Source organism: Phocoena phocoena, chromosome 4 (genome assembly GCF_963924675.1).
Source record: "Phocoena phocoena chromosome 4, mPhoPho1.1, whole genome shotgun sequence".
In the NCBI taxonomy this organism is placed as follows: Eukaryota; Metazoa; Chordata; class Mammalia; order Artiodactyla; family Phocoenidae; genus Phocoena; species Phocoena phocoena.
In genome coordinates this window covers 74581090-74644838 of record NC_089222.1, presented here as the reverse complement: position 1 = coordinate 74644838, position 63749 = coordinate 74581090, and the positions used below count along the sequence as shown (strand labels likewise).

General features: G+C 42.0%; 1 protein-coding gene and 1 pseudogene across 3 annotated transcripts; one reads left to right on the top strand and one right to left on the bottom strand.

Annotated features, from left to right (window-relative positions):
- The first annotated feature begins 4352 nt into the window (after positions 1-4352).
- RUBCN (rubicon autophagy regulator) lies at positions 4353-56586 on the top strand. 3 transcript variants are annotated; one of them, XM_065876282.1, is made up of 21 exons: positions 18259-18405; positions 28211-28294; positions 30503-30662; positions 31304-31410; positions 32435-32591; positions 33224-33757; positions 35182-35226; positions 37290-37389; positions 38097-38205; positions 38903-39110; positions 40189-40290; positions 42855-42929; positions 49733-49793; positions 50919-51051; positions 51705-51850; positions 52836-52900; positions 53390-53628; positions 54168-54229; positions 54686-54839; positions 55962-56055; positions 56284-56462. In XM_065876282.1, exons 1-21 carry the CDS (start codon positions 18367-18369, stop codon positions 56460-56462), a joined length of 2853 nt encoding a protein of 950 aa, XP_065732354.1. In that variant the 5' UTR covers positions 18259-18366. The 3 variants fall into 3 exon arrangements, with proteins under 3 accessions (XP_065732352.1, XP_065732354.1, XP_065732353.1); XM_065876280.1 differs by lacking the exons at positions 35182-35226; positions 42855-42929 and adding an exon at positions 4353-4590 and having other exon boundaries at positions 18252-18405; positions 37290-37385; positions 38090-38205; positions 56284-56586; XM_065876281.1 differs by lacking the exon at positions 42855-42929 and having other exon boundaries at positions 18367-18405; positions 37290-37385; positions 38090-38205.
- On the bottom strand, positions 46169-47586 carry LOC136122569 (endoplasmin-like; annotated as a pseudogene).
- Positions 56587-63749: the final 7163 nt, after the last annotated feature.

Genomic DNA, 63749 nt, shown 5'->3' with positions numbered 1-63749 from the left:
TTCAGGAATTTAACATTGACGCAATTCTATTCTCTGACATATAGTCAATATTCAAATTTTGCCAACTATCCTAATAAATATCCTTTGTAACAATTTTTTTTCCAATCTAGGATCCAGTCCAGTTTCATATGTTGCATTTCTTTGTCCTCTTTTGTCTCCTTTCATCATAAAAAGTTTGTCTGCCTTTCTTAGTCTTTTATGATATTTACATTTTTGAAGATTGAAGGCAGTTGGTGCATAGCTTGTCCTTCAATTTGGTTTTGTCTTATTGTCAGCCTCTGATTAGATTTGAGTTATTCACTTTTGTCAAGGATACTACATAAGTGACGTTGGCTCATTCTCAGTACTTAACATCAGAAGGCACGTGATGTCATTTTGTCTTATTGGTGATCTTTAGTCATTTGGTTAAGGTGATGTCTGCCAGATCTCTTCATTGCAAAGATACTTTTTCCCCCATATATAATGAATAAGTAATCTTTGGGGATATGGTTTGAGACTGTGTAAATATTTCTGTTTTGGAAGAAATTTCACTGACAGCTTTAGCATCCATTGATGATTCTTGCCTGAATCAATTATTATGATGGTGGCTACAAAATAGTGATTTTCTAACACTATCATTCCTCTACATTCATAAGCTGGCATTCTACTGTGAAAAGAGCTTTACCTCCCTGCCCCCTTTCTTCCTTCCTTTTTCTATTTATTTATTTATTTGCATACTTGTTTATATATACATATACGTTTCCGTAGAAATTCACAGACTCATTTCATGTTCAAAAATTCTCTTCTGAAAAGCAAAGGGGTGCAGAGTGTAAGGGTCATGCTTACCTTTGAAAAGAATGTAGATATGTAGACATATCATGAATTAACTCATTTTGATGCTCAAATTGCTTTTGACTTGGCAAGTAGGCGACATCCCTTAGCTTTAAAATTTTTAATATTTTAAAAAATGCTGCTAAGAATAATTTTAGTGAATATAATAAAAAGAAAATATTCATGACTATAATTGATATTTGTTGAATATATTCAAGAAGATTATTTCTTAAAACCAAACTTTTGGCAAATAAGTGTCATGAACTTTAAAAATCTGTTATTTGAATAAATGATTATTGAGTGAAATTTGCTTTCTGCCAGTGGTACTCTAGGACCAACTACCATTTGTATAAAAATTGCATCCTGGTAAATCTTGAAAACAAACAGATTAATCAAGATCAATAAAGTTCTTTAGATTTTTTGACTTTTAAAATATTAATTCAGCAAGCAGTTGCTAAGTAAGGCCATTACTTTTATGTGACACTATTGAACCCTGATGCTACATATTCTTGCATTTTTGACCTTTTGCATTTGGATCCCAGATGCACAAAATTGGGTTAATCACAATCCTTGGTTCATGATATACTGTCATCATTTTCCAAGATGACCCATTTTCATTTGTTAGTTATTTTAAATAACTGATTATAATTAGTTATGGTTTCATAACTAATTTTTTATAACTTTTAATATTTATTTATTATTTATTTATTTTGGCTGCTCTGGGTCTTAGTTGTGGCATGCATGCAGGATCTAGTTCCCCGACCAGGGATTGAACCCAGGCCCCCTGCATTGGTAGTGTGGAGTCTTACCCACTGGACCACCAGGGAAGTCCCCTAGTTATTTTTAAAATTGTGCACCTACAAACCCATCACTCAAAACAAAAGCTAGAACAGACAATAACCCTATAACCTGGCAATTCCACTTCTAGGTATGTACCCAGGAGAAACCCTTGCTTATGTACAAGAGGTGACATGTAAAAGAATATTCATAGCAGTGCTGTTTACAATAGCAAAAACCTGGAAACATCCTAAATGCTCATCAGTGGAAAGCAACATGAATAAACTGGTGTATTCACACAATGAACTATTATATAGCAGTCAAAATCAATGAATTATAGTGATACACAATACAAATAAATCTTGGGACTTCCCTGGTGGCGCAGTGGTTAAAAATCTGCCTGCCAATGCAGGGGACATGGGTTTGATCCCTGGTCTGGGAAGATCCCACATGCCGTGGAGCAAATAAGCCCATGTGCCACATCTACTGAGCCTGCAGTCTACAGCCCACACACTGCAACTGTTGAGCCCACACTCTGCAACTACTGAAGCCTGCTCACCTAGAGCCTGTGCTCCGCAACAAGAGAAGCCACCGCAATGAGAAGCCTGTGCACTGCAATGAAGAGTAGCCCCCGCTCGCCACTAGAGAAAGCCCATGCGCAGCGATGAAGACCCAACGCAGCCAAAAATAAAAAAATAAAAATAAATAAAAATAAATCTTACTGTAATATTAAGCAAAAAAAAGGCCTCAAAGAATAAATACAGCTTAATAGCATTTTTAATAAAGTTAGAACACAAAAATTTTTTAAATAATAATTTTTAGGAATATGGATAGATGCAAAGAAACTATATTAAAAGAGAAACAGTGGAATTATAAACAAGGGATTTAGAATATGGCTACCTGGGGTGAGGGAAAGCAGAGGGATAGGATGGGGGAGTGGGCACATGGCTAGTGTAGGTTATTGTCATGCTTATTAACTGACTGCTTTAAAGAAAATAAGTGTAGGGAATTCCCTAGTGGTCCAGTGGTTGGGACTCCTCCCTTTCACTGCTGAGGACCCAGGTTCAGTCCCTGGTTGGGAAACTAAGATCCCCACAAGCCACACAGCATGGCCAAAAAAATAAAAATGAAAAAAAAAAAAAAGTGTAAACCCAGTCTTGGACATATAAGGAAATTCCTGTTTTCTAGAACTTTTACTACAATTTTAATTCTAGAATTTCCTGATACAGCTGACTGACTTTCATGTAAATATATGTTAAAATCATGTGGCATTAATTTGGGATTATACTGTATGCCAAAAAATGAAGTTCATACATTTGTAGAAACAGAAGCTACTGAAATCCCAATAACCAACACTGCCCCTTTCTTAAAAAGTATAACACTTTGGTAGGAAAATATGAGAAAGTTTGAATAAGAATATTTTTATATAAATGGAAATTGGAAATCATAATTTAATTAAAAGGCTCTTTCACTTTTAATTCACAAAAAATGTTTTCTCAAGTTTGAACATTTCTGAAAGTCATGTATTATTTTTAACAGAGTAACTAGTTTTTATGGAGTTAACCTAGATCTCTCCCTAACAGAGTAGTGCTGATTCTGTTGCCTTACCATGGCTCTAATCCCAATCTCCTTGTTCCCTACAGCCACTACCCAAGTTTAGGCCTGGACTTGCAAACCCAAAGTCCACATTTAGCCTTCAGAATTTTTTTTTTTTGGCCCATGTAATGTTTACCTTAAAATTGTTGCCAATATTTTAAAAATTGGAAATTGTACTTAAAAATGCAGATTCCAGCTTTATTAAAAAATCAGAATATTTGTCAACATTCAACTATAGCTAAGATGAGACTTTCCTTTTTGGATGAGGCATGAAGGTTCCAGTTCAGAGAGTTTCTGCCATTCTTCTACAACTGGCTGACTTCACTCATTGGCATTACACTTGGCCTTTATAGGGACTTCCAACCTCTTCTCATATCCATTCTTTTGACCTTCCCTCCAACATAGTACATACCCCATTACCTCTCCACATTGTCAAAAGTAGCTTTCTAAGCAAGTTTGATCAAATCACTTCTTGATTTGCATGTCCTTGATTTGCTCCTAATTGTTCTTAGGATAAAATCCAAACTCCCAATGGCGTCATGATCTGGTCTGCCTGTTTCTCACCTCTTCCCAGCTCTGATTACTACTCAGAACAAGCTGTTCCCAGACCCGCTTCCTCATGTCTGTGTTACTCTCTTCGCCTTCTCTTCCCTTCTTCTCCAGGCTAACTCATACTCATCCTAAAAGACTCTGCTCTGACATCAGTCCTCCAGGAAACCTTTCCCCAAAGCTTTTGCCTCCTCCCCTTCCTTTGTGATCCCAAAGCGACATGAACTCTTGCGAGTTTGTGAGTTCTTCATTAAAATTTTTGAGGTCTCCAAACACCACCTACCGGTGTTAAACCCGGGTAGGCTAAAGTGGGGTTAATCGTACTTGGATTAAGACCAGCGTTATTTTCGAGTCTAGACCTCTGACCGAGTATGGTTTCAAGGGTGAAGTGTGACAGACGTGTGTAAAGGTCCACACCAGTAAGAACTCCGGAGACTAGAGTTGGTGGGCGTTTCAGACCCTGGCTCCCCGCCGGGTGCACTACCGCAAGCTCGCCGCCAGGGTCTGAAGTCGCTGCTAGCGCAGCCTCTGATTGGATAGGGCGGTGCATGCCGGTAGCGGCCGGGCCTTCGAAGTGCTTGCTGGGAGTTGTAGTTCTTGGAGCCGGAAGAGGGGGTGGCTAGAAACAGCAGCTGAGGCAGCAGTCACTGCCTTTGCTGTCACCCGGCTGTAGTGCATCACTCTGAGCCCACCGGCCGTGGGTGCCTCCTCGGTTCCCAGGGGACTCTGGGAGCCCTGAGGGGCGAAGCGACGGGGACGCCTCTCAAGAGAAGAGGCGACGTCGCAGCCCCGGATGCGAGCAGAGGGCGCGGGAATGGAGCTTGGCGGCTGCGAGGAGGGCTTGCCGGAGGAGAGCAGGTGGGCTGGGAAGGGGCCGGAGAGTCGCGGGCGGATTGATGCGTTGAAGTCCCGGGAGGCTTGAGAGGGCTCGGAGAGCACGGGGAGACCTGCCTGGCGCGACAGACATGAGGGCAACTGTTGTGGGCAACTTGTTTGGGAAAAAATTCTGAAAGGAGGGACGCGCAGGGCGTGGATAGGGCGGACGAGGGAACGGGCTTAGTGAGGGTGAAGGAGGGGGGTAGGGTATGTTGAGGGCGGGGGCTTGCGGGGTGGGCAGAAATGGGTGAAGCTCAGATCCAAGGCTGCTGGGGAGGAGGTGGATATTGAGAGGTGCTGTAGTGAGATTTCATAGGCCAGAGTCTATAGATAGCAGTAGGGGACAAGGTGGGTGCCCCGACTGAAACTTACGGTGACAGCAATTCGGGCCAATATTAAGAAGGTTGAAGTAAGAATTTCTGGGAGTAAAGGTTAGGCATTATGAGTGGCCTAGAAAGAAGCTTAGGAAAAATGAGTGTGAGGAAGGAGTGAAGGAGGGCCTGCGGATGAAAGTGGGCGATTGTAATGGCAGTGGAATGGGGATGGGGGCTTGCTAGTGGGACTAGAAATTGCGTGCGTGCCCTTTGTCAAAGCTGGATCCCTGTCAGAGAGTAACAGGACCTCCCTGTTGTTTCCTTTCCATCCTTAAACCTTTCACTCCTTCCCCACAATGCAGCTAAGCAATTTCCCATTTATTTATATGAAACTGTTGTCATCGAGTTCATACCTTCTAGAAATTAGAGAATTTAAGATTTTAAAAACTACTTTGACCGAATGGTGGCTTGGACTCTGGAGAGGTACTACCCTTATGTAGGGGTTGCTTCATTAATAACTCTGGTCTTACCCTCTTAAGAATCTGGAATGTACATCATAGAGCAGGAATGTGGGTTAAGGAAGTCTTTTTTTTAACATCTTTGTTGAATTATAATTGCTTTACATTGTTGTGTTAGTTTCTGCTGTATAACAAAATGAATAAGCTAAACATATACATATATCCCCATATCCCCTCCCTCTTGCATCTCCCTCCCACCCTCCCTATCCCACTCCTCTAGTGGGTCACAAAGCACGGAGCTGATCTCCCTGTTCTATGCTGATCTCCCTGTACTCTGCGGCTGCTTCCCACTAGCTATCTATTTTACATTTGGTAGTGTGTATATGTCCATGCCTCTCTCTCACTTCGTCCCAGCTTACCCTTCTCCTTCCCCTTCCCTGTGTCCTCAAGTCCACTCTCTACATCTGCGTCTTTATTCCTGTCCTGCCCCTAGGTTCGCCAGAACCATTTTTTTTTTTTTTAGATTCCATATATATGTGTTACCATATGGGATTTGTTTTTTTCTTTCTGACTTACTTCATTCTGTATGACAGACTCTGGGTCCATCCACCTCACTACAAATAACTCAATTTCATTTCTTTTTATGGCTGAGTAATATTCCATTGTATATATGTGACACATCTTCTTTATCCATTCATCTGTCGATGGACATTTAGGTTGCTTCCATGTCCTGGCTATTGTAAATAGAGCTGCAATGAACATTTTGGTACATGACTCTTTTTGAATTATGGTTTTCTCAGGGAATATGCCCAGTAGTGGGATTGCTGGATCGTATGGTGGTTCTATTTTTAGTTTTTTAAGGAACCTCCATACTGTTCTCCATAGTGGCTGTATCAATTTACTTTCCCACCAACAGTGGGAGAGGGTTCCCTTTTCTCCACACCCTCTCCAGCATTTATTGTTTGTAGATTTTTGATGATGGCCATTCTGACTGGTGTGAGGTGATACCTCATTGTAGTTTTGACTTGCATTTCTCTAGTGATTAGTGATGTTGAGAATCCTTTCATGTTTGTTGGCAATCTATATCTTCTTTGGAGAAATGTCTGTTTAGGTCTTCTGCCCATTTTTGGATTGGGTTGTTTGTTTTTTTGATATTGAGCTGCATGAGCTGCTTGTATACTTTGGAGATTAATCCTTTGTCAGTTGCTTCGTTTGCAAATATTTTCTCCCATTGTGAGTGTTGTCTTTTGGTCTTGTTTATGGTTTCATTTGCTGTGCAAAAGCTTTTAAGTTTCATTAGGTCCCATTTGTTTATTTTTGTTTTTATTTCCACTTCTCTAGGAGGTGGGTCAAAAAGGATCTTGCTGTGATTTATGTCATAGAGTGTTCTGCCTTTGTTTTCCTCTAAGAGTTTTATAGTGTCTGGCCTTACATTTAAGGAAGTCTTTCTTGACTTTTAAAAATATTCAGATATAATTAGAGTCTCAGGAGCAGCTGGAATCCAAAGACTGGAGGTGGAATATTTACCTCTGAGAAAATATCAACAGGGGAAAATTAATGAGATGTTGTATCTGGGTGAAGACCTGGCTGTTTTAAAGGGTGAGACTCCTCTTTTATGTGCACAGTTAGCCTGTGGCCTGCTGTACAAAACCTGGGCCGACAGGACCTTGGCGTTCCTGCCCGAGACTTGTGAATGATGTGTTCAGTGAAACTGAACATCTTACTTCCCTTTTCCATGTTTCAGTTTCTGCTTATGTATATTTGGCTACTTATTCTTCCTCCAGATGTCTGTGAAATGCTTCATGTAAAAGGTCCTATATACATTCTAAACAAATCTTAGGATTGTTTTTATTTTCCTCTACCAGTTCATGTGGGAGAGGCTGGGTTGGAAATTCAAATTTCCTCCCCATCTAGCTGAGTTTTTTATTTATTTAATATATTTAACAAACACTTATTTACTACATGCCAGGTGTTGCTTAAGAGCCTTACAAGTATTATTTAATCCCCATAACAACTGGGTGAGATAGGTACTATTCAATATATTATCACCATTTGACAGGTGAGGGAGCTGAGACATAGGATAAATAACTTGCCAAGGTCATACAGTAAATCCTTGGTGGAACTGGGATTCAAACCCAGGCAATCTGGCTCTACTTTTTTTTTTTTTTTTTTTTTTTTCTTGCGGTACGCGGGCCTCTCACAGCTGTGGCCTCTCGCGTTGCGGAGCACAGGCTCCGGACGCGCAGGCTCAGCAGCCATGGCTCATGGGCCCAGCCGCTCCGCGGCATGTGGGATCCTCCTGGACCAGGGCACGAACCCGTGTCCCCTGTGTCGCCAGGTGGACTCTCAACCACTGCGCCACCAGGGAAGCCCTGGCTCTACTTTTAATACCTACACTATACTACCTTTCACTATGCTAATATACTGGGACAAAGAAATGTATAAGGTAATGAATTTTATAGCATTCTTTGCCTGTCATTTTAAGACCGCTCTTTTTCTGTTATTCTTTCCATGCTTGCCTCTTAATCAAGGAACTTTAGTCAAAACTTAATTTCAGTAGTGGGATTATCCCCACAAAGTCACTCATACTGTTGCCATAGCCAACTCTATGTGGGTGGCTAGTTAACTCAGAATGTTTTATTTAATGGGACTTCATGGCACTGATGGACTCCTTAGTTCCAGATAGTCGAATGGTAAATAAAATACATGCCTTGTGCCTGAGAATTGAGGCACTGTGGCTGGGTCACTGCAAACCTAACCCTTCTATGGCCGGTAAAACATCCAATTCAGAGGACATCTTGATGAGATGGCATCATTTTTTTTTTAATATATAATGAAGGATAAAACTGCTCAGTTATTTTCTGAAAGCAGTTGATGTAGTGAAATGTGCATAACCTTTATATCCAGGTAGATCTGCATTTGAATTCTAGCTCTACGGCTTAACTTGGCTTATCCTGTTTAAGTGGGAAGAATGATGCCTTCCTGACAGGTAAATTGTGAGGATTCAATAACATAATGTGCATAAAGCTCCTCACAGAGTGCCTGATATGTACTGAATGCAAAAAATGTCTACTTCCTTCTCCTCCCCAGTTTTCTTAAAATAAGGTTAGTGGGTGCTCTTCCAGTTACTGTTTTCAATGGTATCATTGCTCGCTCTTCCTCCTTCTGTGGCTCCTCTATCCGAGTTGAACACACTGGGGACTAGGGTGTTGGCCTAGCTTTTAACTTCATCCTTGGAGTGGAATGTCATAGATACCCCTATTGTTTTCCATGTAGCTAGTCACCACTAGCAAAGTGCTGTAATGCTTCGGGATGATACTTCACTTTTCCTAGGGTTTCCTAAATGCCAATTATTTGGAGTTTGTCTGGTGAAACTACTAAACAATTAAAGGAATGATTCTTCTTGCATTGCTCCGTCACCCTCAGCCGCCTTGGGCTATGCAATCTACTTCTGAGCTTGGAACCCGACTACTTCCACAGTTTTCGTGGTACAGTGAGTCAGAGTGAGAATTCAAGGATTAAGATACCTTTTTGTGTCTCCAAACTGAGCTCATTCTATTGACCAAAACCTTTTCCTCCTCTGTTCTCTATCTCAGTTAATAGTGTTTTCCATTCAGTCAACCAAGTCAGAAACCTCAGTGAAATTTGATACTTCCCTCTCCTTCGTTTCCCATACCCAGGCAGTCACAGGTCCAATGAGTTCTCTTTCTGAATTTTCTCCTGAAGCCTTTTTTTTTTCCCTCCATTTCCAAATATATTGGCTAATATTACCGAAAAATCCAGGGAGTGGTATTGCTTCAGGAATGGCCAAATGTAGGTGCTTAAACAAAAGTTTGTCCCTCAGAGTGAGAGAGTGGCATGGACATATATACACCACCAAATGTAAAACCAATAGCTAGTGGGAATCAGCTGCATAGCACAGAGAGATCAGCTCAGTGCTTTGTGACCCCCCCCTAGAGGGGTGGGAGGGAGGGAGATGCAAGAGGGAAGAGATATGGGGATATAAGTATATGTATAACTGATTCACTTTGTTATAAAGCAGAAACTAACACACCATTGTAAAGCAATTATACTCCAATAAAGATGTTAAAAAAAAAAAAGAAAGTTTGTCCCTGTCTGTGTGCTCTTTTTCTCGATGTGTTGGCTTCATTCTCAGGCAGATTTTTCTTTTTTTTATCTTTTTAAAAAAATTTATTTATTTTATTTAATTTATTTATTTTTGGCTGTGTTGGGTCTTGTTGCTACGCATGGGCTTTCTCTAGTTGCAGCGAGTGAGGGCTACTCTTCGTTGCAACATGCAGACTTCTCATTGCGGTGGCTTCTCTTGTTGCAGACCGCGGGCTCTAGGCGCGCGGGCTTCAGTAGTTGTGGCTTGTGGGCTCTAGAGCACAGGCTCCGTAATTGTGGCGCATGGGCTTAGTTGCTCTGTGGCATATGGGATCTTCCTGGGCCAGGGATTGAACCCGTGTCCCCTGCATTGGCAGGCGGACTCTTAACCACTGCGCCACCAGGGAAGTCGCAGATTTTTCTACAGGATAACCCTTGGCGACTTCAAGTTTAGCAATCCAACCAAAAAGAAGACAAAATCAATCCCCATAGGTATAGCAAAAGTGAAAATTCTGGGGCTGACTCTTTTTGGACTGACTTATGTTCCTGTTCTTGTAATCAGGGTATGGAATATGTTGCTCAGTCAGGCCTAAGTCAGGCCTAAGCCCAACCCTGGATCCTAGGGTAGGGTGATATTTTCTTGGGACTTCATGGACCAGATTAAGTGCCAGAGGGGTGATTCCCCTGTGAAGAATCATTATTCTGTTACCAAAAGAAAGGGACATGAATTCTGGGCAGCTATAAACAAAATTATTCACTAAAGCCTTTATTATTTCTCATTGTGGATTCTCTCAGTAGCCTCCTGACTAAGCTCCCAATCTGAGCCCAGTCCCCCTATTCCAAGCAGCTTCCACATTGCTACCAGCTTAATTTTTCAGAAGCAAAGTTACTCTAGTATTTTGCTCAGAAATGTTCAGTGATTTCTCATTGAAAATAGAAAGTCAAAACTTCTGTGGTATTCAGTGTGAAGTTTCCAGTTACAAAACCATGGCATTCACTCACTCACATCTCCTTCCTCACCATTCTGATACTTGCTCCTCTAAATTCCCTGCATTGCCTCCTTCTTTGCCTGGAGAGCTCTTATTCGTCCTTTAAATAATGCTCCTTTAGAAGTCATCATTGACCTGCCCTTTTCTATCTCTCTTATTACAGCACTTCTCACTCTATAGCATTTTTTAAATGTACGTGCCCCTTTTCCCCACTGCATTCTGAATATCCGAAGAGGTGGGGACTCTCCCTCTTTAACCACCATAAGCCTGGTGCCTAGCACAGTGCCTGACATATGGTTGGTGTTCACTGAATATTTATTTACTCAAGGAATGAAAATGGTAAAATTTGGTCATGCTTCTTATGGTTGGGCAGGTGTCATTGGTTCTGCAAGAGGATCACATGATTTTTGAGCAATCCAAACTGCTACTCCAATTATTAGTACAATTCTTCCTCCCCCCACCCCCCGCTGCCCCCCCGCCCCTCCCCCCCCAAACATACTCTTGAAGCTTTTGGGGAAAATGCTATTGTCAGAACCCAGAAGCCGGAGGTGTATCAGCTGATAGCAGGAACCATAAGCTGAAGCTTTTCTCAGTATCTACCCTCCCCACAGCTGTTTCTGCTTTTTTATACTTACTTTATCACTTCTTCCATAAATGAAATTTTTTTCCTGTTTTTTATTTTGTTTTGTAATCTTTCCTCCATAAACAACCTGCCTTGGTATTTATAGACCAGCTCTGTCCAACATGATAGCCACTTAGCCACCTGTGGTAATTTAAGTCTCAATTAATTAAAATTAAATAAAATTTTTAAATTTCAGTTCTTTAGTCACACTGCACAGACTTCAAGTGCTTAATGGCCACAGTGGCTAGTGGCTGCCATATTGGACAGCACAGATACAGAACATTTCCAGCATCACAGAAAGTTCAATTGAACAATGCTGCTGTAGATTTAAATCTGCATTTTTCAGGAAAGAACTGCAGCATGCTTACATGTTTTTAGTTCCTCTGGATCAGGCTCACTTGAAGTGTAAACTACACTTGATTAGGAGGAGAGAAGATTATTAAAGGAAGTCATCAATAGTAGTGAGTAAATAGGAACTTGGCAAACTATCTCTCAAAGTTTGTGGGGCCATATCCTTTGACAGTGAAACTCACAGGAACCCTGCTGGATTGTAGGACTGAGAGATGATTGATTTTTTACTAAAAAACAGCAGAATCCCATAATTTCTTAAGGGTTCTCAGACAGTCTCCCGGTGAGCTCTCTCATTTGTATACTTTTGAGAAGAAAGCAGTAATAGTCATATTGCCATTCCTCTTCACCCACCTCCCTCTAAGACCATGAATTTATTTTTGCCTCCTAACCTCCTAAGGAGTCCTTTGAGAGTTTTAGATTTTCCAAGGGTGGTTTTTTTTTTTTTTAAAGATTATTATTAAGAGGAATGGTGTATTGACAGCATGTGTTATGGCGTTTCTAACAAAAAAGTTGTTGCAGGTCAGATTATTTAGAACTTCTTGGGAGAAAATTGTACTAGAGCTGAACCTTAATCCCTGAATGGGACAAGAAGAGAATCACTCCAAGTGGAAAGGTTTCCATGGATACAGTCATGAGAGTAGGTATGAGGTTAGCATGTTTGCATGTGGTAGAGAGAGAGAGAGAGAGAGAGACTATATTCAAATTGAGGAGTGCTGAGCAGGATGGAGAATTTTTGAACTCTGTACTAAGGAGTTTGCATATCACCAGTGGTAAGGTTTCTGACATAAGGGATTTTCCTACCTTTTGTTAAATCTACCCATGGTTGAAATTCAAGAAATTTAGTATCATTAAAATTTAGTATGATTGGTGCCAATGGTTAGGTTCTCCTAAGTGCCCCAGAGCTGAGAGCTGAATAATAGAGTCAAGTATGTTTTTTCTATAAGCATATTGTTTATTTGAAAAGCATCATAAATATACTACATACTCTACAAGTTAAAAACTGTATAACTAAAAACAGAAAATATGGAGCCAGGTAAGAAGACAGTTAAACGCAAATTAAACGTGGTAGTTTCTTGCTACCTCACTGTTACCAATAATTATTTCCCGGGACTTCCCTGGTGGCGTAGTGGTTAAAAATCTGCCTGCTAATGCAGGGGACATGGGTTTGATCCCTAGTCCAGGAAGATCCTACATGCCGTGAAGTAACTGGGCCTGTGCGCCACAACTACTGAGCCTGCACTCTAAAGCCCATGAGCCACAACTACTGAGCCCGCATGCCGCAACTACTGAAGCCTGTGTGCCTAGAACCCGTGCTCTGCGACAAGAGAAGCCACCGCAATGAGAAGCACCCACACTGCAAGGAAGAGTAGCCCCCGCTCGCCACAACTGGAGAAAGCCCGTGCAGAGCAATGAAGACCCAACACAAACAAAAATAAATAAATAAATTTATTTAAGAAAATTATTTCCCTAGTTAGGTTTTTCCCTACTTTAAGAATGAACCCATTACTTCTTTCCAGGAAGTGCTTTCTCCATTAAAAGTCCTAGGTGCTTGCCAGACCACAATCTTTCAGCCTAAGATGCCTTTGATACTTGAGTATTTAAAAAATCCTTTATGGTATTTTCCAGCTTCTGGTTCACTAACTTTGTTCATATTATTGACCTTTCTTTAATTGCTAGCCTCAAGGAAGGCTGAAATAGTTCCTCTCTTCTCTACATTCCCCTTATATAACCAAAAGTAACCACTATTAACATATCACTGTTTCTCTCAGTATATTTATGTTAAGATCATAAATATAATTTTACATTCTGTTTTTTATACTTTTACATACTTTCATTAGTTTTGGAAATTGTTCCTAATCAAAAATTTTATTGGTTTCATGATATTCCACATATGGGTATCACATACCTCTCCTCACATTTCAGGGATCAAATCATTACCTGACTTGCAACAACCTGACCTTCAACTCTGGTCTCAGGTAGATACCATATTACAATGTAGATAACTGGCATACTGTAGATGGGATATGCTAATAAGTTGAAGCTGTTTCCTTTTATTACTAAAAAGAGTCTTGGGGGTGGAAGATATGCCAATATATATTTCATGCATTGAATCTCATTTTACAATTGCACAGTATTTACTATTTATTTACTATTGATTTCACTTAATTTTAGTTATTAGTTTTATATTAGTTATATGGTATAACACTTCTTTAAAAAATAACATTTGCTTATAACTTTACTGTTTTAACCTGAGTGTTACTTCTAATTGTGATTTGGCAAGCTTAAGACTGAGTTGGCATTTAGGGAAACTTTTTCCTTGGGTATGCTTATTTGAGTTGCTTAAGCAATGCCTGTTCCTCTTCAAAGAATGTAGTCAAAATCCTCCCAAAAGAAAATTGGCAGGACTTTATTCTGAGATTGGCTTTGCTGTTTGCTGTTTGTGATAAATAAATATGATTCAAGTAGAGATGGATTATGCTGTCCCTTGCCACTCGAGCCTAGTTCTTCCTTGACATAGGGTAATATGCTTAGAATTGCTTTTAATTTATGGTGGTTAAAGAAGAGCACTCTGTATACTTGCAGAAGTGGCCATACAAAGGGCTGCTTTGAGCCTAATATAGTCCTTGCCTGTGCCCAGATGAAGGTTACATGTGAATGCAAGATGATACAATCCAAATAATTATTACCAAACAGGTTTAGCCTAGGAAAGACTGACCTCACTTGCTAACAATCTGGGTAAAGAATGAGGAGGAATATTTTATTTCTCATGGTGATCTATTTATTTGCATCTAAGATTCAGGTATGAATGGATTAATCCAGCCATTGTATATGGGCTTCAGTTGAACTTAGTATTTCAGCTCTCTGAAAATGATAACAGTATCATTAGGGTAAAGGATCCTAAAAAGTAAAGACACTAAACAAACTAGCTATGTAAATCAAAAAATTTTTAGGACTTCCCTGGTGGCATGGTGGTTAAGACTCCACCTGCCAGTGCAGGGGACACGGGTTCGAGCTCTGGTCCGGGAAGATCCCACGTGCCGTGGAGCAACTAAGCCTGTGTGTCACAACTACTGAGCCTGTGCTCTAGAGCCCGCAAGCCACAACTACTGAGTCTGCGTGCCACAACTACTGAAGCTCATGCGCCTAGAGCCTGTGCTCTGCAACAAGAGAAGCCACTGCAATGAGAAGCCCGCGCACCGCAATGTAGAGTAGCCCCTGCTCACCGCAGCTAGGGAAAAGCCCACGCGCAGCAACGAATACCCAATGCAGACAAAAATAAATAAATTAATTAATTAAAAAAAACTTTTTAAAGTTTACTTTTCATCTATATGAGCATATACCAAATATAGACGGTTTGGTACATCTTAGAGTAAGAGCCACCTTCTTTTGTAGCTGTGGTATCTCAAGGGCACTTCATTTGGGGGAAGAAAATTTCTTTAGTTTGTACAGAAGTTGTTAATAGATCTGAATGCTCAAGGTTTCTAGGGTTTCAATGCTCTTTGTAAAATTTTGGAATCAAAGCCCTAGGATGATAGGGTACTTGGTGTCTACTTTCAGGATTTATTATGATGTTCTTTGTGTCTTTTTTTTTTTTTTTTTGCGGTACGCGGGCCTCTCACTGTTGTGGCCTCTCCCGTTGCGGAGCACAGGCTCCGGACGCGCAGGCTCAGTGGCCATGGCTCACGGGCCCAGCCGCTCCACGGCATGCAGGATCCTCCTGGATCGGGGCACAGACCCGTGTCCCCTGCATCAGCAGGCAGGCTCCCAACCACTGCGCCACCAGGGAAGCCCTATTATGATGTTCTTTGACAGTTAACCTTGTAAGATCAATACAGAATGAATCAGAACACAGATATGCAGAGTCACTTGAGGAACCAGACTGGCTCTCAGGCTTGCACCACTTGATTGTAACCTGTTGGAATGTAAAACTGTCTCAGTCAGAACAGGCCAGATGCTTCCTGAGGAAGCATAGGAGATGGAGAATCCCTGAAGCAAAAGCTGGCAGTCAGTTGGCCTCTGTGATGGCAGTTTCACAGTACAAGAATAAATGGCCTTTTAATGACCACCTCAGTCCTGTGTGCATCTTAGTTATCTTGGAATATCTCCCAGGACTGGGTTAGAAATAGAACAGGGGAATGGCGAACAGGTATATGAAAAAGTGCTTCACGTGACCAATCATTAGGGAAGTGCAAATCAAAACCACAATGAGATATCATCTCACACCTGTTAGAAGGGCTAGCATCAAAAAGACAAGAGGCGGGCTTCCCTGGTGGCGCAGTGGTTGGGGGTCTGCCTGCCGATGCAGGGGACACGGGTTCGTGCCCCGGTCCGGGAGGATCCCACGTGCCGCGGAGTGGCTGGGCCCGTGAGCCATGGCCGCTGGGCCTGCGCGTCCGGAGCCTGTGCTCCGCAGCAGGAGAGGCCGCAGTGGTGAGAGGCCCGCGTACCGCAAAAAAAAAAAAAAGACAAGAGGCAACAAGTGTTGGCGAGGGTGTGGAGAAAAAGGGACTTTTGGTGGTATTGTAAATTGGGGCAGCCATTATGGAAAACGGTATGGAGATTTCCTCAGGATATTAAAAATAGAATTACCGTATGATCCAGCAATTCTCCTTCTGGATATATATCCAAGGGAAACAAAATCACTCTCTTGAAAAGATATCTGCACCCCCATGTTCATTGCAGCATTATTTAAAATAGCCAAGACATGGAAACAACCTAAGTGTCCATTGACACATGAATGGATAAAGAAAATGTCACACACACACACACACACACACACACACACACACACACACACAGAGGAATATTATTTAGCCATAAAGAAGGAAATCTTGCCATTTGTAGCAACATGGATGGACCTTGAGGGCATTATGCTAAGTGAAATAAATCAGACAGAGAAAGACAAATACTGTATTATCTCACATATGTAGAATCCAAAACATCCAAACTCATAGAAATAGAGAACAGATTGATGATTACCAGAGGCAGGGGATGAGGGGGTGGGGGAGATGGGTGAAGGTGGTCCAAAGGTACAAACTTATAAGTCACTTTGGGGGTGTAATGTACAGCATGGTGATTATAGTTAACAGTACTGTATTGTATATTTGAAAGTTGCTAAGAGAGTAGATCTTAAAAGTTCTCATCACAAGGAACAACATTTATAACTGTGTGAGGTGATAGATGTTAACTAAACTTACCCTGGTAATCATTTCACAATGTATACATATATCAAATCGTTATGTTGTATGCCTTAAACTAATATAATGTTATATGTCAATTATTTCTCAATAAAACTGGGGGGAAAAAAGAAATAGACTCAAATGTTTAATGATATAAGGTTAAAAAAGCCTGGTGTCTCCCAGTTTGAATAAATTCTTGGTCTCAAAGCCTTCAGAGGAGAAAACCAGAGTGAGATCCATTTGGCTTTCCCCTTTTAGATAATACTCCTGTACCAGACCTAGCTTCATTCATTTTATTTTATTTGTCTGCCTTTACTCTCTTCATCCACTTTTTAAAAGTGGCTCAGAAAGTGTACAAAATGTATGAGAGTTACAAAGGATTCCAGTTCAGAGCCCTCCTACCCTAATAGGTATTTAAATGATATTAAAATAGTTATAGTGAAAGTTCCTTGAAGAAATTATAACCATTCCCAGGACTGTCCTTGAAGAGGAAAGAGTAGTATTCTAATAAGAAATGAAAGGGCTAGATAAAGTGTACAACATAACAATTGGGGGCCCAAGAGAAGGAGTTTGACACCTCATCTCCTCATGTTTTCCTTATCCAGTTTGATTCTGTGTATCCAGTTCTTTTCACTCAATTGCAGCTGGTTTTGAATTTTTATTGGGTTGGAAGCTGTGTTGAGAAAATGCTGGGAATTGGAGAGGAGCCTTGACAATCATCTAGGGCAATAATTTTCAAACTTTTACACTAAAGTACTTCACATGGTCCAAGGGAATAAGCCAATAGTTGATTGATTTGGGGACATGTCCTAAGTGGCTCAGTGCAAGCTTAAAACATTTTGTCTCAATTTTAGGTTAAAAAATTAAGGGGGAAAATCATGGGCAATTTGTATTCTTATCCATAATATTTGTGTACAGATATATGTACTTAGTACTGGAAATATAGTTAATAAAAAGTTGTTTTTGGCTTTTTTTTTGACAAAAGATTTCTGGTTTTCAGCAAATGCCCTCATCTCTTTATATATTGCCCATGTAATGTCATTGTCCAGAAATGGATCTTAATGGGTCACACTCCTAGAAACAGGGTTATAGGCTACTTACATGAGGATGGAATGATAGTAGATGAAGATCACCTTACAAAGCACAATATGCCATGTAAATATGAGGGCTTTATATATATATGTTTGTTTGTTTGTTTATTTATTTTGGCTGCACCGGCTCTTTGTTGCAGCATGTGGAATCTTTAGTTGCGGCATGTGGACTTCTTAGTTGCAGCATGCAGACTCTTAGTTGCGGCATGCGGGCTTTTTCGTTGTGGCATGCAAACTCTTAGTTGCAGCATGCATGCAGGGATCAAACCCAGGCCCCCTGCATTGGGAGCGCAGAGTCTTACCCACTGGACCACCAGGGAAGTCCCAATATGAGGGTTTTAAAACAAAATCTTAGTGTTCTTTACAACTTCAGTCCTCCCAGAATTGGGTCTTATACTCAAGTAAAAAATTAATAGGGGAGAGAATGTTAGGATGTGGGGCAGGAGGCTTCTTGTCTTAGACTTTCTTTGACGTGGTCAGGATCAGGTACAACAAAGTAACTAACCATTGGTATAATTGATGCCCTTGCAGGAGGGAGCACTGGCAGTTGCTGGGTAATTTGAAGACTACTGTGGAGGGTTTAGTATCAGCTAACAGCCCCAATGTCTGGTCCAAGTATGGTGGCCTGGAGCGGCTTTGCAGGGACATGCAGAGCATCCTCTATCATGGGCTCATCCATGACCAGGTATGTAGATCCCTTCTTTTCTTTTTGTGCCAGATTGGCTGAATCACTTGTTGGAAAGAAATAGTTGCATTAAGTTGTTGGCAGGGAGAAGATGAAGGCAACTAGTCTCTGAGCCCTTGAGAGCAAGACTATAATACACGATAACAAGGAGGAGGATAAGGACAACGATGATGAATCATTGAGATATTCCTCTTAAGAGTATCCTAGGACGCATCTGAGAAATATTTACAGGATATTGTCATTTTTAGACTATGCTGTGAGCATCACTTTGTTGATAACTTGTTGATGCTTGTGAGTGATAGTTTTAGTTATAGCTTACGTTTTCTTCTATGTAAACTTTATTGATGTTGTTTCTTTTCCTAAGTATCCTCAAACACTCTAATAAGCTTTGAGTATTAAAAATGAGTGGAATCTACTAACACTCGATGGTTTCTGCTTTAATTCTCAATGGCAGTTACTCCAATGTTTTAAATAAGGTTTGGTTCTGGATAAAATTGTCAAGTGGGTCATTGGATCTGATCCTCCTACTTTTTAAAAATCAAACCTCACAAATATGTGCATAATTTGTGTTCCCAAACACTCATGCTGTTCCCATGTAAGGCCTTAGTATTCTTTCCTGAAACTCTTTTTTTCTAAGCCAGGCTTGTCTTTCTTTTTTAATCAGAATTTATTCTCAACTAGCAGTCACACTGGAAAAAATTAATTGGTATTAAGATATTCATAGTTGATAGGATTTAATGTGGTACCCTCCCTTCTAAAAATATGTATATATCACCTCTGAACAAACTCTTTAAACCAGTGTTCTTGCTGAGTTTTTTCAGAATTCAGTGGAAAAGTTGGCTTAGGTTAGATTTTCTTTATTCAGAGTAAGTTCTAAAAATGAGGCCCTCTTTCTAAAGAATTTTGAAGATATGGGGAAAATTTTTATCCTTTAAAGAGCTGAATCTTGATGGTCATCATTATTAAAACCTCATTCCAGGAATTTGGAGGCAACATTGTATAGTAGACTGACAGAAGTCTTTGGAATCAGACAGAACCTGGATTGAAATTGCTCAGGTCCTTGGGCGAAAAAATGACATGGTAGTAATAATTATGGATTTTTGAGTCAGACTGCTCTTATTTTATCTCAGCTTCACCACTCTGTGGTATTGGGTAAGTTACATAACTGTTAGTGCTTCTGTTTCCTCATTTGTAAAATGAGGCGGTAACACTGGTATGTACTTCATAGGATTGTTGTGAGAATTAAATGAGATAATACCTGAAAAAGCTTTAGAAAGTGTAGTAAGTTGTCTGTCAGTCTTAACTATTAGGTGATATTAACTTTTTTGAGCCTTTTCTCATCGTTAGAAATGTTGATAATATTATTTATATCATAATGTTTGATGGAAAGGTTAAATGAAATGGCATACAAATTTGCCTAGCACAGTTCGTGGTACATAGGAAATAATTAATAAATGTTCCCCTCATTTTTTTTTAAGCTTCAAGTTACATGTTGTCCTATGAAAAAAATATGACCATTGGAATTTACAAAACAAATAATTTAACCCACTGCCATCTGGTTTCTGCCCTTACCACTGTTGTTCTTGCTACTGAAGTTTAAGTAAGTCCATGTAACCAAATCCAGTGAACATTTCTCCTTTGAGCACTGTCTTGTGTTCTTCACTGTTGAACATCATCAGACCTTGCCTTGTACTGCATTATTCCAATGTTATGGAGACCTTCTCCTACCTCTGTGATCACTCTTTCTTAGTTTATGTCCGTGGAATCTCTTCCTCTCGGATTTTAGTTTTTAATACAGTCCAGTCCTATGTCCTTATCTCTTATTACATTGTACATTTTCTGAAACAGTCTCCTTCAGTCCTATGTCCAGTCCTATGTCCTTATCTCTTACTGCATTGTACATTTTCTGAAACAGTCTCCTTCACTTGCGTTGTTTTAACTGTCACCTATACACTACCTATCCCCGCTCAGACATCTCTGCTGAACTTCAGATCCACAAGACTAGCTGTCTGGCTATCTGCTATACATTATCATCTGGCTGGCTGTCCTATAGGCCAAGTACAACATGACCCAAAACAAACTTACTTTCTCTCATAAGGTTGCCCTTTCTCCTGATATTTTTAATACTGATCTGTGGCATTGCCAGCTACTCAGTCTCCCAAGCCAGAATTGGGAACCACGCCAACATGTTTTACAAAAACCCAATACAAGTTTCCCAGACTGATGACCAAGATAGCTACCAGATTAGAGGCACTGTCATTTAGTGGTTAAAGTACTTTCATCTCGATAGCAAAAAAAAGTTCTTTTCTTGGCTCTATTACTCATTTTACATTGTCATCTGGAGTAATCATTTTACTATATTTGAAGACAGTTTTACCATCTGTGCCAGAAACAGAGTATGTGTCATGATGAAATAGTAAAGTCAGTGGAATTCCCAAGTGGAAGATGCTTGGTAAATGCAACACAATATTATTGTTATTAGTAAGTAATAAGATCTGTGAAGGTACCTGGTCAGCAGAATGAAAACTGTTAAAGGATACGGTCACCTACAAAACAGCAGTAGTGTTAGTAAGTGCAAGCAGAGCAAACCAGACAAATCTGTCATACACACATACATTTAGCAACTACAGGCTCTAGTGGGAAGAATTAAAGACAAAAGATCCATACCAACTTCACTGCTGCTCAGTTCTGCCTTGTAAAGTCCTAAAAATTAAAAGTCTGTATTAAGGACTTGTTTTTCCTTTTCATTTCCTCCCTAAAGATTAAGGCTTTCAAAGGCTTCTGGCTGCTGTGTCATCAGGAAGCTATTCTGGGTGTTGTGCTCTTGGAGGGGGGAGGGGATACAATGATTCATGCTGGCCATATCTCTTCCGTGCTTTCCTAAGGATGTGTTATGGAATGTGAAGTGTATTTTTTTAAATCACGCAGGGCCTTAGGAAACTCTAACATCGTGACCATATTCTTAGAGGGATCTCGTTTTCCTTGACATCCTGCATCTGGGCTACCTTTTAGTCTTTCCATAACGCAAGGTATATTTGATAACCCCTTCTCTGCTGCTTAGAAACGTGGAGACGCTTAATCCCTGAGATTTCTCAGCTGACTAGAAGTGCAAAGATTCCCCCCACCTTTTCCAACACTAAGAAGAAACCTGTACTTTGCAGTATAGATGGCCCAATTTAAAAAATAGCAATAATAACAAAAAAGACCTCTGGGTATATATATATATATATATATTTTTTTTTTTTTTTTTTTTTTTTTTGGCCATGCCGTGTGGCATGCAGGATCTTAGTTCCCCAACAAGGGATCAAGCCGGTGCCCCCTGCATTGGGAGCGTGGAGTTCTAACCACTGGACCGCCAGGAAAGTCCCTGTGTATTTCTTTTCTGAATATATAAGTAATATACATGTTTTTATTTGCTGAACATTTGGGAAATACCAAAAAGAGTTTAGAAGAAAGTAAGTTATTACCCAGAATCTCAACATCAAGTAATAACAATCACTCTTTAACATTTTGGTAGATTCTCTTATATTTTTCTATGCATGTACATGCTTTTTAAAATATTAAGATTATACTGTATCTATTACTCTGTAACTTGCTTTAACATATTTAACTAAGATAGACAATACAGGGAATTCCCTGGCTGTCCAGTGGTTATGACTCCACGCTTTCACTGCTGAGGACCCGGGTTCAATCCCTGGTCTGGGAACTAGGATCCCACAAGCCACACTGCGTGGCTAAAAAAAAAAAAGAGAGAGAAAATAAACAATACATTTATATGGTTAAAAAAACAAAATGTGTAAAACCACATGCAGTAAATATCTTGTTTCCTTCCAATCCCATTGGTAACTACTGTATTCTAGTTTCCTTCCAGAGAATTTTTATGCTTATTAGAGCAAATATGAATAATTTTCTTTGCTACACCTTTTGATTTTTCGTACAAATAAAAGCATACTATAAACACTACTCTACACCTTGCTTTTTTCACTTGATGTGATTGTAATTCATCGCAATCCATTACATAAAGAGGTTCTTCATTCTCTTTTACAGCTGTCATTTTATAATATTCCATTCTATGTATGTACCATAATTTATTTAATCAGTCTCCTGGTAATAAACATTCAGATTCCTTCCAAGCATTTGCTCTTAGTAACAATGGTACAGTGAATAACCTTGAGTATAGGTCATTTTGCCCTTTACCATAGGATACTGCTAGAGGTAGAATTCTTAGGCTAAAGGGTATATGCATTTCAGTTTTGATAGCTATGGCGAAATTGCCCTCCAGAAAGTTATGTCTGTTTACGCCCTCAGCAGCATTGTATAAGAGGATCTGATTCTTCATACCCTTGACCATATAGGGTGTTATTAAACTTTAAACTGTCGCCAACATAATAGGTGAAAAGTTATATTTCTTTTACTCTGAAAGATGTTTATAAGAGCCATTGAAGTATTTTTCTGGGACTTCCCTGGTGGCGCAGTGGTTAAGAATCCGCCTGCCAATGCAGGGGACACGGATTCGAACCCTGGTCTGGGAAGATCCCACATACCGCAGAGCACCTAAGCCCATGTGCCACAACTACTGAGCCTGCGCTCTAGAGCCCGTGAGCCACAACTACTGAGCCCACGCGCCACAACTAGTAAGTCCAGATGCCACAACTACTGAAGCCCATACGCCTAGAGCCTGTGCTCCGCAGCAAGAGAAGCCACCGCGTTGAGAAGCCCGCACACTGCAATGAAGAGTGGCCCCACTCGCTGCAACTAGAGAAAGCCCACGTGCAACAATGAAGACCCAACACAGCCAAAAATAAATTAATTTTTAAAAAAAAGTATTTTTCTGTGAACTTTTCCCTGTATTACCCCCATTTCCTTAGATTGTCAATCTTTTCCTACAGATTTGTAGAATCTCTTTATTTATTAAGGGAATTAGTTATTTGTCTGTAATGTGTATTGCAAATATTTTTTCCTAGCTTGTCTTTTGACATTTCTTTTTGTTGTTGTTTTCTTTGAATTTTTGTATTTTATTTTATTTGTTTTTTTATACAGGAGGTTCTTATTAGGTATCCATTTTATACATATTAGTGTATATATGTCAATCCCAATCTCCCAATTCATCCCACCAGGACCACCCCCACCCCGCCACTTTCCCCACTTGGTGTCCATACATTTGTTATGGTGGCTTTTACTATACAGAAATATCGGATTTTTAGTAAGTCAAATTAATCAGTTTTCTTAGGGCTTCTGGGCTCTATTTGATGCTCTGAAGGGGCTTTCCCACTATACGATTATTAAAAATGTTTCTCCATGGTTTCTTCTATTACTTTTATGGGTTAATGTTTTACATTTAAACCATTCTATCTGTAATTTATTTTGAATATACTTAATTTCCTTGGCACATGGATCTATTTCTGTTATGGTCTGTTCTCTATTTGTGTGCTATCACCACTCAGTTTTAATTATTGTAGCTTTTCATTATGGTAGGAGTAGTCCCTCACTCATATAGCATCTTTTGTTGTTGATTTTTTCCCCCAACATTCACCTATTTATCATTTTATTTTCTTGTTAACTACCATATCATTTTTTGATAAGGACAGGAAAAGCCTTACACATGACCTGGATCATTAGCTGATTGATTGAGGGAAATTAAACATTGTTAAAATACATCACTTAAACATTTTATTTTAATTTAAAACATCCTAAATTTACATTTAATTAAGAGTCTTTGGGTATAGGGTCAAACCTCTTCTGTGAGAATGAATCCACTGATGGAGTTCCATATCATCTTTCTTGTATAAATTACACCCATAATACATCATACAGGACTTCCAGCTTCCATTTCTTTATGTTGGACTAGCAATTTAAAGATCCTATAATATGAATATAAAATGTTCTACATTTTTAGGCTTTCTCCCCCCAACTTTGAAATTGTCTTGTCCCTACTTAATTTGACATCGAGTTTTTATTCAGGTTTTTGTGTGTACATAAGTAAATTGCTGGATCATATGGTAAGAGAATCTTTAGTTTGAAAGAAACTGCCAAACTGGTTTCCAAAGTGGCCATACTATTTTGCATTGCCACTAGCAATGAATGAGAGTTCCTGTTGCTCCACATTCTCACCAGCATTTGATATAGGCATTGTTCTGGATTTGGGCCATTCCTTTTTTTTTTCCTCCCCTTTGGGCCAATTTAATAGATGTGTATTGTGTTGTTTTAATTTGCATTTCCCTGATGACATATGATGTGGTGCCTTTTTTCACATGCTTATTTGTCATCTGTATATCTTCTTTGGTGAATTGTCTGTTAAGGCCCCTTTTTTTTTTTTTTTTTTTTTTTTTTTTGCGGTACGCGGGCCTCTCACTGTTGTGGCCTGTCCCGTTGCGGAGCACAGGCTCCGGACGCGCAGGCTCAGTGGCCATGGCTCACGGGCCCAGCCGCTCTGCGGCATGTGTGATCTTCCCGGACCAGGGCATGAACCCGTGTCCCCTGCATCGGCAGGCGGACTCTCAACCACTGCGCCACAAGGGAAGCCCAAGGCCCATTTTTTAAATTGGATTGCTTGTTTTCTTATTGCTAACTTTTAAGAGTCCTTTGTATATTTTGGATAACAATCCTTTATCAGTTTTGTCTTCTGCAAATATTTTCTCCCTGTCTGTGGCTTATCTTCTCATTCTCTTGACACTGTTTGTCAGAAAGCAGAAGTTTTAAATTTTAATGAAGTCCAGCTTACCAGTTCTTTCTTTCATGGATCATGCCTTTGGTCTTGTATCTAAAAAGTCACCACCATACCCAATATAGGTTTTCTCCTATGTTATCTTCTTGGAGGGTTATAGTTTTCCATTTTACATTTAGATCTGTGATTCATTTTGAGTTAATTTTCGTGATGGGTATAAGTGTTGTCCAGTGTTTCAGCACCATTTGTTGAAAAGACTATCTTTGCTCCGTTGTACTGCCTTTTGCTCCTTTGTCAAAGATATTTACATTGGTCTATTTTGGGGCTCTCTAATCTGTTTCACTGACTTTCTGTCTGTTCTTTTGCCAATACCACACTGTCTTGATTATTGTAGCTTTATAGTAAGTTTTGAAGTCAGATAGTATCAGTCATTTTTGAAGAAAAACATTGTTCTTCTCCTTCAGTATTGATTGGCTATTCTGGGTCTTTTCCCTCTCCATATAAACTTTAGAATAGTTTGTAGATATCTACAAAATAACTTGCTAGGATTTTGAATCAGATTGCATTGAATCTATACATCAAGTTGGGAAGAACTGACATCTTGACAATATTGAGTCTTCATATCTATGAACATGGGTTATCTCTGTAACTTAGTTCTTTAATAGCTTTCAGCAAAGTTTTATAGTTTTCATCATAGAGATCTTGTATATATTTTGTTAGATTTATACCTAAGTATTTCAATTTGGGCAGTACTAATGTGTATGGTATTATTGTGTTTTTAATTTCAAATTCCACTTGTTTATTGCTGGTATATAGGAAAGCAGTTGACTTTTATATATTGACCATATATCCTGTGACCTTGCTATAATAACACTTACTAGTTCCAGGAATTTTTTTGTTGTTGATTCTTTCGAACTTTCGAATTTTCTGCATAGGCAACCATGTCATGTGTGAACAAAGACAGTTTTATTTCTTCCTTCCCAATCTGTATTCCTTTTATTTCCCTTTTTTTTTTTTTTTTGTCTTATTGCATTACTGGCAAGGTATTTCCTGACTTCAGGGACAAAGCATTGATGGAACCAATCCAGAAAAAGGGTTCTTGTTGTATGACCAAAAGACTGGCAGCTGGTGTTTATCTTTTCGCTTCAAGGTTTGAGGGTTAGCAGCTTCATAGATAAGGGCAATTCTGATCATAAACCCAACTACATTTACACAAAACAGTGGAGTAAGCCTGTCCCTTCCTTCTTAAATCCTGGTGCTTGCTTCTCTTCCTTACTAGTAAATGTCCTTTGTGGCATTTTTTTCCCAGAATAGGGCACTTTCATCTGCATTAAAAACCTGTTCAAGCAAGAGAGAGGCATGGACATATATACACTACCAAAAGTAAGGTAGATAGCTAGTGGGAAGCAGCCGCATAGCACAGGGAGATCAGCTCAGTGGTTTGTGACCACCTAGAGGGGTAGGATAGGGAGGGTGGGAGGGAGGGAGACACAAGAGGGAAGAGATATGGGAACATATGTATATGTATAACTGATTCACTTTGTTATAAAGCAGAAACTAACACACCATTGTAAAGCAATTATACTCCAGTAAAGATGTTAAAAAAAACAAACAAACAAAAAACCTGTTCAGGCAGATATCCTTTCTCCTCAGTTATTTTCTTAATGGTGTCTGTGAATTTGTCTGCTGCCTCTTGGTAAGCAGAAGCTGCTTCTCCAAACCTCTTTCTGAAATTTTCAAACCATCCTTTTCAGGCATTGACTTCCCTAGCTTTAGATCCTCCACCTTCTTTTTGCTTTCAGTTGTCACATAATGACTTTGCTTTTTCTTGAATCATATTAGAGTCCATAGGTATGCCTTCCCTATAGCCACATAAAAGCTGAATTTTTCAATATGAGATTAAAAGGTATTTCTCAAAAAGTACAAGGTTTTTGGGCCTGCTGGAGTAGCTGCAGGCACAGCTTCACAAATTTCCTTTTCTTTTTTTACCATGGTCCTTACACTGGATTCACTTATCTTGAAATGGTGGGTAACTGCAGCTGCAGGCCTCAATCTACAGTGCATATCAAGCAGTTCAGCTTTTTCTTATAATGTCATGACTTCTCTCTGCTTCTTGGGAGCACTCCCACCATCACTAGTAGCACTTTGTATGGGTCCCCTGGTGTTATTCAGGGTCTTTGGTATTACACTAAACACAATGGAAAATACACAAGAGCTGGGCAAGGTCACTTTTTACTGCAGTATGTAATTTACTGGAGAGACGAACCGCTCATACAGAGATGATTAGTGTCACATGGCATTTTGAGTGGACACTCACAACACTTGAGCTCACAACAATAACAACAGGAGGTGGCTACAAAATTATTATAGTAGTACATAATTGCGTAAAATTAACTACTGTTAATTTTATGCAATTATTTAATACTGCTTCTTAACGTTTGTTTATATTTCTCTTGACTGCACATGGCACCATCTATGGTCCATAGGTGTTTGTGTGTGTAAGTTTTGATAAACTTTAACTTTTTATAATATGTTTGTATATATTTTATGGTAGTAAATGATAAAATAGGATAACATCTACCTATATTTTATGCATTCATGAGATCTCTAACTTTCCTAATTTTTTCAATATTTCTAGGCTGTGCAGTTCATCTGCAAGTATTTTCAAATTGTTGCAAATCTCCAATAAATTTTCCAATATATTTATTTTAAAAATCCAGTTATAAGAGGACCCACCGTTCAAACCCGTGTTGTTCAAGGGTCAACTATATAGCCTTCTATATCATATGCATTGTATTACCTCCTCAAAAGAACAATTAAAATAATTTTTAACAATTATTCTTTAAAAGGGTGAACATCTGTATGTATTCCTTTTATTGCTGCTGAGAACCTTTGTTGAGGCAAGGGAAGGTTAGGCTTTGCTTTTTTTTGGCCGTGCCGCACGGCATGTGGGATCTTAGTTCCCTGACCAGGGATCGAACCCACGCCCCCTGCATTGGAAGTGTGTGAAGTCTTAACCACTGGACCGCCAGGGAAGTCCCAAGTTAGGCTTTTCTTTTTCCTCTCTTTGAATGTCAGTACGAGAACTAGATGTGGTCCAAAATGGTAACAATTTGTTTACCTTCTGTGTCCCTGAAACAGGTGTATTGCCACCAGACTGATTACTGGCAATTTGTGAAAGACATCCGCTGGCTCAGTCCCCACTCAGCCCTTCATGTGGAGAAGGTAAGAGGTGAAGGTAACCACAAGGCTTTGATGTTTGATGTTCTGTATGAAGAGTCTCCTAGGCTAGAAGGATGGCATATGTCAAGTTTCCTATTAACTGAGGAGAGGAAATTATCCCTGTAGGACTGATTTGGAGGGGAGGATGATTTACTTTAAAAAATAAGCTTTGCACACCCATTGTTCTAGGCCACTTTCCCTCCTCTGGGGAAGACCTGAAAAAATTTTGTTACTTTCAAAAGATTTGCAAATATGGGACCAGAGTGAAGCTTTTTAAAATCTAGGACAAATGGCAAGAAGTTTCCTGAATGGTTGGGGGTAAGTAGGACTGATATGCTGATGACTGTTTAAGGAGAAGAGGATGCACCAAATAGAAAAAAAATGTGAGGCTTCTGGAGACCAGTGTCAAATGGAGCCTAACATGTTCCCAGCAGCATTGGAGAGTAGAGTAGCACTTCCATCCTCTCAGCTCAGCATAATACCCTTGATTCCCAACCAGGGACACGGAGCTCCAGGAGGTTAGGTGACTTGGCCAGAGTTACACAGCTAGTTCCACATCAATCACAGCCACATTTATATATTTATTTATTTAACCCTTGCCTATGGAAATTTTCAAATACATTCAAAATTAGAAGAGTGTAATGAACCCCAAAATATCACCCATCTTCAATACTTATTGATTCATGACCAGTCTTGTTTCATGTATATCACACCCACTCAGATTCATTGCCAAGGTGATGTCTGGAAAAGTAACTTATTTTTAAATGATCAGGGAACCAAATCACAAGGTGTCACTCTGGCCTTTTTTGTGAGAAAAGCCCAGAGCCCAGTGATTTTCTTACATGGATTTTTTTGTCCTTATCACTTTATTTTTCCCACCAAACCCCCCTCTAACTTTTTCTCTAAAATATATCGTGGGACTTCCCTGGTGGTACTGTGATTAAGAATCTGCCTGCCAATGCAGGTGACACAGTTTCGAGCCCTGGTGCAGGAAGATCTCATATGATGTGGAGCAACTAAGCCCATGTGCCACAACTGCTGAGCCCATGTGACACAACTGCTGAAGCCCGCGCACCTAGAGCCTGTGCTTCTCAACAAGAGGAGCCACCACAATGAGAAACCCGTGCACCGCAACAAAGAGTAGTCACTGCTCGTCGCAACTAGAGAAAGCCCGCGCACAGCAACAAAGACCCAACGCAGCCATAAATAAATAAATAATTTTTTAAAATAAAATAAAATATATTGCTGTAGTCATTTCCTCTTAGAAGCTGCCTGAAATTGCTGTCCATACAGTTTTTGCAGTGATCCTGAACTATGAGACTTAGCTTTTAGAAACAGCCAATAGAAGGAAGTTCCAAATAGAGAAATGCTGTGGCGAAAGCCAACAAGACGTGCTCAGCTGATTTCTCTTTGGTGAAGAATGTTTGGGGGCATTTTTCCTAGATTTTTTTACCCCAGGTTTTTCTTGCATTCTTTTCTGGAGGCTACCTGAAATAGAGGACTCTGTGAGAGAAGCCGAGATGTCAAGTTCATTCTTCCTCTGAATACCCTGAGAATAGATGCTTCTTTGGAGTTACAACATAAAGAGACAGACGCAGCAGCTTTGTCCTCTCCAGGAGCTGCATATCACGTCTTAACTGCTTAGTTCCTTTCTAGTGGCCCAAACCAGCAGCGGAGACATTAATCCTTTCCTTCCCTCTCCTTCCTCTATAGCCTGTAGATGTTAGCTGGAGGGCAAATATCTCTGATTACCTCCTCTTACCTGTCTCAATTTAGTTCTCAGGTCATTAGGCCTCAATCTTGCTGGATTTACCAGGAAATATATATTTTTAAAATTAATTAATTTATTTTTGGCTGCATTGGGTCTTCGTTGCTACGCGTGGGCTTTCTCTAGTTGCGGCAAGCGGGGGCTATTCTTTGCTGTGGTGCATGGGCTTCTCATTGCGGTGGCTTCTCTTGTTGCGGAGCACGGGCTCTAGGTGTGTGGGCTTCAGTAGTTGTGGCACGTGGGCTCAGTAGTTGTGGTTCACGGGCTCTAGAGCACAGGCTCAGTAGTTGTGGCACACGGGCTTAGTTGCTCCACGGCATGTGGGATCTTCCTGGACCAGGGCTCGAACCCATGTCCCCTGCATTGGCAGGCGGATTCTTAACCATTGCACCACAAGGGAAGCCCTGGATGTATATTTTGACTCATGCTTCTTTGCCTCCTAGTTCATCAACTTGCAGGAGAATGGCCAGAGCAGCACTGACGGCATGAGTGAGCGTGCCGTTGCGGAGCTGTGGCTGCAGCATAGCTTGCAGTGCCACTGTCTCTCAGCCCAGCTCCGACCTCTGCTGGGGGATAGACAGTATATCAGAAAATTCTACACAGGTGGGTAGAGGTCACAGAGCCAGTACTGGTACATGTACTTCCTCATTCTCTTCTACTATACTCTTCCTTTATAGACCCACTGTTAGTAAAATCTCATACTTTTACTTGATGCCATAGAGATTCTAATCAGAAACATGTATCCAGTCTTCTCTCTAACTTGCTATGTAAAATGCAGTCAAACTTTATGCTAAGGTATTTCCCTACTCCCATATACGCAAATCAGTAAAAGAAGCTACTATTTACTGAGAGTTTCCTATGTTCCAATCACTGTTATATATTTTTTATACATATATACCTAACAGCTGCCCTGAGAGTTGGGTATTGATACCCCTGTTTTCCAATCAGGGAAGCAGAGCTTAAGGAGGTTAGGTGACTTGGCCAAAGTCACCCAGAGCCAGAGTTCAAATCTGAGTCTTTCTGATTTTGAAGCCTCTTGTCATGGCCTCTGCTATACTGCACATGATTTAGCCTCTCCTGTACATTATTTGTCCCTGGTTCCCCTCTGTCCACAGTGGTATGATTCTCCTCAAGTCATCTTTGCCTTTTCCCTCTTTCCTTCCCTGAGCTTCTCCCAGGGCCATACAGGGAGGCCGAAGTTCTCCCTAATGGGCTCCATCATTGCGGTAGTTTTCTCTCCCCAGATACTGCTTTCCTGCTAAGCGACTCCCATGTCACGGCCATGCTCCAATGCCTAGAAGCAGTGGAACAGAACAACCCTCGTCTCCTGGCTCAGATTGATGCATCTATGGTAAAGTGGCCAAAGAATTATCTGTGTCTATGTTCTGGCCTCCTAGACCTCACCATGATGTAACTGTATGTAGCAAACTACTTCACTTAGGCAATTGTGAACAAAAGGCTTTCATTAAGAACAAAAACAAAACCAAAAAATCTTAGAAGAGGAGGTACCATTAAGTACCTATTGAAGTAAAATGTCTATTTGTAAGTAAGCTTAAGTCTATTTGAGGAGAGAGGTGTCTATTTTTTTAAATCCTTAAAAAAATCTGTAGTCTGAGTAAGCACCTCCTTAAGGGCAGGCTTGATAAAATGCTAGGGAGAGGAGGGATGATTTTGAGTCAGGCTGGCTATAGATAGGGTGTCAGATGTAGTGTGGCCTGATGTTACACGGGATCATTTTTGTCCAAGAATATTTTGTTGTTTTATGTTGCTTATTATTAACTCTCTAATTCACTCGTCCCGTCACTAATATCAGTGCCTCCACTAGAAAGGAATCACAATCCCTATTTCTTTTGTGAGGGATCCCCTATCTCTCCTGGTTTTTCAATTTCGATTCTTGCTTACCATCTATTGCATACTTTCTACGTGCCAACATGCATCATCTCATTTAATCCTCAGAACTCTATAAAGTAGGCATTAATCTCATTTTATAAAGGTGGCCACTGAGGGACAGAGTAGATAAGTCACTTGCCCAAAGTTTGGACCAAAGAACTTGTAAGTGATAGGGCCTGGATTTGAGCCCCAGCGTATCTGACTTCTAAGTGCATAGTCTTAAGCACTTTGCTGTACTGCCTCCATGATAAGCATTTCTGGTCTGACCACCTAGGATTCCAGTGCAGAAGCTGTGGTGTATGGCAGGACTTTGACGTTTCAAAGTTGTATGCTCTAATAGAGGATACCTATGCTGTATCTACTGGCCCTGGCTGCAGTTCAGGCCTGCTGCCAAAGGCCAGTTCCTACCAGCGTTTCTGTAGTGCCAAGTGCTCCTCTTCTGAGGGCCTCTATCCTTGACTCTGACACGTGTTCTTTTTTTGTAGTTTGCCAGAAAGCATGAGAGCCCGCTGCTGGTGACAAAGAGCCAGAGCCTGACAGCTCTGCCTGGTTCCACGTACACCCCTTCAACCAGTTATGCTCAGCATTCCTACTTTGGGTCCTTCTCTAGCCTCCACCAATCCATACCCCATCATGGCTCAGGTATGGGGGCAGCAAGGGGTAGCCAAGACATGTATCCCCAGGCCTGGAAAGCAGAGGACTTAGTGGGCGCTCACAGGCTGGCTATAGATGGAGCCTTGGGTTGATGCAGTTTGTCAAACTTCATGTCTTAATATGGAAATCTTAAAGAGGTATATAGCAACTAGCCTAAGATAATTCAGTAGCATCATTAAAGTAACAGAGTCAAGAGATGTTTTTAGTTTCCCCTGGGTTTCTGATCCGCATTGCCAGAAGGCATTTCAATGATAATAGCTAACATTTATTCAGTGCCTGCCATGTGCCAGGCTCTGTCGTAATCAATTTGTATATATTATCTCGTTTGACCCTCAAAACAGTCCTACGAGGTAGGTGTTATTATTATTGCTCACGTTATAGATGGGGAATGCATACTAATAAGCAGTGAAGCCACGGTCCCAAGAGCGTATGCTTTTGACTTAGCTGCTTCTAAGTAATTTTTTGCTTACCTTGAACGATTTAGCTTTTTCTGACGTGACACCATGTGTCCTGGGCACCCGGTAACAATAGGGAGTTTGGTCCTTAGTTGTGGAGAAGCCCTTCACAGGTACCAAAGGCTTCCACCTCACCTTTCCTTTCCCTTTCTTTTTATATCCTAGAAAGAAGATCTACTTCCTTTTCACTCTGTGGCCCATGCCAGAAACCTCAAGAAAGCAGAGGACATGTCTCGCCAGCAGAGGATCAAACCGTCCAAGCCCCTCTGCTTCCAATCTCTGCATTAGCCGGGGACTCCCCCTCGACCCCAAATGAGATGAGCTCCAGCACTCTGACCAGCCCCTTAGAAGCACCCTGGGTCAGCAGCCAGAATGATTCCCCAAGTGATGCCAGTGAGGGGCCTGAGTACTTGGCCATTGGCAACCAGGACCCCCGAGGCCGGACCGCCAGCTGTCAGAGTCACAGCAGCAATGCTGAGAGCAACAGCTCCAATTTGTTCTCCTCCAGCAGCTCCCAGAAGCCAGATTCTGCTGCTTCCTCTCTAGGGGACCAAGAGGGAGGTGGGAAGAGCCAGTTGTCCAATGTCCTTCGCAGGTCTAGCTTCTCAGAGGGGCAAACACTCACTGTCACCGGTGGAACAAAGAGGAGCCATACTCGCTCCCATTCGGATACCAACATTGCCTCCAAAGGAGCCCCAGGTAATGATAACCACCAGCCCGTAGTCAGTAAGGCGGCCTCCTGAATTTCAGGTGGAAGGGAGAGTTTGTTCTTAAGGGTCTTCAGATGGCAGAAAGAGAAGTTATGTTTCTGATGATATGAAGAGTATATTGCTTATAATGAAAAAGAGAAGTTTGTAATATAATGTGGATACCTAAGAAATCTCTCTGAGGATATTTATGTTTGTTCCTTTATACGTTGCTAAATAGTAAATGCTTTCCTGGATTCTTTCACTGGTCCTTTAGCACCAGAGGATAGTGTGACTAATCACAGTCCAAGTTTTAAATGCATCTCTCAGACAGAGGGAAAGTACTAATGATCTTTAAAAATAATCCCGTTAAATTCCGTCCCTTCCTGTGATTCCTGAGAAGTTTGGTCAGGATATAATAACAATAAGAGAGAGGCAAACCGATGTTAGGGTTTCCTTATTAAGACTAGAGATGTAGTGAGTATGGGGTGATGGGACCTAGTAAACAAGTAAGTGGGGTTGACTGCTCCATCACTAGTTCAGGTTGAAAGGCAGTTGGGTAAGGAGGCCTTGGCTACTAGGACATCCTTCACACAGACACCAGCTGCTAGCAGAGAGCACCTTAGGCATGGCCAAGGTGGTGTCATTGCTTTTGCCATTTCCCTACTATCATCTTTCCTAGGTTGTTGGTGTCTGGCAGGCTTTGGTTGGGTTTCATTCGTAAGAGCATCTCCATAAAAGCAAGTAGAAGGCCGATTTGTGCTCAAGGCCAGTTCTGGGTGGAAAAGCCTCAGAAATAAAATATAAAAGTAAAGTATAAAAAATTAAGAGCAAAAAAGGAAGATTTCCTTTTACAACTAGAGCTGCTATTGATTTCTCTTTATAATTTCTAAAAGGTGAGAGCAAAGGCCTTCATCTGAAACTTCTGAATTGCAAACTTTTGTCTCTGTTTTCCCCTCAAGAATGTGGTTTGGCTCATTGGAACTCGTTAGAACAAAAGTCTCCAATCAAAGCCTGTCTTCCCATGAGCCTTCGTAGATGTGAAGAGTACTTGGGTTAGACCCTTACTTCACATCTCCTGGAGCAGACCTGGAGATGTGAAGACCTTACTTCACATCTCCTGGAGCAGTCTGCTGTACTCCAGGCTACTGGTGTTTGAGCATGTAAAACTCCCCTGCCCCCATTCTTGCATCCATGCGGATTCCAGAAACTGCAGTAACCTGCATTGGAAAAGGGAGCCAGAGAAAACCTAAGCAGAAGGATCTGAGGGAGCGTGGGTCATGTGCAGCTTCTCGTACGAGTCATCTTTCCCTCTGCGCTAGGGTTCCCTCTCAGGAGTTAAGCCCCAACCTTTGCTAGATAAGAAGACGCTCTTTTTCTCACTCTGTCTATTCTCGTGTTCTGGACTTTCCTCTGCACCTGTCTGTCTACATACAGGAGGCCCCAGGAGTATCACCATTATAGTTGAAGATCCCATTGCAGGTTTGGGAGCCAGTCCTGTCTGTCCAGCCCCCGCCCCCACCTCCTCGTGTTCCTCTGTGACCATCTTGCTTAGTTTCGAACTTCCTTTTCCATTCTGGTGTCAAATCAAGTCTGGCTGGCCTGGTTCTGTAGTTATGGTTAGACCTGTTGGTAAAATAATACCGTTGTTTTGCATGATACGTTTTTTGCCCACGACTTCCAAATGCCTCATTCAGTCTCTCAACAGCATCCAGGAGATAGAATCAAGACTTGTCAAGCCTGTATTGCCCAAAGGTGAATCTGAGGTCTGCTGTTTGTCTAAGACATCATGATGAATCAGTGGCAGAATTTTTCTTATAACTGAGTACTTACTACAAATTATTTTATTTTCCATGATTTAACACCAGAATGCGTTTTCTCCTCTTTCTGTGGTCTTGGATGTGAGTGCATGTTTTTGCCTCTCCTGGAGTCCCCTGTTTCCTTTTTCTTTCACCTGTCTTACTTCCCCTGTAAATTTCTCCCCCACCCCCTCATTCCAGCCATTGCACAAGGTTTTTCTATTGACTTAAGTCTGTTTCTTTGGTTTTCACAGTGTTGTTCAAACTGCATATTGTGTTACATTCTGGGTACATCATGCATGGAGATATTGATGCTAGAATGTGTCTGCAAGACTGAGTGGTAAGGGAGAACTGAAAATTATGGCCTCCTGGTAATGGGTGAAGCCACTGGCTGTGTTAGCTTGGCAAAGAGGTTAAAGAGGAACAAGTCTGCGAGACCTTTGTTTAGAAGAGTCTTGTTGTTCTTAAGGAGATAAGAAATTGTAAGATGACAGATTTCAAGTCAGTATGAGGAAATTCTAAGAATTAGAGCTGTTCAGTTGAATGGGCAGCATCAGGAGGTAGTGAGCTCAGTGAGCAAAGGCTGGATGGCCTTTACATGCTGTAAAGGAATAAGGTTCTGGTGTTGGAGTTTGTGTTGTGCACTGAGTTTGACTGGGGACCTCAGAGTTGCCTCCAAATCATGGTCTCTTACCAAGGCATCATGGTGACTGCTGGTTTGTTGTGAGGAGCAGAGCCCACTGCCAGGACCACCAAGGGAACACAGAGTTATCACTTACCACGTAGTAGCATTTTTTGTGAGAGGAGCAGCTGACAAATTGGCACCATCTGTCAAGGAAATGGGTTGGATGCTGCTCAATCATTAGTTCTCCCAGCGCATCCTGTTCATTTCTCAGGCACCCACCTGCTTTGCTGCCTGCTCTTCTTTCTGTGGCACTGGGAATTTTGTGTTTCCCTTTGGAGAATATCAGTTTCCATTTCCTGTGAACCATGCCTGCTGCTATTCCTCCACTCTCAATGTTCCTTGAAAACTGCTACCCAGACACTTCCTACTTTGCCAGGCTTCTCATGAAACCTCTCCCTTCCTTCTCCAGGAAGGCTGGGTCTACAGCCCTGTGGCTGAGCCCTTTGGTTACAAGGCCATCATCCTTGGCTTCTCTAACGTTGTCTTGATGCTTCTTTTAAGGACATTGCTGGGTGTTATTTTGTTCTGCCAGTTCAGAAGTGGGTTAAATTTGTAGGTATGACAAATTTACATTTCAGGTGCAAGAAGGGCCATATCCTAGTGTTTCTTTAGTGAGTTTAACCCTTCTGATATTGTTTTAAAGTCTAGTGTCAAGGTATCAGAAAAGTTTCAGTGTGCTTATCTCCATGTGAGGACTGTTTTCTAAATTGGTGTGTCAAGAGGGTAGAAATTGGCTGATATTCCTGGAACATTTGGTAAGAAGATGGAAGAAGAGAGAACAAAATTCATGAATCCACTTTGACTTGATTCTTTTTCGCCTCTGTGTTGCCGCATTCCAGGTCATGTTTTCTCTTTTCCCCTTAGAATATTCCGACTTCCCACCTCCCTTCCTCCATGTGTTCCTGCATTCTTGGACTGTTCCCTATTGGTGTGCCACCTCTCTCCTGTTTGGGAGGGCATTGGGAATGGGAGCAGTTAAATATTGAAACTCCAAAGTTGGGAATGTATGTGTCGCTCACCTCGCATGTGTGTTTTTACTCCCTGGTGGCCACTGACACTAGAATCCTGCAGTGATAAGTCGAAGTTGAGAGGCCCCTTGTCCTACTCTGGTCAAAGCAGTGAAGTCAGCACACCCAGCTCTCTGTACATGGAGTATGGTAAGTGAGTACTAGGAAGGCCAGTGCTGCAATCATGTCTCTGCTCTGGTCCCCCCATGCCTGCCACACTCTGAGCTGTGTAGCTCATCTTAGCTCTGTGGAGGGTACACACCATACAGTCTCACCCTCCCTTTCATTATTTTCAACCCCTGTGCCAGAAATCACACTACCCTGCCATTTCTCTTGCTCCTCTCTGCCTTAGGGGTCCCACTGTCTCGTGCTGTGGGTGTTATCACCGTGAATGTCTGGTGAGCCAGCTGGAATGGCTCTCTGAGTGGGTGAGAGAGACCTTGAAAAGAGGCCTTTGAGTGTCTAGGCTTAATTACTGAAGATAGGCTCCACATGAAATCATCCACAGGGAGAGCCATTTCTTTCCTTGTCTGACTCACAGCACAGGTTTTTTGGTTTCTTTGTTTGTGGGTAGGAGGACGAGTATGTCATCTTTAAATTTAGGTGGTCAAAGGGTTGTCTCCAGGCTCTCTCCATTTATTCCACCATTCTCTAACCCAGGGGCTTAGTGCTCTGTGATTCCGAGATTCAGAGAAATTCCTGTAGAAGGTAGACATCTTTCCAACCTGTTATCCAGGAAGGCTTGGGAGCATCTTTAGTGTTAAAATCATCAGACTTCTTAAAGAAGCTTGTCTGTAAAGAAGATTTGCTTTTCAAAGCAGGGCTTTTCACATCCACATTCCATTTTCCCACAGAGGGCAGTCAGTACCTGTGCTCAGGAGAAGGCATGTTCCGAAGACCATCAGAGGGACAGTCCCTCATCAGCTACCTGTCTGAGCAAGACTTTGGCAGCTGTGCAGACCTGGAAAAGGTGAGGAGTCTAAGGAGCCACTGAAAAGCCCATGAGTTGGGAGATCTGGTCTGAGGGCTCCAGTGCCATTTGTCCTAAAGAGGTTTTGGGTACACAGCAATAACATGGGTGTAGACTACAATACAGGTAAGTCACAGTAAAGATAAGCTCAACAAGTTCTGTCTCTGGAAAGCTCTTCTGGGAGCCTATGCGCCTCACTGAGTCCAGAGATATTACTGATTTTGTCTTAGAAGCCACCCTGGACAGAGAAACATTGAATTTTAGTCACATGGTTACTGTTTCCTTGACCCCGGAACCTTAGGTAAAGACTGTCTTCAGAATCAACTTCTATATTTTGTTCTAAGGCTCAGATATGTGATAAATGATGTCCCTGTAGCATTTTATAGCTTACAAAGCACTTTATCTTGAGACATCACATTTACCTTAATACTTTGTATATAAGTGTATGGTTTTAGGAAAGACCTGACCTCTTCTCTGTCATATTTTTATGTGGAAAGTGGGACAGGAAGGCCAGGCATGGCCAGATACGAGAGCAAGGAGAATGTACAACAGGTTTTCTGGCCATCAGCTTTCATTATAGGAGCAGTGTGCATTTCCCCTGGGTGTTTTGAGTGAAAGCAATGCGCGTTCTGGAAGCTGCTACTTTCCAAGAGTATAATCAGTGAGGTGTCCCCTTTTTGGCGCTCTTCTTCCCCAGGAAAATGCCCACTTCAGCATCTCAGAATCCTTGATTGCTGCCATTGAGCTGATGAAGTGCAACATGATGAGCCAGTGCCTAGAAGAGGAGGAAGGGGAGGAGGACAGTGACAGGGAGATCCAGGAACTGAAGCAGAAGATCCGCCTTCGTCGCCAGCAGATCCGCACCAAGAATCTGCTCCCTGTGTACCAGGAGACTGAGTATGGAAGTGAGTGAGGCTGTGAACGCCTGTTCCTGCTTCTTCAGGCTTCGGGATAAGACTTAGTACCTCGTGGGCTTTCTTTTTTGTCTTCGTATGTTCATGTGAGATGTTACACACAAGCCAAGGATTCCTCTGCTGTCAGAAGGATTTTCTATGTTGTTCTAATTTTCTTTTTTTCTACCAGACCAGAGTCCTAGAGCTCATCCATTTCCTACCTCTACATGTATATTATAAATTATCTTATTTGTGTTATACTCTTACATGTTATTATCTTTTCTAAGAAAACAAAGTCCCTATTATTCCTATTGCAAAGCACACAGGAATTAAGAAAGTACAGTAATTTTTAAAAAGAAAAATCTGGTAAATGTAGTATTCTTAACTTGTTCTATATTATACCTATTGTCTATATAGCTTTAATTTACAGCTGTCAGTTTAAAATCGGCATGTCTGGCAAAGAAAATTAAACTTTAAGAGTTTTATAAACTTTCTAGGTTGCTAAAGAATTTACTTTTCTACTATATATGGTATAGACAAAGCTCAAAACTATGCACAGGAAAAAAGCCTGACTATTTCTTTTGGAAGTAGGCCAAAAAGAGAATTTTGAGAACTGTTCATGTCTTCAGTTCATTTGGTCATAACTTTGCTATTGTAATATGTGAATCCCAGTTTATTTAAGCTATTCTCTTCTATACTGTGTTAATTTAACTTTCATGTACATTTAGTACAACTTTTGTTATTAAAATTAGCATTTACCATTTTCCCAAAAAAAGAAAATATATATATATCAGAAATATCTTCCAAAAAATAGGTTTCTGATATGAGGAGAACTAAGGCCACTGGTTCCAGATTCACTTTCCAGAGAGTGGTACTTTCTGCTCACATGAAACTTTTTAGGGGATCAATCAAGAAGGGGAAACTAGCAAGAAGAGCTAGTTTCCATTTCCCCAGTGTAACTCTCAGCCAAGGTTCTATTTACTTCTATGTTCAAGTCATACCAGGTCCCTTTTGTTGTGACCCTAGAAAGAGTAGGAGACCTCTTCTGTCCTATTTATTACTTTTTTATTTTTATTTTTTAATGTAACAGGCTTTCGGGTCACTTCCAGCAGCTCCCAGTTCAGTTCACGTGATTCAGCACAGTTCTCTGACTCTGGCTCTGCTGATGAGGTTGATGAATTTGAAATCCAAGGTATGAATTGACACTTTTCAAGGGAACTTTCATTAACTGTTTCTTTTAATTTGGAATCATAGGCTGAGAAGCTTTCCCTAAGCAGGGGGTCTTCATTATGCTTCATTATGGTATGTTGTCGGCTGTTGTAAGAGATAACTTCTCTTGTTAAAAACAAAGCCTATTTAAAATTTAAGCAGAAAAGGACACTAAAAGGAAGTATTCCATTGGAGTGGGATGGCTATTGATGTCACCATGATGCTTCTTCCTCAGTTGCACCTTTCTCTCAGATCCTCACTCTAATTCCTCCTACTAGCAGTCCAGAGCTAGCCCACATCTACATGAAATTAGAATTCTATTCTCTTGTGTCCTATAACACAACTGAAATTGTTTCAAAGTGTTTAAAAGGAGCTTTATTATGATCCAAAGAGAAAGTGACAGAAAGAGTCACTGGGAGGGAAAAAGCAAAAAGGGGGAAAAAAAATCAGGTTTACAAAGTGGAGCTTTATTTTCTGTCCTAACCAGCGCTAATTTGCATAGCAGAATCAAAGACTCTTGTTGTGAGCTTCTTCTTAGAGAAGGGGAGGGGCTCTTATCTGGAAAGGCAGTTGTGTTAAATCAGGTTAACCCATGATTAATGGGTTAATCCATTCCTGAAAATCATAAATTTCTTCAACTTCCTGTCAGTGCAATCAACAAATGAACAGATGGAAAACCAAACAGACAGTTCAGGGATGTAAGTTCTTCCCCCATGGCTGGAACCAAGACTAATTTTCTTATAGAGATGACTTGTGTCTAGTTTTCCATTGTAACATGATGGTAAATAGATCTTTTACTGCATGAGGCTCTGATTTCCTGTTTACGCCAATCTCGAGAACCCATTCAGCTCCAGGTACGGTAGCTGAGTTTCTTCCCCATTCCAAAATACAATTTTTACACATATTTTTCCAGGTCTCCAGGAAGTCTTCCTTCTGTGTTCTCCTTAATGCATCTGATTTCTATTTATAACAATGATAGTCACTTAAAACTCCATTTTTTCCTTTGTATGTGGTTTTCCAACAGTTCTCCAGTTCTCTGACACCAAATGAGTGTCCTACATTTCAATTCTGACACTAATTCCTGGCGTTAGCACAGACCCTACAGATTTAGGATTCAGTCCCACGAGATGGCTCCCTCTTCAGATGCCAGCTGCCAGTGGGGTTCCCAGGCTGTCTGTACTTCTCCCTGGCCAACTACCAACCCAGGGGTTCCCACAACTCCCTGCTCACGTTTCATAATTCACTAGAATGACTCACAGAACTCAGGGAAGCACTATACTTATGATTACAGTTTATTATAAAGGATACAAATGAGTAGTCACATGAAGAGGAGGTACATAGGGCAAGGTCCCAAAGTCTCCTGAGCACAGGAACCTCCGTCTCCATGGAGTCAGGGTGTGCCACTCTCCCAGTACATCAATACGTTCACCAACCAGGAAGCCCTTCCAAACCTCATCTTTATCAAGGTTCATTCAGTAAGCATGAGTGATTAAATCAGTGGCAACTGAGTTCCTGAGGTGGGGCTAAAAGGTCTGATCTTCTAAATAGCTTTCTCTTCTGGCAGCCAACCCCATCCTGAAGCTATCTGGGTGTCCCCATGAGTCATTTCATTAACTTAAGCTTGGATATAATGGAAAGGGGCTCATTATGAATAACAGACATTCTTATCACTCAGGAAATTCCAAAGGTTATAGGAGCTCTGTGCCAGAAACTGGACAGAGACCAAATATATATATATTTTTTTATTATACCACAGTCTGTGATTGACTTGATCTCCAAATTAGAAGAAAATAGGAGGGCTCTGCCCTTTCTCTCAGGATCAGCAGTTGGAATTTCATGTGGGTAGTAATAAGGTAAATCCAAAACATGCTACTTCACTGAGTGTGGAACAGTCCACTTGACTATAAAGTCTGTTCCTTGCAGCAAAGCAAGGAGCCAGGGGGAGTTGTTCAGACTGAAAGGAGCCAGATTTGAAATAGCCTGCCTGGGGGTGGCATGAGGTGCACTCCTACTGGAAACTGTTGCAGCATTTGTGGCCCCAGAGGAGGTGTTTAATCAACTAACTCTCTAGTCAGTTCAGACAGAAATCCTTAAAGGAAAAGACCTTAGGCATGGCTTGTCAACCTCTAGGCCAGATATTTCTCTGCTGTGATAGACTGTCTTGTGTATTGTACAGTGTTAAGCATCATTCCTGGCTTCTCTACCCACTAGATGCCAGTAGCATACGGCCCTTCTCCCCAGTTGTGACAACCAGAAATGTTTTCAGACATTGGCAAATATCTGCAGTGGGTACAATATCCTCCCTGGTTGATAACCACTGCCTTATGAGGTCTTTAAGGCTAGGCTGGTTTGGGGAGGCAGCAGTAACTGTCTCCCAAGCCAACGTGAGAACCTAACTATGGATGTAGGTTTCTAAAAGCAGTGCCATCTTTTGGAGCAAAAGTCAAGTCCTGATTCCAGGAACATGTGGTATAGAACTGTCATTCTCATCAGTTTACTTCCTGTCTGAATACTAAAGGGCACCCTTTTATAATCATTATTATACAGATGGTAGTGAAGGATCTAACCTGACTCACATGTCAAAGAATGGACTCTCAGTATCAGTGGCCTCGCTGTTTTCAGGTAGCCTGTGTTGGAAGCGTGGGTGTGCTCATACATGCATGTGTGTGAATGTTTGCACCAGCTTTTGTACATACCTGTGATACCTGTCAGGGTTGTGAGGACTATAGTGTCTGGAGAACTATCTGGGGAAAACTGGACTTAAGCTAACTGGGAACAAATTAGATACTAATTTTCTTTCTTTCTTTCTTTCTTTTATTATTTTTTATTTTTTAATTAAAAAATTTTTATTGGAGTATAGTTGATTTAAAGTGTTAGTTTCCGCTGTACAGCAAAGTGAATCAGCTATACATATACACATATCCACTCTTTTTTAGATTCTTTTCCCATACAGGTCATTACAGAGTACTGAGTAGAGTTCCCTGTGCTATACAGTAGGTCCTTATTAGTTATCTGTTTTATATATAGTAGTGTGTATATGTCAATCCCAATCTCCCAATTTATCCCTTCTTGCCTTTCCCCCCTGGTAACCATAAGTTTGTTTTCTAGGTCTGTGGCTCTATTTTTTTTTTAAGTAAGTTCATTTGTACCATTTTTTCAGATACTCATTTTCTTCTTCCTCATAATACCCCAGCAATCCTCACTGAGATAATCCTTGTTAATCCTTCTCTACAGTGATACTTTTAGATTAAGTGGTCATTGTGGCTGATGGAGATAGTGGACAGTTTAAGAAAGGAGTGGTCAGGTGAAGAAATTACAGTTCAAACCTATAGCTAAATACTGCCACACATTCAGACAGCAAAAGTCCGATAGAATGGTATGAAGCTTAGAGTCTCTTTAGAGTTTTGAATTTGCAGAGCCAACTTTCAGAAAGCTATCTCTTCTAGGTACTTTGTATACAATTAGGATTTATTGCTGCAAATGTTTGGTCTTAGTAACTGCTTTGTGATCCAAACAAGTAGACTTTCTGTAGGTGGAGTTGACTAAAAGTAGTAGTTTTCTGTTCACAGTGGCTTTAAAACACACAAACAACAAAATTCAGGGCATTTATTAATTTGATTAATAGTTAATTATTTTATTAATTTAAAATTTTAATTAACAGTTAATTTTAATGGTTAATATTTTCAGCCACTAGAGTTTGAAATAATTACATGTGTAAGATTAAATTAAGATTTAGAGAAATAAAAGTAATTAGGTACCTTTTAATCCTGAACTGTTGTAATTTATTCTAACAGTCTTCTCTTGCTTGAGAAGTAACAATCATAAGTCATTTTTTTTTAGTTTGGTTTTTTTTTTGGCCATGCCACATGGCTTGAGGGATCTTAGTTCCCTGACCGGGGATCGAACCCAGGCAGTGAAAGCGCTGAGTCCTAACCACTGGACTGCTAGGGAATTCCCCTAAGTCACTTTTAAACTGGTTTCTGATGTGTTTACAACCAGAATCGTTTGCATGTGCATTTACTGACTGTCAGGTACTTCTTGGTTAGAGCATAGTCGTCAGTCTGCTTTAACCATAAGTCATACTTTTATTTGGTCTTCCTAGCATCCTTTCTTCACCCATTTTGGGAGCTTTAAAGCATTTTTTATACACCAAGAATTTGAAATATTTTTCAACTAAAATACTGTTTTTTCTCATGATCCACAATCCCAACACATTTTGAGGGCTTGGAGGGAAAGCAATCAGAACAACCCTCTCTCCAAAGTAGTGACTTGTTTGACTTTCTACACACAGATTCCCGATTATGAAAAAGCATAATTTTTTAACATCTTTATTTGAGTATAATTGCTTTACAATGGTGTGTTAATTTCAGCTTTATAACAAAGTGAATCAGTTATACATATACATATATCCCCATATCTCTTCCTTCTTGCGTCTCCCTCCCTCCCACCCTCCCTGTCCCACCCCTCTAGGTGGTCACAAAGCACTGGCTGCTTCCCACTAGCTATCTGTTTTACATTTGGTAGTGTATATATGTCCATGCCACTCTCACTTTGTCCCAGCTTACCCTTCCGCCTCCCCGTGTCCTCAAGTCCATTCTCTAGTAGGTCTGTGTCTTTTTTTTTTTTTTTTTAGATTCCATATATATGTGTTAGCATACGGTATTTGTTTTTCTCTGAAAGCATAATTTACAATTCATCTTTCTCTACTGTAGGTTTCTTTATTGCTTTCTGTTCTTTTTCATTTGTTTCTGGTCTTTAATCAAGTTTATTACTGGGGACCAAATTCCTTCTAACAAGTGTCGGTATACTTCTCATTAGCAGTCTTCTTGATCACGTCCAGAGGCTTACAGATGCTTTTCTTTTTGATCACCTTAAGTAATATATGCTATTGAAGAATCTCTTGGGATTCTATCAGAGGAAGGTTATCAGAATCCATAACACCCGTGGAAAAATTACTTAAGCATTGTAGTATAGACATCATCTATGATAAATACTCTGCATAATTGTAATACTTTGCTTAATGTAATCATTTTTCTTAGATCCTAATTCAGCAAGTAGACCTTATGGAGCAGAAGTGTTTATGAAGGAAATAGTTTTGAAAGTTACTTCCTCCTCACAGTAAAGTGGATGTAAACTTGTGATCATAGCTTATTCATAGAAAGCTTTGTATTCGTTAACATCTATTCCCTTTTTAAAAAACCATTTTACTGAGGAATAATTACACTTCAAAATCTACCCACTTTAAGTGTACAACTCACTAAATTTGAGTAAATTTACCAAGTTGTCAACCATCACCGTAATCTAGTTTCAGGACATCTTCCTCACCCCAGTAAGATCCCTCACGCCCATTTATAGTTAATTTACATTCCCACCCCAAGTCCCAGTCCACCACTAATCTTTATACCTCTATAGATTTGTCTTTTCTGGACATTTCATGTAAATGCAGTCACACAGTATGTGATCTTTTGTGTCTGGCTTCTTTCACTTCATCTGTATCTTCTGATGGTGTCTGCCAAATTGATATGATATCATTCATGGGCTCCCAATTCCAGACAGTCTTTTCAGCGTCTTTGGTTTTAGGATTTTGTTGTTGTTTTTTTCCTCCCTTCATCCTTTTCCACTACAACTTCATCAATTCTTCTTTATCCTCCTTCTTTTAGAATTTCAGTCTCTGCATATATGTACCTAGTCAGGGTCCAGTCAGGAGACAGAAACCACATGATAACTTGAATAGGGAAAATTTAATATAAAGAATTATTAACTCTGATGGGGGAATTGAAGTAATGGGAGACTGGCTCATAAGGAGTAAAGAGAACTCTAAGGAATACAGGAATAGCAGATATAGGCAGCAGTCACCATCCCTAGGGCTGAGATAGAGCCCCCAGGGGAGGAACAAAGGTAGAAGAGGGCCATACCCCGAGGCTGCGATCCAGACCTCCTTGCTCACTGGATGGTGGAGTTTTCTGAAGGTGCAGAACTGCCCTGAGAGAATGTCCTGGCATGTTGTCCATGAGGGGTGCCATGCCAACAGCCCTCTTCAGGAAACCATTCTCTGGGGTACAGGAGGAGGCTGCCTCCAGGGGGTGCTGTGCCTCAGAACTCAAGGGGTGCTGGGGGAAGTGGTTCATGGGAGGGGCCAGGCCTGCAGCACCGGCTCGGAAGCTTTCCCAGAGGTCCAAGCGAAGCCGCTTATGAAAAGTACCATCAGTGGCACCCTGCTGCAAAGCCTCCTGAAGCCATGCTTACCCTGGGGAAAGTCACTTGCACCACAGGAGTCCTCTTACGGGAGCGCACCAGCAGCCAGAGAAACCCCTTCCTCCTCCAGTGTCCCTCCAGCGCCCCCTACTGCCGAAGCTGAACATTGTGCCAGCTGGCAAAAGAACAGTGTTTTCAAGTCCAGCTCCATTATCACAGAGCAGACAAAAGGAAGGGCAGGTTGGGAGCTGAAAGGCAATAAATTGAAAACTGGCACAATATATAAAGAGGAAAGTTCATGAACTATATTCTGGGCAAGTTTTAAAATTATACCCAATTCAAAGTAATCTGTTGCTCCTCCCCACCTTCCCTCTTTTAATAAATTGTTTTGTCCTTCTAAGGCAAGAGTAATTGTGGTTCTCCATTTTAAAGTGTTTCCTCTTGAGTCAGCAGTTACAAAACATTCATTAGAGTTGGATTTCTGGATGTGTTGGGTATCCCCTTAGGTGCTAAAAGGAAAACAGGATGCAAACCAACATCAGATTGGCCAGTAAATTCTGAAGTTGACTCTATTCTTGTGCCTCACTTATTTTGTTTAAAAATGTGCAGATTTTGCTAGGGTACCAAGGTTTTAACCAGTTCTTCCTTGATCGTCCCAATACTGGTGTCTGGACATGCAAAAATTCTTCTTATAACCTGTCATTATTTTTGTTGTTGTTTGTCTTTATATTTTTGAACTTTTTCCAGTCAGTAGTAATAGCTTTATCCTATCTAAAGCATCAGACACATTTGAAATCAGTTCTTGTTAAAGAATTGATAAAAAGTTTCATAATTATGTTAACTTCCATTTGGAAGGAGTGCTTCTCAGACTGCTTTCTCAAGTGCTCTCATTTGGGGTATGTTTAATCCATTCAGTTGAGTAGCTTTCTTCTGTCTCTTTACTCCTTAATTATCCTAGACTCTGGTCTGCTTTTATCCAGATCCTCAACTAGTGTTCCAACCACATTAACCTAATCATCTGCTTGTACTGACTAGAGAGTGAGCAGGATACAACAGAGAGCCCTAGTACCCATGAGGCCTTCATGGTACTGACCAGTGACAGGTGTCATGTCCCTTTTGATATCAGGCGCTGCCTCTCCCTCTCCACTCTTGGGGTAAGATCCTCGCTTCCAAACCCGTGTAGTCTTCTGCACTCTTGGAAATATTCATGATTAGCTAGGACATCACTGCACCTCTGGTAAAAAAGAAGAAACATGATAAAGTATGACTTGACTTTATTTTCCAAAGAGGAGAGAGTGTTATTTTTTCTCTCAAAGAAAAGAAGACTTCCTCTCTGTGAGGCTGAAGAACTGCTGAATAGTTTTTATGAAGACAGTGGTTTTCAGGAACCATGAATTGTCAACCGCCTCTCCTCTCTGGCGTGCCATGTTTTCTTTTGTAGCCTGGCCCTCAAGTAACCATGTTGGTTAGCTCTTTATTCAAGATATCTGTCTAAGATTTTTGTCTGGTTTTTCCTTTTCTATCACTCGTAAACAGGCTGAAATTTGCCTTTTGCTTTTAGACAATTTTTTATTTAGGAAATATTTTTTGGAAACCTATTATGTACAAAGCTCTTTGAGGATTTTAAGGACAAGGCAAGGCTTACGTATGATCCAAGGCAGTTTAGTGTTACTCAGATCAACGTTGCAAACCCAATGGTCTATGAAGGTCTACTATTGCCTAGAGTTTTTTCTTCTCTTCTAGCACTATTTAGAATGGAATACAGAGCTAGCCAGTGTATTGGGAACTGGATTTGAGTGGCGCAAATTCAGACAGAGTATATGATATACATGAACTTCTTTGTTAAATGAAATAGGATTTGTTATTTGCTAGTCAAAGATTTTGTTGCTATCTTAAGTTTTTCTATGCTTAGAGAGCATATGAAAACTGAGAGATTTCAATTCTTTTCTCTTATTTGTGTTTACAGCTTTGAAGACATTGATTTTTCAGGAATATTATTTGAGAATATGCTGTTATACAGAGCACTGTGTTAAGTATTTCAGGGCCAAACAGAAGAATTAGACACGATCTCATTTCCTCACACCGAGATATTATAATCTAGTGGTACATACAAACGTATATGTATACAGAGGAAACATGAAGAACAATTGAGCTACTCATGGCCAACTGCAGAATGATGTCATGTAAGCTTAGCGCTCTATTGAGGGGCTTAAATGCAGTAGATTGATCATTGTGTAGGTTTAATTAGGAAAAGGTCTTTCACTAGGCATCAAAGGAAGTGAGGGATGAGACTTACCAGAACAATCTTGTTTTCATGACTTGAATAGGCAGTATCTGCTTTTCTTGAACATGACTGTTATGTTTCACATTCTCCCCATTAAAAGTATTTGGGTAGATGAGGTCTCTAGAGATTTAGGCATATCATTATTAGAAATTCTTTTCAAAATTCTTTCTTGGAAATAGACTTTGGAAAGTCTGCCATAGTTTCCTAAAATTATGTTTGAGAGCTCTTTAGTAAAGATCATGTTGAATAGCTCCATGAAAATTTGTTGTTTACCAGGCATCTCCAGGGAGTTGCCAAACCATAGAGAAGTTCTGTTTTTCCTCTGTGCCACCGGACAGGAAGGGAGTCTTTCCGTGAAACTTTGTTAAGGACATGGAAGACTTCTCACATTCAGTGGTTAATAGCAATAGTGGTCAGATGTTAGAAGCAAAGTTTCAGTTCCACATACATTTAATGAGTAACCTCTATGACCTAAATTCTGTGTTAGGTACTGATTCTGGTATAAAAAAAAAAGAGCTAGATAGAGTTCTTGACTCTGAGAGTTTGTCATTTAAGAGCACTTGAGATTTAGAGAATGAGAGAAATTGGAGTAATTTGTTGCTGCTTGGTAGAGAGTGTGTCCCTGTTTGCCTTAGGATGCTTCATTTTCTCCTTCACTGCTTTGCACTAAATGTGAATTTGTGTTTCCACCTGGATTTGTAGCCACTTTGACCTTCTCAATGCTATGCATAATGTCACCAATTCAGTCTGTTGTGACTTGAACAGAGCCAAACTATAAATTGTATGTAAAGCTTCACCTGGACTCTGCTCCGTATCCTGCATAGAATGTAGCACCTAGCTGCTGCCCTGAGTGCTTAGCTGGCAATAGCTTGGACTGCTTTCCATTATTATCCCTTACCTCCTCCCTTTCCATTTCCTGCTCCCCTTAACTCTTGTTTGCATTTAGATGCTGACATCAGAAGGAGCACACTCTCAAACGACAAATCATGTGTTTCCTCCCAGTCCTTGTAAGTACTTTTTTTTTTTTAAATAAAACTTTGGGATTTGTCGAGAAACAAACCCAGGTCTTGGCATATGGATGGGAAGGCCATGGGATGAAGCCATCTGAATTCACAAAGAGGCAAGTTTAATGTGACAGGCCTGCCTGATGGTGGTGAGTCCAGGGAAGAGAGCAGAAGATCATGGGATCAAACAGGCTGGGCTCCGGTGGAGGCAAAGCTCGCAGCGTGGATTATTCCTTCTCTGCTAACTCTGATTATACCAGAGGCTCCCAGAAGATCAGTTCTCAAAAGAGAACAGTGATCGTGATTTCTGATTATGAAATCAGATTGAACAGGTTCCACGTAGACTCAACTAGAGGAAATAGTAGTTCATGTGGGAGTGACAATAGTCTTCATAGTCCACAAAGCAGTTTGACTCACTCTGTTTTGTAAACAGGTGTTGTCATCTCCATTTTAAGTAAACTTCACTTAAAGAAAGTGAAGTTTAGGGCTTCCCTGGTGGCGCAGTGGCTAAGAATCCGCCTGCCAATGCAGGGGACACGGGTTCGAGCCCTGGTCCGGGAAGATCCCACATGCCGCGGAGCAACTAAGCCCGTGCACCACAACTACTGAGCCTGTGCTCTAGAGCTCGTGAGCCACAACTACTGAGCCCACGTGCCACAACTACTGAAGCCCGCACACCTAGAGCCCATGCTCCACAACAAGAGAAGCCACCGCAATGAGAAGTCCGTGCACCGCGACGAAGAGTAATCCCCACTTGCTGCAACTAGAGAAAGTCCGCACGCAGCAACGAAGACCCGACGCAGCCACCAAATAAATAAATAAATAAATGAATAAATTAATTAATTACTTTAAAAAAAAAAAGAAAGTGAAGTTTAGAGAAAGGATTTGACAGAATTCTTAAGTAGCAGTGGGATTTGAGCCTAAGTCTTAAAACTATGTGTGGACCTGTGTATTTTGCTCTATACTCACATGTCTGAGGATGATGAGAAAGGAAGCTGAGTGGACTGGGGGTGCTGCGAGTGTTCTCTCAGTCCATAAATCACTGTGTATGGTATTGGGTCCTGAAGTTAGGGCTCCCATCCTCCTGTCTTTTCTCTATGCTCAGTCTTCCTTGACTCTCTGTTTCAGCTCTCACTGCTTCCTACACTCCACGTCTGCTGAGGCAGTGGCCATGGGGCTCCTGAAGCAGTTTGAGGGGATGCAGCTCCCAGCCGCCTCAGAGCTAGAATGGCTTGTTCCAGAGCACGATGCCCCTCAGAAGGTACATTCTTCAAGTCTTTTTCTCCACCCAGCGTCGAGCCCCAGGAGGCTGTGAGCCTTTCTGATATTGTTCTCCTTTATTACACGTCTCCAGTTTAGAATGAGCCTCCATGTTTCCTTCCTTACTTTTAGAAGCCATTCATTACAAATGTATGTCAGATAAATGAAGGAATGCGTGCACGCTTGCCTAGGTTTCCCCTAGCCAATGTCAGGATAGGAGATAACGGCTCCTCCAGTGTCCTTATTCCACATGACTGCTCACTAGACCCGGGGGCAGCACTCCTGTGTTGTGACCACCTTGAGACACTGGAAAAGTGAACTATTCAGGTTCTTCTTTGCTCTGCAGTTGAATAAGGCATGAAGCACCTTGGCACACCAAGGGTCCCGGGCTGGGTTCAGGGACAGCATTATGAAGGGGTGCTACCACACTGGGATGCCATTTCTGTTCCTTTTGATTCTTGGAACCCAAGACCCTCACTTCTAGTAGCCTGGTGCCTTATCATTTATTTCGAGGGGCAAGGTTCCCTGAAGCCCTTGCTTATGGTGTTCCTGAAACGGCTTTCATTAATTATGCTTCTGCCATGGCCAGAGGGTCAAGCATATGTATTCCCCCAGATTGTCCGTGGTGGATCACCCTGTGCTTTTCTCCTGCAGCTCCTGCCCATCCCTGACTCACTGCCCATCTCACCAGATGACGGGCAGCATGCTGACATCTACAAGCTACGTATTCGTGTTCGAGGCAACCTGGAGTGGGCCCCACCCCGGCCTCAGATAATTTTTAATGTTCATCCAGCCCCAACGTGAGTAGTCAGTGGCCGTGCCCTTTGGCAAACAGATACATTCTCTTTGGATTGTCAGAGCCTTCTCTTCACCCTGTTGTCCCTACCTGCTGCTGTATCTCCCATACAATTCTAAAAGGCAGAGGGAGAGAGTTACCTACTTGTCTGCGAGGTTTTTTTTTTTAATATTCATTTATTTATTTTGGCTGCGCCGAGTCTTAGTTGCAGTATGTGGACTCTTAGTTGCGGCATGCATGTGGGATCTAGTTCCCCGACCAGGGATCGAACCTGGGCCCCCTGCATTGGGAGCACAGAGTCTTACCCACTTGACCACAAGGGAAGTCCCTTGTCTGCGAGTTTTACTCTTAGTCCTTCCATTCCTTCCCAGAGCTAACCAGAAATGAGGTCTTTTTTTTTTTTTTTTCGGCGGTACGTGGGCTTTTCACTGTTGTGGCCTCTCCCGTTGCGGAGCACAGGCTCCGCACGCGAAGGCTCAGCGGCCATGGCTCATGGGCCCAGCCGCTCCGCGGCATGTGGGATCTTCCCGGACCGGGGCACGAACCCATGTCCCCTGCATCAGCAGGTGGACTCTCAACCACTGCGCCACCAGGGAAGTCCCAGAAATGAGCTCTTTTATCACTGGCCTCCCAACCTATTGCTTTCCTCCCAATAGTTTTATGAGCTTTTTTTTTTTTCCTCAAGATGGATGGATGCTTTTCTTTCCTTTTGTGCTCTCCTCTTTACTATTTCTCACCTCCTACATTTGTACAGAAAGTGTGGTTCATTACTGGGGAGAGTCACTGCCTAGACCTAAATTCTAACCTTACAATCCTTGGTTTAAATTGGTTCTCCCAATAGGTTCATTTTGTCCAACTCTAAAAAAATAGGTGAATTCCCTTCTCTTCCCATCCTTATGGGAGCCCTGTATTTGTATCCCCATCTTTTACGTCTCAGAGACCTCATGCAGCTGGTATCTGCCAATCCCCTCTCCTTCCCGTTTCCTCAGGAGGAAAATCGCTGTGGCCAAGCAGAATTACCGCTGTGCAGGATGTGGCATCCGGAGTGACCCTGGTGAGCGTCTTCTCTGACCTCCCCTGCTGCCTCCAAGGGCTTTACCCTGTCACGCACCTGGGCGAGGGAGCTGGTCAGAGAAGTAGTAAGAGGAGGTGACAGAGCAGAACTGGGGAAAGGGAAAGAAGAGGCCTGGAGGACGGAAAGGTGTACTACTAGGCAGCAGTACTGGTAATCAGAGGGCAATGATTTCTGGGAGCCCATTACCAGGATTGTGCCCTGGAGAACGTTGTGTGCCCTCAGCCAGGTCCTTGGAGGCTGGATCTTCCCAACTCCGGCAGCACTTGTTTCCTCGGCGGCCTCCAGGCTGGGACACAGAAACCACAGGCCCCACTGTGTCGGTTTCTGGCAGCTTTGGGAGCTCAAACAGAGGTGGCTGGAGCCCACTGGCCATCCCTTCCTCCTCTTTCAAAAGGAACAGCCAGGCTGCCTCACCAGCTGATAGATGGGAAAGCCACCTCTGACCTTCTGACTTTCTGTCGTTTTCAGATTACATCAAGCGGCTGCGGTACTGCGAGTACTTGGGCAAGTACTTCTGTCAGTGCTGCCACGAGAATGCACAGATGGTTATCCCCAGCCGAGTTCTGCGCAAGTGGGACTTCAGCAAGTACTACGTCAGCAACTTCTCCAAGGACCTGCTCATTAAGATCTGGAACGATCCTCTCTTCAATGTGCAGGACATCAACAGTGCCCTCTATAGGAAGGTCAAGCTGCTCAATCAAGTCCGGGTAAGACCCTTGAAAAGGTCACGTCGTAGATTACCCTCTGTTCATAGAGGTTGCCCAATATCACCACACTCCTCTTTGTTGCTGTGGTAGTGCTGTGACCATCTCATCATTCTCACTTTCTCTACGTACTTCTTCATGCCATTTTCGAGTTATCTGTCTAGTTAGAGTCTCGAACCTGGCAAGGCAGCTTAAAAGCTATAGATAACGATGGCAAAAGCAGGATTTCTCCCTTCCCTGAAAATGTTACTGAACGGAGAATGGGGTGTCGGGTTGGAAGTTCAGATTCTGGACTTCTCAGCAGCTCCCAGCTGTGTATGTGATCTGGGCAGACTGACCTAGCAGAGGGCCCTGCCCTGACTGGGGGTGCCTTTGAAGCGAGTTGTTGAGTTACAGGTATAGAGAACAGTCTGGCTCTGGCTGCCTCGTGCAAAGCCTCCAGACACGCAGGGTTTAAAGGTACTGGCCTTTCTAATGGTGGTTTCTCTCCTCTTTACACCCCTCTGACTCCCCACCTACCACCACAATGCCGTTCTCTTCAGCTGCTGCGGGTCCAGCTCTGTCACATGAAGAATATGTTCAAGACGTGCCGACTGGCCAAAGAGTAAGTCTTGTGTGGAGGCCAGAGGCCTCTGGCTGAGCTAATGTCTCTGAAAGAAACATGTCCCAGCATTTGGCCCTTGTTATGTGAAGCAGGAGAGTAGGGGGATCTTGCAGAAAATTCCAGAAATGGTCAATGAGAAGCCTACAGCAGTAACTGTGTCTGTGTCCCTCTCTCTGGAAGGGGAGATCTGGTTATTCTACCCAGGGCAGGCCCACCACTCTTTGCAGGCTGACATGCATCACTACAGAAGGGCGTAAAAGTCACTTCTGCCCTCCAGACACCTGGTGGTATGGAGGGTTGAGGTGGCCTGGGCTGGCTGAATGTTACCCACCCTCATTACTCTGCCTAGGACGCTTTTCTTCCCTATCCTGCTTCTGGATAGAAATCCTTCTGCCCTGATGTGCCACACAAAGTGTTCGTTCTCCGCTCCCACCCACCTCCCCTCATTTCCTGCAGGCTTCTGGACTCCTTTGACACAGTTCCAGGCCACCTGACAGAGGATCTCCACCTGTACTCGCTGAATGACCTGACTGCAGCCAGGAAGGGAGAGCTGGGGCCCCGGCTCGCTGACCTCACCAGGGCGGGGGCTGCCCACGTAGAGCGATGCGTGGTAAGAAACTCTCACTTTAACGTGCTGCTGGGCCCTTGCTTAGGGACACCGAGAGTAGCGTGCATCCAGGGTTCTTGGCATTTAGTTCCAGGAAGTTGAATTGGCTTGTCAACACTGTGAGAAAAACTGTACAGGATTGCTCTTCCCTGGGTTGCTGAACAGCTAAATCATCCAGCTCTAAGGAACCTAGAATTAGAAGACGATCTGGTGCTGGCATTTCTCCTAGGAAATGGGCAGGACTAAACAGGCCTTCACTAAAGAATTGTCATGATGTGAGAGGAGGACCCTGGATTAGATTCTGGAGGGGGACTGGGTCTTGGCTTTATCATTTTCAATCACTGTGATCAAAGGAAATACTTTGCCCTCTCTGAGGTAAGCCTCAATTTTCTTGTCTCTAAAATGGAGATAATGATTAATACCCACTGTCCTTTCCTCTCAGTATTTTTGAGGATTGATGAAATAATTTATGTGGAAGCATTGTGTAAACTTAAGTATTCTGTAGATGCAAGTTATCATTGTTCTTGATGTATCCAACATACCAGAAATTCATAAATTCCATATTTAGAATTTCCCATCTTAGAATATGTCCAGTTTGTGTTCCTGTAACAGTCCCAGAATTAGAGCTTAAAATAGGGCATATGTAGAAGTCCCATGTAGCAGGGGGCATTGGAAAGACTTCACTGTAACCTGACTCAAGGCTGGATGTTATTTTGGAGAACTGTACTTGCCTTTACATTTTACCTTAATTGGTTGTGTTTCCTATTTCAAAATTAAATCATTACCCAGGCTGGAATTTTGACTTTAGGAAACCCTTCGTTCCTTCCTTCTTTTCATCTCTTCTTTGAGAACCACTCTCACGGCTGGAGTTTCTCAAACTCATGCCTCTCTTGTCTTCACCTTAAAGCTTTGTCTAACACTGCCCGGCAGCACTGCCCAGCCCTGGCCCCAGTTTGGCTATCATGCTAAGTCCAGCCTGGGTCTCTTTCCTGAAGGTGGGAGAAAACGTTTGAGTCCCTCAAGACTTATTTATATTTTGCTCCTCCCCTCGCTTGTGTTCACCCTCTTGGCCAGTTCCTGTGGTGTGCTTTGCCTCATTTTGCTGCCTGTGTCTTTCCTCTCCAGCTCTGCCAAGCCAAGGGCTTCATCTGTGAGTTCTGTCAGAATGCGGATGACATCATCTTTCCCTTTGAGCTCCATAAGTGCCGGACCTGTGAAGGTGAGGGCTGGTGCCCGGTGTGGGGTGGGCAAACAAGACAGAACACAAGGTTCATTTATTTCCCGTCAGCCACCCCTATCAGTAAGAGTTTGGTTTGGTTCAGCAGCTCCCTGTGTTTCCCCACAGGTGCACCAAGCCGTGGTGTGAGAAGGGTTACGGCGGCGACTTGCTTCCAGTTCGAGATAATACAAATTGTTCTTTTCTCTCTCCCCTTCCCAACTTGAATAGAGTGTAAAGCGTGTTACCATAAAGCTTGTTTCAAGTCTGGAAGCTGTCCCCGCTGTGAGCGGCTGCAGGCCCGGCGGGAGTTGCTGGCCAAGCAGAGCCTGGAGTCCTACATGTCAGACTCTGAGGAAGAACCCACCGAGGCCTTGGCCCTGGAGGCCGCCATCCTGGAGACCACCTGAAGAAAGCACGTAAAGCGCTCTTCCTAGGGGCTAGGGTCACACATAGTGCAGAACTGAGCCACCTTTTTAAGGACTTTCCCCACTTGGTTTTTTTTTTTAATTATTATCATCATTATTAATTTTTACGACCTGTCTAATGTCCATGTACAGTCAACCTTATTTAGGTTGGTGGGGTCCAGTCTGTTGTGACAATTTATAGGTACCAAGTATTTCCATCAGAACTGACACATGGGTCCCTAAGTGAAGCTTCTAGTGCCTCTGTCAGGAAAATGGACAGGGAGACCCAGTTCTTCTGACATCCATGGCCTTCTCCACTTGGACCAGATCTGGTTTCAGCTGCATCTCAAGTATCATTTCCAGTTTTATTTTGTTGTAATTCTGGAGCTTCTGAGCCAGGCCTTTCTCAGCGAACTCACTTCTCCTTTGCTGCTGAAACAGGAGGATGGAGTTTTCTCTCTCCCAGTCCTGGAATAGGGTCAGACTGCCCTGAGGAGAAGCAGCAGAGAATGGGACTACATCATGGGCATTCTTATTTAGGTGTTTTTGAGGCCATAAAAACAGCGTTATTGCTACCTTAGAATTTTCAGAGACCTCAAGGAGGCAGTGATGACTTCCTTGTTTGAAATATTCTAGGCATAGATGATGTCACAGGCTGACTTTCTTTATCTACCCTGGGGGACTTGACATGAAGAACAGAACTGATACTTAGACCAGGCCCATTTCTAGCATAAGTGACGCTACAACTCTGTTGTTTAAGGAGCATTTATTCAGTCAGAGGGGCTGTTGGCCTCCTCTTAGGTGATCAGGTCCCTTTTAGTCAACATAGCTCTGGTGCAGGTTTGATCTTTCAAGCTCAGGCAAGTCCCTGACACCATCCTAAACTGAGGACAGAAACCCCATGCACCATTTTATCAGTGGGTCTCTTGCCACTGTGTCCTCTGTTAGGTGGTCAGTGTGGTTCTGAGTAGAAGCCTGGCCCAACTCCGTGCTCTCCCTCCGCTCCTGAAGCACAGCTGGGACCCTCCTTGGTGGCTGATCTCTTGCGTTAGTTTCTTTTGTCAAAGTTGAGGAAAAAGCTTCTTGCTATTAGTGGTGTCAGACAACTTGGCAGTTTGTGGATGTGAGCGCGAATGTTCCCGTGTTCTTGGGATAACAAGAGCCAATTATGCGCTTAACTCTTTAGCCTGGTGATATTCATATGTTCACTCATCCTTTTCTTATTACTAACTTTAACACGCACACGCACACACACACACACACACCCTTTTTTAATGTGTGTTTTGATGGGAAAAGTTTTTGCTGGGACCGAGTATATGTTTGTCATATTTAAGTTGCTGTACTTCCTGACCTGTGTGTAAAACACTGGTCAGGATCACTGCTCTGAGGGCTGGCAGCTCTGTGAACAAAAGCCCAGAGCATTTTTGTTTTGGGACTGACTTCTTCCTGGATGCCTGTCTTTCCATAGTTGGTTGCTTGTAAGAAAAACTTGCTGTGGGTGCTGCCCCAGGAAGCTGAACAGAAAGTTGCACATGGTTGGTGGAAGCTGATGAGTGCCTGAGTTGGAGGCAACCAGGAGTCTCACAGGAAGTCGAAGGGGCAGTAAAGTAACAGCCAGAGCTGAGGCTCCACCAGGACAAGAGGGAGCGGGGAGGAATTGACCTCTGATGTTGGTCCCTCTGCTTCAGACTTGGGATCTGAAGGCTACTTCAGGCTGTTCTCCCTTCAGTTCGCGGGTGGGGCGGAGGGGCTGTGAAAGCCAAGGCCTCCAGCCCAGCCCAGTTTTACAGGGCGGACTAGAAGCTCCCTTGTCCTTCAAGGAGCTTTGGGAATGACCCTATGAGACTCAAGTCTCACTGAGGATTAGGCCTCGGATTCAGACTAAGGGCTTTGTGAAGATGGTGAGCTCTACTTCCACTTTTGGTTTAAATTACAAGTCTAGCTCCTTACTCCAAGTCACTACACTGGAGGAGAGATATACCCTTATTATTGTCATGCGTGTTTCATATAGCATAGGATCAAAGGATGGAAGATGCTGACACTGTTTCTAAAGCTGAGCTCAACAATCTCACCCTCCTGGTTTTTCACTTATTTTTCTCCACCTCTCTCACCTCATCCCTTTAGGTTGCATATCTGTTTTAGTGACCCTGACACTGTGCTGTCATCACTGTCCAAATACCCATTTATTTATTTATTTGAGAGTAGGTGGGGAGAGGAAAGAGGATGGGATTTTTCGAAAGCACTTTGCAACTTATCAGTATCTGAAAATCCCTGCTGTTGTGGGGAGAAGCTTTGAATGCACTGAAGAGAGTTCCTTCTGAATGAAATGGGAAGGAAGAAGTGTTTTCTTTCTAGAAATAAAGGGAAAAAGAAGTTTGCTTACAAGGTAGAGACAAGATTTAAGACATAGCAGAAGAGTGGAAGGCAAATATTTTCCACTTAAATGAGGCTGTTATTGACTTTCTCTACCAACGCTTTAGAGCTTCTGTTGAATTAACATAAAAGGAGCAAGAGTCTAAATGGAGATGTTCTGGGGTGTGTACAACTCGTGTTCCGAACTAGGTTTCTACCTGTTATAATTCATACACAGCCTGACAGTTCATTGTTGTCATTAATAAACTAAGGAAATGAAATTCTGCCTTTTATTTGCCTGCCTTGACTATCAGGAACTGGTATGGAGTGTCCACTATAAAGCAGGCGTGTCTGAAAATTCAGGAAGTTTCTGTGTATCAATGCAAAGAAAACTGGACCTTACAAGTCAGGACAAATAGATTGGAATGCTTTGTCACTGACTTGCTGTGTGACCTTGAGCAGATCACTTCACCTCTCTAGATTTCTATGTCTTCGTGTATGAAGCACTTTGTGGCACTTTCCAGTGCACGGGGTGTGCCCCCTACCTGTCCCCTTGGTGTAGCTGTCGCTTAAAGCGACGTAAATCTTCCTCTCCACAACATATGAATTGTCTTAGATGCTTCAGTTCCCACTTCTGTGAACAACCAGCTCTGAGTTTCTCTTTTATGCTCCTGGCCCGCTGGAGCTCCAGCTCTACCCTGCAACTTTCTGAACACTTCCCCCTTCGATGTCCCTTGCTTAGCTCCAACCAGTATGTCTAAAACCAACATAAGTATCATATTTCCCCAAACCTAACCATTAGTCACCCCGGTTTGAAAATTTAGTTTCTTCCTCTCTGAGTCAGGTGGCACTTTTGGCTGGGAAAGCATTATCTCCTTCCCCACCCCCTGTCGTCAAGTTATGTTGATTTTTCTCTTTAAAGTAAATGTACCTCATTCCTTTTCTACCACTAGCACGCAATTTCAGCTTCTTAAATCTCAACCGTCGCCAGCCACTCCCGTCTCTTCCTATTTAATCATCCGTCTAATACTTGGGTACCTACTGTATGCTGGTTTCTGTGCTAGGCTCTGGGGCTATCGCATGGAGCAAAACAGAGACAGTCCCTGCCCCTTAAGGCACTCAGGGTCTTGTGGGGGAGACAGACATTGCCTAAAGTTACCAAAATGAATATGTAATTACAAGCTGTAATAGCTATGAAGAAAAAGAGTCAATGCAGTTAAAAAAATAAATAACAAGGATACCTAATTTAGATTGGAGAGAAGTAAGGCCCCTGAGAAGGTGATACTTCCACCAAGACCCCCAAAATGAGGCTCAGAGTAGGGAGAAAAGGGCTCCAGACTGGGACTAGCATATACTGATGGTCCTAAGACAGAAGGAGTTTGGGCAAGGAACTGCAAGAAGGACTTACTAAGAGTTTCAGATTGTATTGTAAGAACATGGGGCACCAAAGATTTTAGATTTTATTCTGAGAACATTGGAAAGCCATTGAGGAGTTTTAATCAGAGGACTGAGTGATCTGGTTAAAATGTCAGCATCCGCTTTGCAGAAAATAGAGTAAAACAAGAGTAGAAGCAGTAGATATCCTAAGGAGATGGCTGCGGTAGTTCAGGAGAGAAATTATGTTCGTTTGGATGAGGGTGTGGCATAGCACTGTCACTGTCACCTCATTAGCCCAAAACCTCTAAAAACAAGATAAATTCCAAATGTTTTGTTCTGACTCTGACATTTTTAAGCAGGGAGCAAAAGGCTGGGGGTGGGGGAGTGGGGCAAGATATTAGAAAGATGCTGGGATACATTACAGAATCCAAGGAAAGTTAACAACTAAGTTTCAGGAAGGGCAGAGACCAGGGCAGCTCTAGAACCTCAGCTGCAGGATTTGCCATCCTCTTGAGTCTGCTGCCAGCGAGGCAGGCCAGACAGTAGACTTATGGCTGTGTTGGGGACTCCCTACTGAGGATTGGGGGTACACCACAAAGAAAGGGGAACTGTGAGCTGGGCACTCATCCTTTCCGGCACTGACTTTGTTATTCATCATTTTCTGTGGCCCCAAATGTTTGTAGGTTTACTATACCCTCTAATGGTGTAAAGAGTAGGCATAATTTTTATAGCATCCTGGTTAAAGTGAGGCCCAACCCTACTTCCTTTTTCGTTTGAACGTTTGGCCTAGAGGATGGGAGAAGGGGATCAATATGCCCACCACCATATCCTGCTGGCTCTTCTACCTGGTCAACTATAGTCCTGTCCCATTTCTGACCTCCAGGGTATCAAACTGTTTGCTTTTAAAGCTTTAGTGAAGCAGCTACCAGATGGTCCAAGCATTCCAATTGTGAGCTTGACGTTCTTGGGATCAGAGATGAATGTGATAAAAAGGAAAAAGAATCTACCTAGCACTAGTATTCTAAGAGCGTGGAGAACACGAGGATGTGCTTTGCATATACCCTTGCCTCCCTCAATTCTGTGGACTGCTTCTGGGGGAGGAACAGAAAGCAGAGAGCTGTGCTCTGGTTTTGGATGTACACTTAATACCAGACCAGCGAGGTGAGAGTTCCTGTGTTAAAAGAAACCTTGCATGGTCAGAAGGTTCTTAGGATGTAGGTGGGAGTTTTAGTGACCAGCCCTCCAAGAGGCTACAGCAGACCAGTAAGACTCAAGCCTGAAACATAGCACAGCACAGATATCCTGTAACCATTAGGCAACAAGCCCTAGGAAAGTCCTGTCCTTTTCTCTCACGGCTCCTGCAATTTCTCACCTGTTTTCCTTTTAAACAGTGATGCCTATAGTTCCCAAATGGTTTTATTTTCCCACTGGCCCACTGCAGGAACAGCCAGACTCCTGGCTTCGCCTTCAAGCTCCTGTTTCCACAGCAAGCACAAAACAGCACTAGCAGTGGTAAGGGTCAAACAGGGAAGTAAAAGGCACCTCTCTCTGCTCTGCCGCTCACTTCCCAGCCTTTTTCTACTTAGAAACTGAAGAAAGAAATTCAACCTAGATGCCAACAATGGGTCTGTCTACACAAAGGTCTAAAAGAAGAGTTGTATATGGCTCTCTTAACCACTGGAAGCCCTCAACCACAGAGCTAACCAAAAGAAACTTCCTGACAAGGTGAAAAGCAAGAATGAGGCCTGCAGAGGTAAAGGGAAAAACAGAGCTTCCCCTTTCTCTCTCTTTCTCTCCCTCCCTCTCTCTTTCTTTCTTCCTTATTTAATATTTAAATGTTAAATAAGGATACATTCACATGCTTAAAGTCCATAGAAAGATATACAATGAAAAGTCCCTCCCATTTCTGTAGCCATGTGTCCTGTTTCTGCCTAACCCTCTTCGGTAGCCACTCGTGACTTTTCTTTTTATCCTTACAGAGTTTCTTTATGCAAATACAAGCAAATTTTATATATATATATATATATATATATATATATATATATATATATATATATCCTATTCTTCACACTTCTTTAAAAACTAGCATACTGTATACACATTTCTGTCTCTTGCTTTTTTTCTCCCTAACAGGATATCTTAGAGAATTTTCTATATCACTACATGAAGAGTTTCTATATTCTTTTTTATAGCTGTACATTTTCCATTATATGGATAGATTATAATGGATTCAACCATTTACCTATTGAGGAACATTTAAGTTGTTTCCAATCTTTTACTAATACAAACAACGCTACAGTGAAAAACCTGGTCATATGTCATTTCACATGGGTGCAAGCATATCCGTAGGATAAATTATCCAAAGTGGAATGGCTGGCACAAAAGATTCGTGCATTTGTAATTTTGATAAATGTTGCCAGATTGCCCTCCATAGTGGGAATAAGGAGATTGGAGCAGTGGGAAGGACAGAAAGCATTACTGTGGAGTCATACTCCCCTGCCTAAAACTCACCATTATTTCTCTCCCCATAAGATAAAGTTTGGTTTCTTCTCCTGGGATGTAAAGGACCTTCAATACATGACCACACTTTAGCTTCATGGCCTGATCTCCTGCCACTCCCTGAACTACTAGCGGTTTCCTAAATACACCTTGATCTTTCCTCTTTTAAAGAACAAACTCAGCTATATCACAGTGTTCCCTGCCTGCATTCTACTGTACCCACCCACTGTGAGCCCTTGGCACTCTCTCTAAACCTCCTGTTAGAGCACTTCTCACACAATCTGGTTATTTAGTATTTTCCCAAATAGAACAAACAAACAAGTAAATGAATGGAGTGAATGAATGAATGTAAGGAATTGCCTGTTCTATGTGGAGGCAAGTGGGCAGATGAAATGACCCTTCGAGGGTCTTTCCTGACAAGGATTGCCTTTGCTACAGCAGTGGTCCTTCCTGTCCTCTTTAATCACCCTAAGCGCATTAGTGTTCCCTCTGCAAAATCCCAATGATATCCCCAAAGACCCCACACGAGCCCTTCCAAATTAAGCCAGAAGAACCCATGCTGAGGTCTTAGGCAGAAAGGAGGCCCTGACAGGGTCAACCCATATTGGGGTCCTGTAATCAGATGAATTTAGTCAGTTTTCCTCTTTGCCACATGGATCTCTATAATGACTGTTCTTCACCTTTTTACTACCAGCAGGAGCAGGTCTGATTTCTTCCAACCAAAAGAGCCTGAACTCACACAAATCTGAGATGAATATGAAGCCAACTGACCCTGGGGCTCTCCAGTCTCACTGCACAATTTGTCTTTAGGGTGTCCCTGCTGTTTTTCCCCAGATCAGGGATCCACAGGGGACTCTACTACAGACCATTCTGTGGGAACCCATGCCTTCAGAGTCTGTGTGGGTTCAACTATTCATAATAGTTGGGTTCAACAAATAGACGTGACCCTTCCTGGAGAGTGAGAAAACCACTTGGGAAACATTCTGTTCTTGATAGTTCTTCCCTCTCTGCCTGTCAGTGGGAAAAAGAATGATCAGCAGTACATTTGGGACAGGATTGTTC

Excerpts from the sequence above, each read along its gene's own strand:
- RUBCN (XM_065876280.1), top strand. The coding sequence starts at position 4,526 with ATGCGAGCAGAGGGCGCGGGAATGGAGCTTGGCGGCTGCGAGGAGGGC. Across the intron at positions 28,295-30,502 it reads CAGCCCTTCATGTGGAGAAG|TTCATCAACTTGCAGGAGAA; the intron begins GTAAGAGGTGAA and ends TTTGCCTCCTAG. Across the intron at positions 30,663-31,303 it reads TATCAGAAAATTCTACACAG|ATACTGCTTTCCTGCTAAGC; the intron begins GTGGGTAGAGGT and ends TTCTCTCCCCAG.